The sequence below is a fragment of the Haliotis asinina genome, chromosome 14, assembly GCF_037392515.1.
Source record: "Haliotis asinina isolate JCU_RB_2024 chromosome 14, JCU_Hal_asi_v2, whole genome shotgun sequence".
NCBI classification, from domain to species: domain Eukaryota; kingdom Metazoa; phylum Mollusca; class Gastropoda; order Lepetellida; family Haliotidae; genus Haliotis; species Haliotis asinina.
The window spans coordinates 30,319,002-30,371,463 of NC_090293.1; the positions used below are offsets into that span (position 1 = coordinate 30,319,002).

General features: G+C 40.5%; 4 protein-coding genes across 5 annotated transcripts; all 4 read right to left on the reverse strand.

Moving 5' to 3' along the window:
- Window positions 1–2,103: 2,103 nt before the first annotated feature.
- Window positions 2,104–32,276, reverse strand: LOC137260920 (RNA polymerase-associated protein CTR9 homolog). 2 transcript variants are annotated; one of them, XM_067798471.1, is made up of 24 exons: window positions 32,218–32,276; window positions 31,369–31,467; window positions 30,108–30,347; window positions 29,524–29,613; window positions 28,489–28,667; window positions 28,158–28,353; window positions 27,333–27,440; window positions 26,805–26,924; window positions 26,274–26,390; window positions 25,941–26,030; window positions 25,335–25,463; window positions 24,746–24,929; window positions 23,929–24,017; window positions 22,066–22,251; window positions 21,461–21,548; window positions 12,110–12,258; window positions 10,407–10,523; window positions 8,769–8,914; window positions 8,183–8,254; window positions 6,998–7,133; window positions 6,148–6,279; window positions 5,344–5,495; window positions 4,695–4,937; window positions 2,104–3,973 (listed from the first exon to the last, which is right to left on the reverse strand). In XM_067798471.1, exons 1-24 carry the CDS (start codon window positions 32,260–32,262, stop codon window positions 3,406–3,408), a joined length of 3,675 nt encoding a protein of 1,224 aa, XP_067654572.1. In that variant the 5' UTR covers window positions 32,263–32,276; the 3' UTR covers window positions 2,104–3,405. The 2 variants fall into 2 exon arrangements, with proteins under 2 accessions (XP_067654572.1, XP_067654573.1); XM_067798472.1 differs by having other exon boundaries at window positions 4,691–4,937.
- Window positions 32,277–40,978: 8,702 nt separating this feature from the next.
- On the reverse strand, window positions 40,979–42,280 carry LOC137260746 (uncharacterized). The gene is made up of 2 exons (XM_067798325.1): window positions 42,226–42,280; window positions 40,979–42,069 (listed from the first exon to the last, which is right to left on the reverse strand). The coding sequence occupies exons 1-2, from the start codon at window positions 42,278–42,280 to the stop codon at window positions 40,979–40,981; spliced, it is 1,146 nt and encodes a 381-aa protein (XP_067654426.1).
- A 2,818-nt stretch (window positions 42,281–45,098) lies between these two features.
- LOC137260747 (uncharacterized) lies at window positions 45,099–46,400 on the reverse strand. Its single transcript, XM_067798326.1, has 2 exons — window positions 46,346–46,400; window positions 45,099–46,189 (listed from the first exon to the last, which is right to left on the reverse strand). The coding sequence occupies exons 1-2, from the start codon at window positions 46,398–46,400 to the stop codon at window positions 45,099–45,101; spliced, it is 1,146 nt and encodes a 381-aa protein (XP_067654427.1).
- A 2,818-nt stretch (window positions 46,401–49,218) lies between these two features.
- Window positions 49,219–50,520, reverse strand: LOC137260749 (uncharacterized). Its single transcript, XM_067798327.1, has 2 exons — window positions 50,466–50,520; window positions 49,219–50,309 (listed from the first exon to the last, which is right to left on the reverse strand). The coding sequence occupies exons 1-2, from the start codon at window positions 50,518–50,520 to the stop codon at window positions 49,219–49,221; spliced, it is 1,146 nt and encodes a 381-aa protein (XP_067654428.1).
- Between the last annotated feature and the right edge of the window lie 1,942 nt (window positions 50,521–52,462).

Below are 52,462 nucleotides of genomic sequence, written 5' to 3' on the forward strand. Positions count from 1 at the left end.
GCAAAACGAGGACAAGTTGCTGGTGTGGATCGTTTACCTGAAGAATCATTAAAGACCAAAATTTGCATTCAATATTAGTTAAACCTTTCACATTTTGTAAATATTAATCAATGCCCGTAGATGTTCGGTTCTAGGTTTATGTTTAGACTCCGATTCACATGACACGTAAATACATAGATGCGGCCTTCTTGTTTCAGTTCTCGTATCCGTTCTCGTATCCGTAGAAGATACTTGATGTAAGACCTGTGAAGATCTGGGTTAGAATTGATCTTCAGCAACCCACGCCTGTACGCCCGTTCTCACTACTGAGGTGCATATGAATAAACGTCGTAAGTTAAAAAAGTCAACTACACAAAATCTCAGTGAAAACGTTTTACACAGAAAGTTCGAGCTATGGTCTATTACGTTTCACATGTTCAGCAGTTTACAAATAAAACCATACTGCTGTTATTTAAATGTGGCACTTTGAATTATAAAATATTATTACCCCGTGAAGGTCCCGGGGTAGAATAGGCCTTCAGCAACCCATGCTTGCCATAAAAGGCGACAGTGCTTGTCGTAAGACGCGACTAACAGGATCGGGTGGTCAGGCTCGCTGACTTGGTTGACACGTCATCGGTTCCCAATTGCGCAGATCGATGTTCATGTTGTTGATCACTGGATTGTCTGGTTCAGACTCGATTATTTCCAGACCGCCGCCATATAGCTGTAATACTGCGGAGTGCGGCGTAAAACTAAACCCACTCACTATAAAATATTATTACCTGATACATACGTGACTTGTTTTTCTGACTAAAGAAGTAAATGAGAATGTGATGAATTGTCTGAGTAACCTTTCAAATATTCTGCCAGGCTTTGGCGATTTAGTAACATACTTGTCTGCTCAAAACTTTAACAATGTGTATGTCAACTGACTTCAAATCATTACTACTCAGATTTGTTTTTAAAACTACCAACAAATTGCAAAAACAGTCGCAAACCCCATAACAAGATTTGCTGACAATCTGTTGGCGTAGAAGACCAAAATATGAGTAGCAAAATCACTGATCGACAGCCAGTTGCGACAACATAAAACTCATGAAAATGATCAGTCATTTTCTGCAGTACAAAGAGTAAAGTATGTAACCCAGCTTTCAGTTGTTTCAAGTAACATTTTTATCATGAAGAATAATACTTTTCTATCTGAAACATCAATTAAAACACACCTGCACCCTTTTCTTGAGGATCACAAGATTCTATCTTTTCTTCCCTTACTGTTTTTAGCCCCACATAAAGAAAATATCCGGGTAATCAATAATTATCATCACAAATTTCAATATTAATATCATCCAGATGAGATAGGACGCAATCTCTTTACCAACACATAGCTCTATATGTGAAAATAAAACATTACATAACACTGATAGCCAGTTTAGGAAATAATGTTTAAAAAAATAGCAAAGTTTCTGACTTCAAAAGATATGACATTTAGGTTTGAAACCTTCAACAAATGTTGTTACTTACGTTACCATCTATAACATATGTATCAGTTACTTCAGCATGCGCTTGTGGTAAGAGGCTACTAACGGGATCGGGTGGTCAGGTTCGCTGACTTGGTTGACACATGTCATCGATTCCCAGTTGCGCAGATCGATGCTCATGCTGTTGATCACTGGATTGTCTGGTCCAGACTCCATTATTTCCAGACCACCGCCAGGATTTCTTGTTATGTTCTTACAGGTTTCCACACAATATTTTCAAATTGTTCCCAACAACTTCCCAACATTTAGAGTGAGCGAGTTTAGTTTTACGCCACTCTCAGCAATATTCCAGCTATATGGCGGCATACACAATGTTTAGAAAGCTCAGCCCCAATGGAAAAACATCTAAACAGTACTATATGAGAGTGCAGAGAATAGAACGATGCTCATAATGATGATCAATGGATTATCTGGTCTAGACTTGATTATTTACCAGACCACCTCCATAACGCTGGAATACTGTGGTGTGGTGTTAAACAACAACCAAACCAATCATCAAAACATCCACTGAATAGCTCACTAAGCAATTCACAGATGAACCAGCACTAACTTGAATTCACCAATAACAAACAGGACAAACAGCTGTAGACCAATATTTATTGAATTGGAAACGTTTTGCAAATTTATCAATAGGTACAAATGAAATTGAAGTCAGATATCAAAATCGAGTATGACAGTACCCAGCTGACAGGTTAGATGCACATGAAGTGAGTAAGGTCTTCGCAGAAATAGTATGGAAGTGACATAAAGATCGGCTTCCATCATATACCAATGGGGTAACAAACCTATACTCAGAGTTTCATCCATAACTACACCAGTACCTAGAATACCAAACCCTTGTTGCTATCTCAGTTTGTAGTTGTCATAAAAACATACATCACCGCCCTTCAGCATACAAATACATCAACGATCAGGTCAACATTTTACCAGGCTTGTTCAGAATTACCTTAATGCTTTGGATTACTTTGCCGATTACTTTTAAATGAAATTTCATGTACACATGTGACACAAAGATTAAAGTACGGGTTATTCATAACAGAACTGCACAAGAAATGGCCTTGAGTGCAGCATTGTATTTTGTCAACATCAAATCATTAACCTGTAACCAATCATGTCAGGTCAACATGGAACCTGTTGATAGAAAGATGTTCAACAAATCAGGATACCATCACTCATAATGAACCAGGGCCCCGTTTCACAAAGCGATCATAAGGCTAAGGTGATCATGGCTCCTTTAATTTAACATAGACTTGCAACTGTTGTCACTTTGATGAACTGGGCCCATGTGAGTCTGGGACAAACTGACTAAGCCATCATCTTACACCATGCAAGTTTCTGGGGTCAATGTCCTACCCCTGAAGCCTGCTGTGTAGGGAAGCCTACAAAGCTTCATGCCTATTCTCCATTGTTATCCTCCATGGCACAAACTAGTGGACGTCCTTATTAACATATGACAACATAATTGAGATACTTGATATTTTTGGTAATTATTTACATGAAAAGAGATGATGATGATGATGTTACATGCATCTTATCACTGCTCCTATACATATTAGCAAAATGTATTTGTAGCTGTCAGCCCGTAGAGAACATAAATGTTTACTTTCATCAGCTCACTATCGTTACTGTCAATGTTGACTATCACATACACTTAATGTCATTATAATTTTCACTTTCACAAAAATAGGGAAAATAGGAACCCTTTTTGCAGTTATATGTGAAAAATATCATGTTATTGTCCCTGGAGTCTAATGTTATCAAAACAAAAATGCAAAAATGATGTGGTGAAATGTCCAGTAGAAATTATTGTTTGTCTCTGTACAAGGTGATTTGTGATTTTTTTTTCTTCTCTACTGCTCTTCCTGCCAATGCTAGTCTTGTTGCCTCAGGACTCATTCCCAGACTCTCCCCCAGACTTGGCACTCCCTTCATCGCCACTCCCTCTTCTTGAACCCTTCTCTGATCCAGAACGAGACCTTGAGCCAGATCTTGATCTTGAACGTGACCTTGATCTTGATCTTGAACGTGACCTAGAGCCTGATCTTGATCTTGATCCAGAACGTGACCTAGATCCTGATTTTGATCGTGAACGTGACCTTGAACCAGACCTAGATCTTGAGCGAGATCGTGATCTAGATCCTGATCGTGACCTGGATCCAGATCGAGATCGAGATCCAGACCGTGACCTTGACCCAGACCTAGAGCGAGAACGTGATCTTGAACCAGAACCTGATCTTGAACCAGAACGTGACCGTGATCGTGATCGTGATCGTGATTTTGATCTCGATCTGGATCTTGATCCAGAGCCTGACCTTGACCTTGAACCAGACCTTGACCTGGACCTGGACCTGGACCTGGACCTGTCTGAGCCAGACCCTGACTTGCCACCTCCACCACTGTCACTGTCAGACAGAATGCGTCTTCTCTTTCCACCACCGCCATCGCCACTGCCACTGTCAGAAGGAAAAGAATAATGATAAAGTTGTTACAAAAAAAGATATCTCATTTTTCTTTCACAGCACGATTATCTTGTCACAGTGCTTATCATTCCAGTCAGTAAGCATTACATAAGTCAGATTTGACCTGTTTACCTTAGACTTTTGGACAGGAAAATGAAAGACAGCTTCCTGTATGCATTGTATTTCATCTTTTCATCGGGTATACTTATGCTTTAACACCACTTATACTGATACAGGTTTCCCATAATGAGTATGTGATTCAATATAAATTTCCTGTTCTATGATCTGACCTAAAAGGTCTTAATGGTCATTGACCAAATTCACATGCTTTCCTTGAAAACAACAGAAAACATTACAACACTATTCTGATTTAAGACATCATGCAATTTCCAGTGACGCTCAATGACACAATTTACGTAATACTTCATTGAGTATGAAAGCTTACATTTCCTCAACATTATCAAAGATCTTCTGGATATAGGTCACATTAAGAGAGGCAGTGAAAAACTGTATAATTTTAACACATGAAGTGTTTTTGCCTTTATAATTATCATCATTATGAAAATGAGTCGGCATGCGTTCCAAGGTCTTTTCCAACTCTGAGCATACTCACTTCCTATTACATTCAGGTATCAAATTTTGATCACAGTATAACAAGACATATAGCACAGAGTTGTTTTAGAATTGTTTTAGCCCTAACATGAAGACAACTGACCTGTCGTCAATCTGGAGTTTCTTGCCACCTTCCGAGTCGGAACCTTCGCTGGATGAGATTATGGCCTTGGAGACGATCTTCTTCCTCTGCTTGGCTGTCAGACCATCTTCATCTTCATCCACCTTCTTCTTCTTGTCCTTCTTCTTGGATTCCTTGGGTTCCTTCTGCTTCCTCTTCCGTGGTTTGCGTTCCTTCTTCCCACCTTCATCTCCAGAATCATCAGAGTCTCTGTTGTGTTTGGATCTGAAACAGACAGAATGTTGACATTTTACAAATGGTTCTCAGAACAAAAAAATATCAGCCACGTGTCTCTTAAAAATAACGTGGGATAAATATACCATAGTAGTTATGACAGCTGGTGTGATGCATCAGCTATACCACTGAGTCTGTCTCTTACAGCAAGCATGCGATATCAGCTACATCTCTTAGCTTGGCTCTAAAAAGAAGCATGATGTGTCAGTGTTGCACTCAATTCCGATAAGCATAAGCTACCCATTTCACAGAAGTTTTTTGTTTTTCAATTACAGAACACTGTCTAATCATAAAAAATATATCACCATCGTTAAGATGCTTAGGCTTAGGATCCAACTCTGTACTTCTAAGCCTAACATATGACTATACTTGATAATGAACATAAGCTCTTCTTCACCGTCTCTTGTTCTTCTTCTTCTTCCTCCTATTCTCCTGATCCTCTTCTCCCTCTGAGCCACTGCTAGCATGTCGCTTCTTCTTTTTCTTGCGTGGCATTTCATCCTCACTTCCATCCGAGATGATGTCGCCATCATAATTCCTCTTGGACTTCTACATGGCAGAGATGACAGTTCCAGCAATGGAACATAAAGGTTGGGTCATTTATTATAGCAATTGTGACAAAATGTTACATAAAATGGAGAGGTCAAAAGGCCAATCGAGATGACTCACCCACAAGCTATCTATAATGACCAGCCAGAACAAGGATCCCTTGAATTTCATGCATAACATTAACACAGTTTATGGACACTGACTGCAGGCATTTACCAGCTTTATACAAGGAGTATGGCTGAGACAAATGAAGAATGTGACCCTTAAAGATCCAGGCTAGAACTGATCTTCAGTAACCCATGCTTAGTAGCGGGAGTAACGGGTCAGGCACGTAACTTGGTTGACACATGTCATCATATCACTGGATTGACTAGTCTTGACTCGATTATTTACAGACTGCTGCCATATAGTTGAAATATTGCTGAGTGTGGCGTAAATCTTTAACAACAAACTAGCACAAAAAAAGGCAGAATCATGAAACGTTCTCAATAAGGATTCAACATGGTTCCTAACAGTGTCCTTGTCACCTGATTTGCCTGATTTCATTTCGCGACATCACATCATTAATTCTACAAGCAGAAAAGGAGCTAATTAACCCAACACTCGAGGGTTTATACTGTGTCAAATGGGGAAGACATCAAGAGGTACCTACCCTGCCTCCACCTTTCTTTGGTTTTTCTTCCATCTCTGGCTCTGCAGCAATCTTCTTGGCCTTCTCCACAAACACAGCTCTCTGTTCAAACAGACGACGCTCCACCTCCTCACGCATACGCTGCTTTTCATCCTGAAACATAGAACAGGTTTAGTCACATTGTAGTAGCATAAGAGATCTGAGAAATCAGAAGTAGTTCTCTCAAAGTATTTACAAGAAACATTGAAACAGAACTGTACTGCAGATGATGACCCTCTTGGAGTCTGACCTTTACACAACAAATCCAGGTGAAGTCATCAAGCTTAATAAACTTCTTGATTTGGAAAGGGTCCAGTTTAATGTCCTATTTATCAATATTTGGAAGACAGAGATGAAGAAGAAGGTAGACTCAAGTCACGTGGTACCAATTTGGCACGAAAAGGGTGACTATTCTGGGTGAGTGATTTTACGATTGTTTCGTGAAATTGAAAAGGACTGAAGTTTCCACTTAACCGTTAAAAGGAGAAGGGAGATAAGCAATAAGCATGAGTCAGGTTTAGGAAATATTCCAACTTTTGGACTTAGGTTTCCCAAACTAACAGGGTGACACTGGGCCCAAACTGAAAAAGAAGCACAATAAAATCTGCAAGTGTCAAACCAGTTTTCAAAACATGTTCAGGCTGATGTCTCAGATTTCTTCAGTTCCCTTATGGCCTGCTGTAAATTTACATGTCAAAGATCCTGAAGAGTTAAGTCAAGGTCTGCAGCTACAAAAGTCTGTTTTTTTAAGGCAGCTTCGCAATTTCTTTCATTTTGGAGTTCATAACCCTACAAGAGTGTGACTAGTCTTCCTGAACAGTTGTTGACATACCTCCTCCTGCCTCTGTCGGAGTCTGAGGGCCTCTCGCTCTTCCTCTTGCTTCTTCCTCAGGTCTCTTTCTTCTTCGTCTATCTTCCTAGCTCGAGCCACATGGTACTGGGCCTGACTCAGCAGATCAGAGCATTGTCTGGAAGCATCAAATACAAACATATAACATATTGCTGGATCAATGAGACCTTGTGAGTGAGTGAGTGAGTGAGTGAGTGAGTGAGTGAGCGAGCATGCATTCCATTGATCACCATCATGAGCATCAATCTATGACTGATGTACAAAGACATGTGTTAACCAAGTCAGCAAACCTGACCAACCAATCCCATTGCAGTCTACGCAATTGGGAAACCTCCCAGGAAAAGATCATATCAAAGACAATATTTCGGTCCTGACAAGTAATTAAAATCATGTCTTGCAGAATTCAATGTAAAAGTAGCTAAGAAATGGTTGTGCAAATATATTGTCTGAAGCCAACTGAAAATTCCAGCAATAAGACAGTTAGACAGTAAGTTGTAAATAATCTGGATGCACAAACTGGTGACTGACATTAGACACAGAAGGGTGTGGTGACACAAAAATACACCAAGTCACATTGCTTTCCAATCCATTGCACCTAAAATGAAGTGGGCAGTGAGCTTTTGTATGAAACGTTCTTAGTGCTAAGGTTACGACAACTCCCATACGTCAACAATATAGCATTGACTTAGGTAGCCTTAGCGCTAAGGTTGTTTGTTAACAGCACCAAGAAATCCCAAATACCCAAGGGAAGATTAGGGTGTGGGTGATGTGTTAGAGGGCTATCTTAGCTCTAAGGTGACTGTAAATCCCACACTTAACATAGACCTTACAGTCATACTCTAAGATGGCTTCTTAGAACTGCACGCCGATAATATTTCCTGAATTGGTAAACATAGGCTGCTACCTCAAGGGTGGATAATCTTTGTCTGATCTATAAGACCACCGTGAGTGAGTGTTAATGCCACTTTTAGCACTATTTCAGCAATATCTTTGTCCGATCTATGTGACCATCACGAGTGAGTGAGTGGGTGAGTTCTAATGTCACTTTTAGCACTATTTCATCAATATCATTGAGTGGACACCAGAAATGGACTTCAAACCTTAGGCGTGATGAACCAATGCTTTAACCACTAGGCTACCCCACCGTCCCAACTCATCATGACTCACCTGGCCTCAGCTGCTGCCTGGTTCAGATCAAACTTCATCCTGTCTCCAAACTGACCCAAGTAGCTGAAATACCTGCACGTAAGAGGAGTTGATGGATCAGCTATAGTCACTTTTGTACATGACCTCAAACAAGTCACGAAACCTGCCTGTCTTATATACTTTTTCTCCACGGACATTGAGCACACTTTTATAGAATAATTCCACACAATGTCAATCAAAAGCAGGGTCTAAATGAATGTGAAAGAGAATCTGTAATCAATTCAGTAACATTAATGGAAACAAAATATTGCCTAAATCAATTCAATAACATGCAGATACTGGTAAAGCCAACAGAGACAGTGTACCAAACACAAAATACTGACAATTTGGGTTGAGAACAGTTCTCTGGTTTGTTTGTTGTCAGCAATATCCCAGCTATCTGATTTTGCCAGCCAGTGTCAGGACAGTAAATAACAGATTCTGGCTGAGACAAGCAACTGACTGATGTTTACACCAATCGACCATGTCTGGCCAGTTAACACTTCTCATAGCATCTTATCAGAAGGTAATGGGTTACCTGGGACAGGTTTGGGGTTAACAGACTCACCTGTGAGCCAGCTCAAGGTCACGGACAGCACTCAGGACAGTCTTCAGGTTGCTTTTCTCATCCTTAAGGATCTGTGTTGCCAGCTTCTGCTGGACCAGCGAGATGTTGAACAGTAGGACTGTGTCGTGGGGAGCCACATGGCGGGCCTGGGCATACGAACACACAGCATGAGAGTGTTATATACAGTCTAGCACTTTACATGCAGATGAACACCTGCAGCTGAACACATACAAACAATGTGAAGGTTTACAGACAAGATCAGTCTTTGAATTAAGTAAGATGTTATTCTTAAAACCTAAAATGCTGCCATCTGGGCGCACATGACATGATTTTATATACTCTTGACAATATTCCTGCTTTATCAGGTTTGCACTACTCAAATCTGGGACAGTCAATCATGAGATGATATAATAACAACATATGGTATGGATTAATAACTTCTGTGGAGTTGTAAATCCATATGATTCGTTGTCATGTTACCTTTCAACCCTTAAATACCCATCAAGCATAAGAGTTACTACATCGAGCAATAATTGAAGACATGTTATACTAGTACAGTGGAAGCTGTCTAAACTGGCACTAATTGGCATGAAGAAATAATCTGCTTTAAACAATGTGCCAGTTTGTAGAGCTGGTGATAAATGTACAACCCACGGAAGGGACTTAGATTTTATGCCAATGTTGACAACTTGCTGGATTGGACAGATGCTGATTTTGACAGCTTTCACTGTACCTTTATTCAATAACAATTTGTGTAAAATGTCAAGCTGTCTAGCTGCATCCTCTAACTGTCTCTCTGTCACAAAACTCTATCTTTAATATACAGATCAGTCAGCCAGTGTGTCAGATAATGGATACAATTCATTTTTCAAAAAAAATAGCCACTTGGCACAGGGCAAGTGACTTTAAGAAAGGAACTTGTCCTGACTAATTTTTCACTTGACTTGATTTTTATGATATAATCATTATGATGTAATTATGAAAGAATAAATGAACATGGTATTTGTTGTTAGTGTTTACTGGACTGTTTCTTGAGAATGAGTGATAAATGAGTGATAAATAGCAAAGAAAGACTACTCTCTACTATCACTGTGAAACTTAATAGCTACAGTTTGAACAGACCTGAAATGAAATCCAAATTTATTTGCAGATTGAAACCATAAGCAGAAATTCTCTAGTAGCCCATAGCCAATTAAGATATCATTATTTGATTGCCGGAAGTGAAAACTGACTTGTCCTGAGCGTCAGGCAATGGGATCTTTCAACCACTTGGATATGGACAGATTATGAAACAACAGCTGAAAAAAGTATCTTGGACTAGCAGTGAGCTTCTTTAAGAAATATTTCAATTAAGTGTTGGCATGAGATGGGAGGGCCGTAAATGATGTAGGTCTCAGACCAATGGGCACAGGTGTGATGATTTCAAAACCAAGAAGCATAATTGGGACCAAGCTAATCATTCAAACTCATGATCATAGGCTTCCTGTATGTTCAAGGGACATAACTCTTCACAACTAACTGCACGATAATGAAGGAAATTGCAACAATGTACTGTTTACATTCTTATCCATCGTTTTTTGCCTACTGAAAGGATCTGAAGAAGAGAAGGAAGAGTTGATCTCTCTGATGTAACCTCACCTTCAAAAGCACCTGTTTACATTCTGCCAGCTTTCCACACTTGAAGTAAGCTCGCGCTAGGTACACCATTACTTCCACATTGTGGTGTTTGAAGAACTTCTTCAGTGCATTCTCGTACTGAAACGAACAGTTACATTTCAACACATAACTGGTACACTCTATCACTTCCTCTGGGCACAGGACTCATAGTTCATTTAAATCATCTGGTTTAATCCATATCTTTTAACTGTTTCATGGCCTGAGTTGACAAACAACATGTAAAAGTGAGCTACCCCATCTCTAGACTGATATTTTGTTGTTTCGTGCTGCAATATTCCAGCAATGTGGCAGCAATCTGTACATAATTAAGTGAGGACAAAAGACAAACTCGTCATCAACTGCATGACCATCGTACTGTGTAACTGGGATACAATGACATGTTTCACCAAGTCAGCGAGTCTGACCCTCTGACAAGCATTGGTTACGGAAGACCAATTCTAACCCACAGCTTCACACACAGGTCGCCTATCTTTGGAACCATCCATACCTGCTGTACAGTAATTCAGTCATGGCTTTTGGTACAGGGAGAGCTGATATAGCCAATCCTGAATCCTGAATAGTTTCTCTTCGAGAATATCAATATGCATTTCACAACACAACTTGTTTTACTGTACTTTTCCTATAGTGCACTGAATGCAATGTTACTATACTGTGTTAAATACCTCTGAAAAATATACATATATATGTGCATGTTTATAAAATTACAGCTTTGAAAAGCTGAGATTATTGATACCAAATTTGTGTAACAATGGCACAATATTTAGATCACAGATAAATCACAAATTGACATGCTGTGGTGCATAATATCTACTTGACTGAAATTGTAACATGTCAAGATGCTATGAGAGCACTTTCTCAACAAAAGAAAGGGATACTGTATTTTTCACATTAATTTTTTTATTTCTGCTTATTCTCACCATCTGCACAGCTGTAACATGTCAAGATGCTATGAGAGCACTTTCTCAACAAAAGAAAGGGATACTGTATTTTTCACATTAATTTTTTTATTTCTGCTTATTCTCACCATCTGCACAGCTGTAACATGTCAAGATGCTATGAGAGCACTTTCTCAACAAAAGAAAGGGATACTGTATTTTTCACATTAATTTTTTTATTTCTGCTTATTCTCACCATCTGCACAGCTGTAACATGTCAAGATGCTATGAGAGCACTTTCTCAACAAAAGAAAGGGATACTGTATTTTTCACATTAATTTTTTTATTTCTGCTTATTCTCACCATCTGCACAGCTGTAACATGTCAAGATGCTATGAGAGCACTTTCTCAACAAAAGAAAGGGATACTGTATTTTTCACATTAATTTTTTTATTTCTGCTTATTCTCACCATCTGCACAGCTGTAACATGTCAAAATGCTATGAGAGCACTTTCTCAACATAAGAAAGGGATACTGTATTTTTCACATTAATTTTTTTATTTCTGCTTATTCTCACCATCTGCACAGCTGTAACATGTCAAGATGCTATGAGAGCACTTTCTCAACATAAGAAAGGGATACTGTATTTTTCACATTAATTTTTTTATTTCTGCTTATTCTCACCATCTGCACAGCTGTAACATGTCAAGATGCTATGAGAGCACTTTCTCAACAAAAGAAAGGGATACTGTATTTTTCACATAACTCTTTATTTCTGCTTATCCTCACCATCTGCACAGCTGCAACATACTGCTTCTGTTCCACGTAGATGTGAGCGATGTTGAGCCACACATCACAGAAGTCGGCTGTGGCTTCGCGAACCTGGGCGAACACGTCCCGAGACTCATTGATGCAACCTTTGTGTGCCAACACACAGCCTGAAACATAAACCACTCCCTGTTACAATGTTGCTAACCCACTAACATACACATATCAGGGCTGTGAGGTAGCCTGGTGGTGAAAGCGTTTGCTCATCATGCAAGCACCCAGGTTCCATCCCCCACATGGGCGCAATGTGTGAATCCCGTTTCTGGTGTCCCCTACCATGATCGTGCTTGAATGTTGCTAAAAGCAGAACCAGTATAGTATGTAAAATATACAAGTGTTTTGGTTGACTTGGCACTAAAACTACCTAGCTTGATTCATCAACAATTTCATATGGATCATTTAGGAGTTGGCTCACCTCTAACACATCTAACAGAAAATTTCCTGTTCCAATCTCTGAAGATCAAGCTTGCTTGGACAATACACCACTTCTGTTGGTCTCACAGTCCCTGAACCCCACTGTTTCCCCCACAGCCTAACCCTCACTCCAATATAGTCTGTCTCACAGTCCCTGAACCCCATTGTTTCACCTATTGCCTAGCTCTCACTCCAGTATAGTCTGCCTCACAGTCCCTGAACCCCATTGTTTCACCTACTGCCTACCTCTCACTCCAATATAGTCTTGTCTCACAGTCCCTGAACCACATTGTTTCACCTACTGCCTAGCCCTCACTCCAATATAGTCTGTCTCACAGTCCCTGAACCCCATTGTTTCCCCCACAGCATAACCCTCACTCCAATATAGTCTGTCTCACAGTCCCTGAACCCCATTACTTCCCCTACAACCTAACCCTCACTCCAATATAGTCTGTCTCACAGTCCCTGAACCCCATTGTTTCCCCCACAGCCTAACCCTCACTCCAATATAGTATATCTCACAGTCCCTGAACCCCATTGTTTCACCTACTGCCTAACCCTCACTCCAGTAAAGTCTGTCTCACAGTCCCTGAACTCCATTGTTTCACCTACTGCCTAATCCTCACTCCAATATAGCCTTGTCTCAATGTCCCTGAACCCCATTGTTTCACCTACTGCTTAGCTCTCACTCCAATCTAGTCTGTCTCATAGTCCCTGAACCCCATTATTTCTCCCACAGGCTTGCCCTAACTCAAAAATAGTCTGTCTCACAGTCCCTGAACCCCATTGTTTCCCCCCACAGCCTAACCCTCACTCCAATATAGTCTGTCTCACAGTCCCTGAACCCCATTGTTTTACCTACTGTCTAGCCCTAACTCCAATATAGTCTGTCTCACAGTCTCTGAACCCCATTGTTTCACCTACTGCCTAGCCATCACTCCAATATAGCCTTGTCTCACAGTCCCTGAACCCCCTTGTTTCACCTAATGCCTAGCCCTAACTCCAATAGAGTCTGTCTCACAGTCCCTGAACCCCATTGTTTCACCTACTGCCTAGCCCTCACTCCAACATAGTCTGTCTCACAGTCCCTGAACCACATTGTTTCACCTACTGCCTAGCCCTCACTCCAACATAGTCTGTCTCACAGTCCCTGAACCACATTATTTCTCCCAAAGCCTCATCCAACCTGCAATGCTGATGCCCTAAATGAAGATTATCAAGATTTCCCCAGGTTCTCTCAACTCAATGGGGGTCCTTTTCAACTTAAGTTCAGTCTGTTTCCCTTTGTTCTAAGAAACTGAGTAACAAAAAGCCAATATATTTCCAGTTAATGCCAAAAGACAAACACGAGTGTGCATGAAAGAATAAAACCAAGGAAGCTTCAGAGCCTTGTTATGGAATCAAATGAGGACAAAATAACAACAAACCTATCATCATTTGTTCATTGATTATCAGCTGTTTGCCACCATTAATCAATAAGGAGGATAGCTTTTGATACCTAACACAAAATTACCACATCTTGGCAACAGAGCATTCAAGTATGACTTCTTAAACATATTCCATGCACTTTAAAAAAATATTTGGGCAAGAAATCATAAACTGAGACCAAACATAATCAACTGTGGTTCAACAGTTTGGTCTAAAAACCGAAATCATCAGATATGTGCTATTTATTGATGTAAAATTATTTTGTAAATAACTACATGGCCTTAAAGGGAATAATTTGACTGATCGCAAAATGACTTCTTCTTATTCAAAGGAATTCAAGACATCAAACATTACATTCTAGAAATACATGTCAGTGATCCAAATGCCATAGATCTTATGCAAAATATCCTTGATCAAACTCACTGTATCAAGCTATCACACAAATACACTTAATCCATTAAACCAACACATTTCTTGAGAGTCTGATTGGACAGAAGCCATTCTGACCAGTGTTTTCATAAAGTCTTCTCAATCAACACCAACCCAGTGGACAAATTAATTAATCCCTTAAAACAACATCATCTGCACAAATCAAATAGAAATGGCTTCAATGGTCTTCTGGATAACAATTAACATCAAGCTAATCAAAGATGGATCACGATCTCTTCTGGACACATCATCTACAAGATCAAAGGATATACAGAGAGGGAAGGAAAAACACTAACTCTTGGTCAGGTGTATAAAAGCCACCTCAAACCAGGTGCCATCAGTTCTTGCAACTACAAGCTGAAGACACTTCTCAAGTATTCCAACAGAAGCAACATATTCAATACAAGATGGCTTTTGTACCAAGTGATGTGCTTTCTCCCGCTGATCTCACTGTCAGCAATCTACTGGAGCTTCCAGCATCATCTGCAGGTAAGACTTGGTCATTATGTCAATTATCAACTAAAGTTCAGTTAATTTTTGTCCACTAAATTGAACCAAATTTCATCCAGATTCACATATAGCTGTCACATGTTTTTACAAGATTTGCTGCCAAGTATTTCAAACTAGGCACTCTCTAAACCCTGGGAATAGGATAAAGAACTTAAAAATGGGCCATTTTCAGGATAATTAGCCTTTTCTGAATTTAGAATGAGTCACTGCCTTTTAATGGGTCATATTTGAAAAATGCCTTTCCCAATCCCTGTAGATCATACACTTTTTTGATCATGCTCAATTTAATGCTGTACATTAACCAACCAATTCATTTCAATAGTTTATCCATAACCTGTTTCTGGTTATTTTAGCTCCAACCTTCTGCCAGCAATCTGCATCACCAACCTATCCCAGTCATGACCTGATGACAGACTACAGAACCAACCAGTCCCTGTTGTTCCTGAGTGATCCAGTCTCACCTCCATACCAGCAGATTTCCAAGCCTTCTACCCAGTTAATGCTACCTTCAGTGACTCCAGCACCTAGTCAAGACCACCAGATCTCACCCTGCTCCACCCAGATACCCCTTCAACCATTCTTCTCGGACCTGCGCCAGATGATAGCTGCAGAATGCAATTCCACCTCAGTATTTCCCAGCAGCCTCTTCCAGACCATGATGCCTAGTCAGCACCAAGATGTCTCATCACGAGAAATATCGATTCTTGCAAGGTATGTAATGCCAATGCCATATCATTTTAAATAACATATTTTGCAATGCTGGGTTTTCAATATTAATGAACCCACTCAGTGTCATCAACCCACGATCTAAACAACAACACAAGTTTTTGAAATGTCCTCACATTTCACTATTTGCAGACTTCGCCGCATGGAACCATGTGCTGAACATCAGGTGAAGGAGTTGTCCAGTTTGTTTCGCCATCACTCTGCCAGCATCGAAATGGAACGTGTCCAGATGTTATCCTCTGGGTGTACTCAAGACTACCGGGACTGGCTCAACAACCAGTTTGACCAACAAAGACATCAGGTATGAAGACATCTCATGCTCTTCACGAATACATGTGTAGTATACCCTATCCACAGCCCCAAAATATTTTAGATGATATAATTGATGTCGTTTTTAACCTAGTCATGGTTTGCTTCCAGGTGATGGACAGAGTAGAGAAGAGTCTGCAGCTTTTAGAGGACAAGTCCGACTTGGAGAAAAGAGACAGAGACATCACACTGGGTTTTCGTCGTCGGACTCCACTGTCCCGACGTGCCATCAAACTGATGGAAAGCTGGTACCACTCCCATCAAGATCACCCCTACCCATCTGCTACTGTCATTGAAGCCTTGTCTCGATCTGGAGATGTCACCACTGAGCAGGTCAGGAAGTGGTTTGCGAACAAGCGTATCCGGAACTGCAACACCAGATCGCTTACAGAGATCGCCAAAAGGAAACACCAGGCCAAGTTCTCAAACAAATCCTCAAGCATAGTTTCTTCTCTACAGTTTGGGCAACTCTGAGTATCTGCTAGCATGAGATCCAAATGCCGTAACCATTTGAACATTATGACACTGCCTCCTTAGACAACATTGATCGCATCAATATTCAACTGTGATACATTCAAGTGCTATACATTTCGACCCACCACAAGTGCTACAGGTCATGAGAAGAAGCTGGTCATACTGATGTAATTTGTGTCATTTGATAATATTGTATGAGTGTGAATGGTACAGTATGATTTCTTTCTATCTAGTGCTTTTGTTGTGATGTATGACTGCAATGTTTGCTGAAAATAAATAACTCAACCTTCCATGATATCTTCTTATCTCTGAGACACAGTGATCATTGATGTTGTGGAGATATTTACATCACATGTTGCACCTCAAATCATTAAGCATGCTGACATTTAACATAAATACTATGATGATGAGACGACCACAATGATAACCTTGTTGACACATTCTTATGTCAATTGTGACTGGCTGGCAAATGCGCCACACATGTGCTATGGGTTGTGAGAACTAACTGGTCTCTACCATCACACAATCACATAGAAATAAGTGTGTTGATAAAATGCAGACAACTAAGATGAACTAAGCTATCGTTAGAAGTTATCATTTCTTCCAATTTAGGGTTGTTGTGATGTATGACTGTGATGTGTTATGTTGGCAGCAAATAAATCGTTGAACCTGATGATATCTTCTTATCTCTCGCACACATTGCTGTTGCACAGGCAAGTTACAAGCACATCAAACATGCAGGATTTAGCATCAATACATTTGATTGCATAAATAAGTTTTAAGGGATATGGGAATAATTACATATATTCTCTGTATCTTTCACTTCACTACAAACAATATCCCCTACATGAAAATCTGGGGACCCTTCAACAGGTCATGTCAGCCTTTCACTAGTGCCATGTATTAGTATAGTTACCTATACTGAGCAGTCCTAATCAATACAAGACAAGAGGCAAAAAATGACCAAATATTTCATAAATGGCCTCCAGATAAATGCAAATATTTAGTGGTCAAATATCTAATAAAAAGTCCATACTGTATGTATGGACATCATGACAATCATATTTGGATATGTCTGCAACATATACTACTCATGAAATGTTTTGACTCCTGTGTAAATGTAGCCACTTAGGTCAGTCAACTCTTCTAAACTAGATAAATATTACACACTGTTTCATGTACTGTTTACAAATGATCTGATGTACTGTAAAACAAATTCGTAACAGACACAGACACACACGAAAAAAATCTGTAAAACAAACAAAATTTTCACGCCAAATTAAAATTAAATATATCACACTATTGTGTTTAGATGTTTGAATAATTTTGTAATGATACTCGCGATGATGTATGCCGGTGTTCATGTATATATCTGTCTACATATCAACATATTCACTAGACACAGGAAGAGTATTCTATACTACTGAGTGAGTGACTGAGTTGGGGTTTAAGCCATGTTTAGCAATATTCCAGCAATATGGTTTAAACATATTTATTGGTAAATTGGATTGGTAAACAAGCAATATATTGCCTATGTTAATACCACTCCGGGATACAAGTAACTTATATAAAGCAGTCGTGAGGAGAAAAGCATGCAAATATCAAACAATAAACAATAGCTTTCTGAGAATGTAACAATCAAAACTTGATAACATAGCCACTTATAACATTTAGATCATTAGTGTCGGAAGTGCAGTTTCATTTTACTATTACAACATAAATCTGCATGAGAGTACAATGAAAGAATGGATAGATTCTAATAGTTCATGGTTATCGTTAGCAGATCCATTAGAGTGGCCGTATAGTATTGATTTGATATCATATCCTTTGGTAGTAAAGTGCATTTTATGTCTTATGTCAGAGTAATTTATGCACGAAAAGAAATAGTGAATTGGATCTTCGTAAGAGTAGAAACAAGAACAAGACTCATATTTGAGTGCATTTAAATTACTGCAACCGAGCCTGAGGCGCGAATGAATAATCGGACAGAATCTTGATCCTGAGTTTAAATTAAAGTAGGTTTTCCAGCAATATCATGGCAGGAGACAATCGGCTTCACACGTTGTACCCAAGAAGACAATCAAACCTCAGTCTTCAGCATGATAAGCAAACTCTTTAAACACTATGCTGTACCGCTGCTCCAATATTGTGCTGGAAGTGACAGGTACCATTTTCACTATTTTAAGACAAAACAATTTTGTACCCACAAGGTGTGAGAGAAAGAAACTTTAAAAGTTCTAACATTACTCAGCAATATTGCAGCTATATGGCAGTGGTCTGTAAATAATCCTGTCAGAAACAGACAATAAAGTGATCAACATCATGAGCACTGAGGATTGATTTCTCATCGGCATAACAGACACCCCTATCAAAATCCCAGTTGCAAGTTATGCAAAAATACTTTTGACGTCTATACAGCAGTCCAAACGTGGTTCTCATCAACAGTTTCAGCCAATTTGGTGATCAGTACTTCAGCACTCACAACACAATAAAACTGAAAAGAATTGGACAAGACAAAATCGCAGATTATTTAATTGCTACATACTGGTGCAGACTGCAATCAATTATTTTTTACTAGGCAGTAAATATAGTAAAAGCTGAAAGATAGTAAAAGCTGAAAGTGAGCACTATAACGAATGAATCTAGCCTTCTAATCCTTTCTTTAATCTAACCAACATAGCAGCTAAGCTACAAAACAACTTTACTTGTTTCTGATCTATCACACCTGTATTAATCCCCTTGATCCTATGTCTCTGTGATTGGCTTTAAAAACTATCAAATCACCTCTCACCTCTAACAACACTGGTCAGTATCAACTAAAACAACACTTGAATGTGGCCTCTGGTCTGTTACACATGACCAACAGCCAATTAACAATCACTGATTGAGTTTATTCAGTGTTCTCAATACACTGGTAGTAATAACAAAGATCAAAGCATGGTCACAGCTTATCCAATGTGTGGTTTCAAGAGAAGCCATGGATCAAAGAGACCTTGCAGACAGTGAGGCTGATGAAGCCAGAGAAGTGAGCAGAGTATATAAGTCTACAGATGGAAGGTGAACACATCTCACTCACTGAGCTCCTGGCTTACCAGTTACTTCAGAACCAGAAGACTGAGCTGTTTTCAGTCCAAGATGGCTGACCACATTATTCCTGTTGATGAAGCCTCAATCACTTCTAGCATCGGTAAGTTGAATTCTCTTCAGTTATTGCAATTACTGAAATAGCACCACATCACGTTTCCTGAATACTGAATTGTGCTAAAAAAATGACAGCTTGAATTGATGAAATAGTCCTTGTTTGTCTATGCTATATCTGTAGCTGTGGTTACACTTATTTATTTCAGGAGCACCTCAGCACACATCAACTCCTCTCCCCAAGAGACGTGTAGTGCCATCCCTGACAATTCCAGTGCCTGACACAAACCATCATGTGCCAAATCTAGCCAGCCTCCACTCGTCCTACCTCCATCCAACCTATATCACCAGCCCTGAGTACTTCTTACCTTCCTCTTCTGCCACTAACTACACTCCCAGCTTTGGAACAGGTGCCAGCACAGGTTCCAGCTACACCATACCACCATATCCATACTTCCCACCACGAAGCCCATGCTTCCTACCACTAAGTCCGCCCTTTGTAACCTTAAGTCAGTCTGTTGGAGTGTCAAGCATACCAGCCTTTCTACCTCAGACACAAATAAGGAAAAGTTCATATTCAGTTGCATTCCAGCAAACATTACTTCCTACCATCCAGAGTCCATCAGGACAAGGAGTTACACCGCTACTGAGGCCAGTGGACAACAGTGCAATCACAGAGACTCATCCACTTGATTTGAAACTGCAGTGCCCCAAGCCTGACATTGGTAAAGCTGTTGATGACATCATCTCCAAGACCCTTGGTACAGATCCAGAGACAAAAACTAAAAAAAGCCTTTCCCTTGATCTTCAATCAGCACTTGAGGACAGACTACAGTCACTCCAGCCAAAGTTCCCAACAGAGGTAAAGGAACTATCCAGTTTTCTTGCCTTCCATTCCTCATCTATTCAGAAGGAACATCAACAGTGTCTACAAGATGGATTCTTCCCAACGGACTACCACAATTGGCTGACCAAACGATACAATGATCAACTGCACCTTGTGTTCACAAGCATCGAGAAAAGTGTGAACACCCTGGAGAACCAAGGCAAGACGATGGCCAGTAGAAACCTCAGTCCTGAATCAATCGTCTTGATGGAGAAGTGGTACCATGAGCATCTCAACAACCCCTACCCCACTCAAACAGAAGCTGAAGACATGGCCAACAAGGGGGTCATTGGCCTTTCTCAAGTCCGAAAGTGGTTTTCCAACAAAAGACACAGGACCAGGAAACCCAGATCTGTCAAAGCTGTAGTTGCTGCCAAGCAGTGTGAAGAATTCCTGTCTAGGATACTTCAGATGTGAAATACCAACCTGGATCATACTACATATCGCATGGCCGGGGATCAAAAGGACATCCCCAAGTATGACATCCTTCCATGTAAATAGTGCTATATTTATGTAAAGTCTGTGGTGAAGACTCTGGTTGTACTAGTTCTGTGTTTTAGAGGACATGCCAAGAATGGAATTATCCTTATTTTAATACATAGTGCTATGTTTATGATTTATTTTGTTGGTACAAATATTGTTTGACAAATGCATCATGTTATGTCAATAAATAGTTCATATTTTTATCTTTCATTTGTCTTGCTTTACAATATACACATCCTGTTTGCCACAAATACCACTAACTAACATACTGACTACTTTTTATTTTTCGGTCACATACAAGATGGCAGTATATTTTTCACATATTCTCCAGTGCTCAGATCCTTCCATAAACATCTAAATTTTGGACACTTATTTAGGTTCCCGCTTAACTAAATCTATAAATTTGTGATAAAATTTGTTTTGTTCAACAAATAAGGTCCACAAGATTTACTTTCATCGGTTTTTTAATGAATTGTCACTGTCAGGAATATTTATGCTAATTTATTGCTACTCACCAATGCCATTAGCAGCCCAGATGTTGCGAGCATCATTCCTCATGACCTGCTTGTACATGGCCAGGGCTCGGTCCTGGTGACGCTTTTCCTGCAGTCAATATAGATTGGGTCTTAGTTCCGTAGTGACATGTTGTACATAAGATATCTACATAAGATAAGTGGAGCATTGTCCCTCTATTTACATCATAATGAATAGTTGAGTCAAGACTTAATTGATGATCCAGATCACAAATCCTCTTGTATGTTTGTATAACACTACACTCAGTGTTATTCCAGCTCTCTCTTAGTGGTCAAATAACTGCGTCCAGAAAAGATAAGTGAGTGAGTATAGATCTATGTCGCATTCAGCAGTATTAGAGGTATATGGTGACACTCTGTAAATAATCGAATCTGGATCTGACGATCCTGTGATCAACAACATGAACATCAGTCTATGCAAATGGGATACAATGACATGTGTCAACCCAGTCAGTGAGCCTGACCACCCAATCCCCTTAGTCGCCGCTTATGACAAGCATGAAGACCAATTCTAACCCGGATCTTCACAGGTCTTCAGTGACAAGTTACAGGTGATCAAAACATAATGTTAAGGTTATGGGTCCCACCTTCTCCTTATCTCTCATTGGCTGATGAAGAGTCTGCAGCCACACGTTGCCAAGGGCGATTAGAGAGTAGGCATCATCCTTTGTTCCAGGACGTTGCAGGATACGTTCAAACTTCTTCTGTCCAGGACCCCACTCTTGTTTCGCCAAATGGAGGTTGCCAATTAAGGACCATGCATCAGGATGATCCTGTGTGAGATTAACAGTTCTTGCTATCCACATATGGGAATCAACCAAGTCAACAATTACATCCATCTATCCTACAAAGCATCTCTTTCAAAAATCAATTTCTAAAATTCTTCATCAAAATTATATTTGTTCCTCTGATACTTGTTAAGCTGTATACTTTGGTTTGTTGCTTAATGCTGCACTCAGCAATATTCCAGCTATATGGCAGTGGTCATCCTCTTCCCACAGAGGTTACTTTCATATCTTCCTTCCAACATCAGTTCTAATAAGGTATTTCCCAGTTCTTATGAAACACCCTAGCAGCAAAAACTCCATCCTCAATATCTCCAGGGTCTACGTTCCGAAAAGTCTCCACTATACCCTGGATGCATCTACGGCTCAGCCTCCACTCGTCCTTTTATTACCTCCCTTGGCTGGCTTTTTATCCAATCAGGTGTCTATGCTGGGAAGTTGAGCGAACCAATCACAACTCACTTTCGCTTTTTAAATTCTCTAACCAATTAAACTTGGCAAACAAACCATGCGTAGGTTCTCTGAAAGCATTTGATGGATTTCTTGCATATGTTTTAAAAAAGGTTTCGGACCTATAAAGTTGCATGTATGATTTCCCCAAATTGTGAGTCGTACGGCGAGCAAACCTTCGCAGTTGCAACTGCTACCTTTGTTGACACTGGCAAGTTCGGTTATAACGGCGACCACTCTGATTGGCTACTGTGAGAAAGCGGAGTCGGCAAAGGGAGGTAATAAAATTATCGGGCCGACCCGGAGATGCGTCCAGGGTATAGTGGAGACTTTTCGGAACGTATACCCTGGAGATATCGAGGATGCAAAAACTCACAATATGAATTATCTTCCTTCTTTCTATCCAATCAGAACATGTGTGGCATCACATCATGACTAATACAAGCAAATATGGCGCAACAAACATCCTTCCTCTGTCGGGGACTTCTGCTGACAAAAGACATTTAATGGCTAGCTTGTCTGTTGTCAACAAGGACGGTGGAAACGCCACTGATCTGCCATTACATAAATGAGTTCTGCCTAGAAGACACATTTGCGCATCGCACTGGGGGAAGTGGTTCTAGTTTTCCTGAAGCATACAGAATTTACCAAGGCATTACAAATGATCACTTTTGAAACAATGTCACTGATTGCACAACTAAATCTAATTGCAACCAATCACAAATCCTGAACACTTGCATCATGAAAAGGCCTTATTAGAGCAGAAGTTCGTTGGAAGATATGATAAGAAACCTGTGGGAAGAGAATGGGCATTGGTATGTAAATAACAGTCTGGACCAGAGATCAACAGCATGAACATCAATCCATGCAATTGTGAATGTGATACAATGAGATGTGTTTACTGAAGATCATGGATCATGGATCAAACATGGATCTTAATGAGTCTGTTAAGCTGCATACATTGCTGGTATCTTTCAGAGTCAAGCAGAAGTTAAACATGACCAACTGTTACAAAGAGAGTAATATGTAGGCTTTATTCCAATATGTTTAAAACTTCACGACTGTTTCAGAATCAGTACCGAAACTGGAACTAATGCCATGAAAATAAAATAATTTTTGTGCCATTTACTGTCACCTGACTAATCTGTAGAATCAACATCAAAACCTGATGGAAGTGAGAAGAAAACAAGATTAAATTGGGTCATTCATTGTCACCTGATTAATCTGTAAGGCTTCCTTAAACCAATCTGATGCCTCATAGATCTGACCTCTGTCTCGAGCCATGCAGCCAAGTCGTAGATAACCTGTCAACAGAAATGCACAACACAGTGAATAAATGCACAGTAGAAATGAAACATGTTTTCTACATATTCAGAAATTAGTGATAACAGGCTTTTAAAAGTATCATACACATCTTGATTCAAGTTTGTCAGTTTCTTTACACTTGCAACCCACGAAGATCTGGGTTAGAATTTATCTTCAGTAACTCATGCTTGTCATAGGACGTGACTTATGGGATCAGGTGGCCAGACTTGGTCAACACACGTCATCATATCCATATTGCTTAAATTAACGTTCATGCTGTTCATGACTGGATTGTCTGGTCCAGATTTGATTATTTACATGTTGCCACCAACTGACAACCAACAGGACCGGGTAGCCAGGCTCACGGTCTTGCCTGAAATGTCATCATGGCACAGATCAATTATTCAGACCAACTTCTAAATAATAAAATCTGGGGCAGATACATCAATGGATATTATGGATACTATAGTGGTGGGGTACAAAAAGATACAGTCACCAACCCTAACCAGTCAACACAGTCACCACTTATAGTAAGTGAGTGAGTTAAGTTTAACTGCGCACTCAGCAATCTAATGTCAAATAACAATGTCAAATAAGTCAGCGAGCCTGACCACCTGATTCCATTAGTCGCATCTTACGACAAGCATGGGTCAGTAAAGGCCAATATTCTAACCCGGACCTTAACGGGTCCCAAGCTATAGACATGATACAGTCATCATTCACTTACAGTCTACATAATTTGGATGTTCTCTGAGGATGTTCCTGTACAGTTTGTCTGCCTTGTCGTACTCATTCAGGGCCTCATACAATCGCGCTAAGTTGTATGTGGTAGTCACAGAGATGGCGCTGTAGTACGTTTCATCATGCTGAGCCTCATTCCGAGATCTCTCTAATGAAGCTTCATAATATTTCTGCATGAAAGGATGTAACAATTAATGACATAAATACGTATACATAAGAACTGTTGAAAGGAATATGTTCTCTGAATACCATAGCAAAGAAATGCAAGCTTACACTTCATCTGCTCAGCCAGGCAAGTGTGGTTTTATAGCCCTTTTTGAAATGATTATGAAATATCTTGGTGTGGGACATCAGAAATGGCCTTCACACAATCTACATATGAAGGAAATTGAATGATCTTAAGCATCCTTGTGACACGTTTTGTTTTTTCATAAATCCTGAAACTTCTAATGATGAAATTAGGCACTCAATATCATTGCCAATATCCTTTCCAGACAGTTTCATTCATTTAAATCGGAGGATAGTAGTGTATGAAATAGACTGAAACAAAGTTCTACATCGGTTTCCATGGTTACCTTGGCCTCCTGATAGTTGCCAAGCCTGAAATGCAATGCAGCAACATTGTTGAGGATCTCAGGAGGCACATCAGCCTGGACTTTCTCCTTCAGGATTCGTGTTGCTGTTCCATACGCTGACAATGCACCCTGGGAGGTAGACAGCATATTTACTGGTTTTCATGGTTCGAAAAACAAGAAATGTCTTTCAATTAATATCCTGTTATGGTGTTACCTCTCAGTTACGCACATACATTTGAAATGATTCATACACTAACTCCATTATTGAAATTCTGACTGAACCAACCAGCAGCAGGAAAGTTCACAATAGGTATCTTCTTTCAACACACAGAGGATGGACAGGATAGAAGATTAACCTCTAACCCTCTGCTTTCCCTTAAGATACCATCCACTCGCCTTCTGCTTTCCCTTAAGATACCATCCACTCGCCTTCTGCTTTCCCTTAAGATACCATCCACTCGCCTTCTGCTTTCTTATCAGACACTATCCACTATCCTTTGACTTTCAAACTAGACACTATCCATTATCCTTTGTCTTTTTCATAAGACACTACCCATTAGACTACAGGGGTGGTGGAGACAAATTAGGATGATGGTTATAACTTACCTGTACGTCTGACTGTTCAAGAATCTGTGCCAGCTCAATCCAAGCTTCAACATCATCTGGGAACTGTTCTGTAACCTTCTTCAAGTGTTGCTGAGAAGAAGAGAGCAAAGTTTACATTACTTTGACAGAAAACAGAATCAATGATTACACATGGATATTAGCTATCTTGACTATGAGTCTAGCTTAATATTATTGTTGATGGTATCTATTCAATTTCAAGCAACATTATTTGTGAAAATGAGAATAGTAACAATACAAAGATTTCTATGGTATTTGAAAGCGAATCTTTCTTTAAAAATTGCCACTTCTTACATCAATATTATTTGTACGTACTTTTGCCGTATCTCTGCGATCAGACTCTGGTGAGTTGGCATACAGTGACCCAAGGATCTTCATAGTCTCATAGTTGCCTGGCTGGGCCTTCAGCACCTTCTCAAAACACTGTGAGGCCTGGAAACATTTCAAGGTCTTAAAACCTCTCCATCCATGCAGCAAACTCCACATCAAAACATCACATCATTATCAGAATTTTGCTTCTAACAATTCAAATTTGTTCTCAAATGTACACCTGAAATGGTGGCATTTGGTCCATTTAGCCCACGGGTAACAATCGTAAGAGGCAAGGAGATCTGGTGGTCAGGCTCTCTGACTTGGTTAACACGCCATCATGTTGCATTTGCTTTGAAAGCTGGATTGTCTGGTCCAGACTCGATAATTCAGAAACCACTACCACTGGAATATCGCTGGGAGCAGCATAAAACTAAATTCACTCACTTGCAGATCACAAATAAGGTGAAGAGAGAACACAGGAATGTACTAACATCCAAAGACAGGAACAAGAAACGGAGTAGAGACAAAGCTCACATTGTCGTTATCTCCTCTGTAGATGTACATCTGACCAAGACCAAAGAATGGCAGCACGAAGTTGCCAGGGGAGAACTGTGTTGACTGGTAGTAATACTGGAATGCCTGGTCATAGTCACCCTGAAACATCCACAAGATGCATCACAAGACACAATACCCACACAAACAGGGTAGAAAGGCTTTCTACTGTAAAATCATTGGCTACAATAATATTCACCATGATATAAATGTCCTGAAAACACACATCACATTTGGTTTCTATAACAGTTACTGCGAACACTTGTCCCAATTGGGGATAACATGGATTAGTCAAGAAATGCATGATTGCCATTACTCTGTAACAAATTGTGACACATTTTCCATTTTCAAACTCCATCACTGCATTCATGTCCTGAAAACACATATCAAATTTGGTTTCTCCATCTATTACAGTTTCTGATAAAAACTGTCCGCATCGTCTGGAGGGGAAGAGATTTCCCAAACTAATTTGTACTTCTTCGTTTGGCACTAATCACACCATATACTGACCTGCACGTGGAAGGCTCTGGCCAGCTGGTAACAACTCTCAGCTCTCATGGCCTCATTCTCTGTGTTGTGGAAGGCGTGCAGTGCCAGGTGCTGAACTTTTTGGTAATCCTGTCACAGTGAGTGAGCTAATATTTATTGTCACTAATCCTGTCACAGACAATGAGCAACAGTAACACGTTAAATAATCATAACATTTACAGCAAAACCTCTCTACTGCATTGTCATCCTAATCTGTAAAACATAACAAGTTACTAACAACATATACAGTCAATGACATAAAGAGGGGAATTCATATAACAGACACTGTCACAAATGTCACTCATTACATGCATGACTTCTAAATTTCTTTCAAAGAGTCACCATCTACCTATTTCTGATATGATGTCACTTGCTCACAATATTGGGAGTCTGATTAATAAAAAGTAGCCTGCAAGTCCCATGACAAAGGTTTGGGATTACATCGTTATTTCCTTCCTACCATGGTACAAATATATCCTGAGCCTAGTGTCTTTTCAACGGTTTTTATTCACTTTTAGAAATACTGAGTCAGCTGGGGTCAAAACCTATGTTTACAGTTTTCAGTCATATAGCATCTCTACAGGAAGATAACTCAAGCCATGCACGGTGCAGTAACAGAATTTATAGTAAGAGTTCAGTGACATTTTGATTATCTGATGAAACAGAACTCTCAATCAGTGGATCCTGATTTGATAAAGGGGGACCACCCTGGAAAAGAAACTGTGCCTTGTAAAAGAGCCTATCAATGACCCCAAGACTGACACCATATTGAAACTACTTCAAATAAAACTGTAACAATGTCTGTACCTTCTTGTAAAAAAAATGGTTGGCAAGATGGTTGAGGACCATGGGGTTGGTGGAATCAATGGTGTAGGCCTTGGAGAGCAGCTGTACACCATTCTTGATTGAATCCTGGGTCTTGGCATTAAGTTCAAGAATGGCCAGGCCAACCAACGCACCTACACAGTTGGCGTCTAGCATCAGGGCTCGCTCAAAAGCCATCCTACAGTGGAGGGACAATATGTTCATCACATGAATCAAACTAATGGCATTAATATTGACAAAAAGTCTCTGCACAGAACTATTATGAATGAGTGTAGCAAAACACTTATTTCGCTAAAATTATTTCAATACTGACCTTGCTTTTTCCAGTCTGGTGAGTTTGACAAAGCAGTGTCCCATGCCCAGTCTTACTGAGGCCGGGCAGTTGGGATTCGTTCTCAGGGCTTTCTTGTAATATGCCAAGGCCCCTCGATAGTCTTTCTTGTTAAAGGCAATGCAGGCTTTGCCCAGAAGAGAGGGGATGTTGTTACTTGACTGGAAATTACAAATAATTTAGTGAACTTTCAATGCCGCGTTTCTATATCTATCATAGGGATTGGGAAAGAGAACATTGACAATGGGCCATTTTCAGGATTATTAGCCATTTTCTGAATTTTGAATGGGCCACTGCCCTTGTATCAATAGTAAACTTCCAAATTTCAATGGGCCATTATTCATTCTAATGTGAAAAATGGCCCATGGCCCCTGCCTTTCCCAATTCCAATCCCTGCTATGACTAACTTGGTTGGTTGGTCTGTTTTGTTTTAGAAGTTAAGGTGTCCAAATAGGACAAATTGTTATGGATAACAAGGTGACACTGAGTTAATTTTGAGGCATGTCAGTTTGTGGATCACTATAACTGATTAATCCGGATGATCAAGCAAACCTTGACAGCTGTGAGCAAAAAGACAATGGCTAACTGCTTTCGACATGTGGATATTATCCAATCAAATGAGGACCCACAAGAAGACATGGACTTGTTGGAACTTCACGATGCACTACGATCCTATGCACAAGTTGCAACTGTGACTGTTACTGCTGATGATCTTGTGAATGTCGACAGTGACGAACTAACCGGCGAAAGTCCTCTCGCTTTTCTTTACAGCCAGTGCAAAAGGCTATGATTGATTTCTTCAAAGAACAGGTATGAGACATTGTATGCACTGATATTTGTTTATGTGTAATCAACAAAGATTATGTCTGATGCCTACTATGTTCGTTCTTTCGTACATATTGCCCGTGGTTCAGATATCCCAAAATTCGCTTATCTGGACAATTTCAATAAAAACACAAGTGTTCGGATAAACGGGGTGAGACTGTATGTCAGTGGAACTCTGTGCCAAATGTGTACCTGGTTCAGCACAAAGTTGAATTGTGCATCTGCCTGATCCATCTTGTCCCCCTCCAGCAGACAAAAGTAGGCTCGGCCCAGCAAGTGGTTCTGGAAGAAAAAATCATCACATATACAATGTACTATTAAATCACAGATTGTTGGTTAATGCCACCCTTAACAATATTTCAAGATATAATGTCTGATAAAACTAGGGTTCATAATCCAGTGATTGATAATATGAACAGAAACCATGCCGTCAGGAAACAATGACAAGGAACCAAATCAGCAAGTCTGAAACCATTCTAATAAGACCAGCTATGGGTGGGGGACAATTTTACACCAGACTCCTATCAAGAATATAAGACAATTTAAAAAGTCTAAAGATACAATAGATTTAAACAAATTGACTTCGTCCATTCCAGAGGCTGAGCATTATACAAAATCATGCATCAGACTTGCAATATAACTCTGAAATAAAAGTCATGTACATAATTCTGAAGGCTTCTTTGATTGTGATTAAATCATCTCAAAACTAATTTCAACAATAAATAGATAATGTCAACGGAGTAGATATGCAAAGAAGTATTTTGTTTACAACATACCTGATCGTACATAATGATTTTATCAGCTGTTGTGTACAGGAGAGTGGCTTTGGTGAACAATTCTCTCTTGTCATCTTTGTTTTTCTCTCTATGGGCCATCTGTACGTAATACGCAGCTAGAGTGTCGAGTGCTCGCATCTGGTCACGCTCAAAGTTGTGGTAGTCAAGACTGGCATCTGTACGTGAAGCCTCCAAAATCTTGACAAAATCCTCAACATATGTCTGCTTATAGTACTCCAGCTGAAAAAGAATAATTCCTAGTTTAAATCATTTTATAGGTTTTGCAGGTAAAGTCAAGTCTTGCTAATCTCATCTCTGTTTATCCAACTACCAGCTCTACTGGACGCTTTTGTTGGTAACAAATTGAATAAACATAACTTAGTCTCATTTACTTAGTCTAACATCCTCATTAATCCGACCTCTATTTGTCCAATGATCAGTTTTATCCCATGCTTTTGTTGGTAACAATTTGAATAAACGTAACTTTGTCTCATTTATTTAGTCTGACATCCTCGTTAATCCGACAATTTGCTGTGCAACGGACAGAGTTGGATTAATGAGACTTGACCATATAACATGAGTGGGTTTAAGTTTACGTTCCATGTACCAACATTCCACCTATATGGCTGTTCTTCTGGTGTTTGTTTTGTGTCGTTGTTGTTAATATTCCAAATATATGTAAATGGTTGAGTCTGCACTAGACAATCTAGTGATCAACAGCATGAGCATCATTCTACGCAATTGGGATATGATGACATATGTTAACCATGTCCGCAAACCTGTCCATCATACTCCATGTGATCTCGTTAGTCACCTCTTAGGACAAGCATTGCAGGTAGAAGGACAGTTTGCAGGTAGAAGGACAGGTACCACAACCATTGAAATATTTATTCAGCTATCACAGTAGTAATATGACAAGTACTCAATTAGAAAAGTAAACAATCCTACCACTGTTTAGTAGTTATTACTGTGATTATTTAAAGGAACAAGACAAATATAGGATCTAGGTTACTCAACAAAATTCAAAACCATCGCCATAATCTGTACTTGCTTTTAGATTGCATTCACAATATAACCTCTTGTTTACTTTCACAAAATGCTGGCTAGTTGACTGACAATGAAAATCACAGTGAGCCTAATCATCATGATCAAACAAATCTGTTAATGGCTTTTCTCATGGTGTTGGCACCCTGATCATGGGGCTGTTCACAGTATTCCAAAGAAATGACTCATCACACAAGGATGAAAATGATTTACTTACAGCCAACGTGACCCAAAGGTGAAGTGGTGCCATTTCCTGGCGGAGAATACTGAGAACCTCATCTCCTTCAGGAAGCTGGTCCAAGTCCAATTCAATTACCTGAAATTATGGAAGTATTACCATAATTAGAAACATTAGTGAAACGATACCACAAAACTTTGATGCACTATTGATACGATACAAACCTCAGTACATGACCATGATAAAACTGCACATATTATACCATGTTTATAAATTTTCCAAATAAGAACAATAATCCTATTCAAACATGCTAAATAGTAATAACTATGAGCACAGGAAAGTATTCACATCCAATAAATTAAAGCTGTTTGGGTACATATTCATGATTTTAATTTCCACATGACCATTAGTGTTGGTTATTTTAATAGTACTCAGACTGAACTCAGTAATCAATAATCAGTTGTAATCATAAATGAGGAGAAAGTCTCTCCGTCTTTTGAGGGGTTTACTACAACTGGAAGTCTCGAAGTCACAATATGGAAGATACGTAATGACAAAACACTGAACTACGAAGTGAAAGTGTTCAGTAAGGCTGGATCAACGCAAAGATAAGTTTTTCATTTGAAACAAAGATACTACTTTATGCACAAGGGACACTCTATACACAGGCAGTCGTGTAATATGAGCTATGAAAAAGTTTCAAAACAAAAACAACTCCACACATGTTGACTAACGATATTTCACGCACATGCCCGTAATCGTGTAACCTGGAAATATAAGCGATATTACGTTACGTCTTAGAAAATGAAATACATAAAACTCGAATCATTCATAAAGTTTAAAATAAACTTATCTATCCGAAATAATCCATGTTAAAGTCACACAAACCTCGTCCGTATCCCGCAAGGGGATCTCGATCGAGCCGGACGCCATTTTCCATTCATTGACCAGTCAGATAACGGAAATATCAATAAGTGTTTGATATGTTCATATTCTCTTAAATAAATCAAAATATGAATTTTAATCTTGCTATGAAGTACATTATATCTCTGAGACAGTATCTGGATGACTAGTACATCCAAAAGAGGACATGACATTATGGACATTATGACAACAACACGACATAATGAGACCTCCCTATAAGCGGGAGACGTTCAAGGGAGACAATGGAAGTGATATGGCATTGTAGATTTATGTCCCTTGGTTTGACCAAATGGCTCCACAAAACTTAGCACAGGTTATGAATTTAAAGTCTTGATAAGACTTCATTCGCAAACCCAAATTGCCGAAAAACACAACTCTGTATATTTTGATACCTTTTGGTATGGACTTAAAGTAACTAATTATCAAAAATGCAAATTCAGCTTAATAAAGGGGCACTGATGCGGAGCGAATAATGTTTCTCGCCAACGGTCTAACTACGAAACCAAACTGCAATTTGGTCAGCGCCCGCTCCTTAGACCGTGACGGACAAAGGAACTGGGTTCCTGTCCATATCAGCAGATTTTTTTCACCTAAACAGTCTGGAGGCCGGATGCCCATCTTATGCCATTTCTTTAAAAATATCCATGGTATTCCTTGTCCGATCGTAACCAAATATCCCAGCAGTGTAGTACTTTTAGGATGCTTGGATGGTATAGTTACTGATCCAATTTGATCCTATTTCTGCGTTTTTAACCTCGATATTTAATCATGTTACATCAAAATATGATGTCTACAGGCACGTAGCAAGCCATTTGTTTCAGTACGGAAGATTGCAAAGCTTTATATTTAGGTAGTTTTGAGTGTTGGTTGAGCTGTGATAGCAAATATCATACGTAAATTTTGGTAGCTATGGTAGCTACAATAGTTTCTTATTTATGATAATAAAAACACAAAGTTGATTTATTTGAATTCGTAAACAAAATACGATGACTTTGCCTTTGGTAGAGAAATCTGAAAATTTTCTTACGTAAAAAACCCCTTATTTCACCTATTTACCAAAGTACACAGCAAATGCCAGTGTGTATTCCTTATGTAACGAAATTCCGTTGGTATCCTCAAAACAGTTTCGGCCCATAAGGGTTTTCAGGCTGCATGCGACACAGAGATTACATCTTCCTTGCTGTAACTCGCGCTTGATGGTGTAAATACACGTGTTATTTGTCATCATTCCCTTAATGATATTTATACAGGTATAATTAGTAGTAACACCACTTCGGTTACTCAACAAAGGTTCCCATTTGGCATTTCTCCTGTCTGCAGTAAATGCTCAACATTATAAATTAAGGTCTGTAATGGCAAATGTATTGTACGTTATGTAATATGTGCATGTAAGTGATGCAAGAGGTTTTATCAGCTGAGTTACAAAAGCAAACATCGATCAAAGAATTAACCGATAACACACTGATTGATTAATTACTTTTATCTTCTAGCGGATTTGTCAAAAGGCAGAGTGTGTAGATGACAACACCCTGTCGTAAAGTGTGAGTGCAAAAACAACATGCTCCCTTCAAAGAATTAACCACCCTTGCGTTGATTGATTGATTGCTCATTATTGGTTAACTAAATTACTTAGAATAGTGGACATCATACAATTAGTTGCCAGGTGTGCTATCTTGGGAGACCAATGAGAGGTTTATCTGGTTTTCACCAACGAAAGACGTGAAACGATGTGTTACTTTTTCGCAAATGAGACAGTTGTAAGACACGCGACACAGAGCAGGATTATTTACCAGCTGCAGATGAATGGAATACGATTTCTTTTACGTGGATATTGATGGATACACTCCTGAACAAGGTAGTAGCCTGACATTGTTGCTATAAAATTAGTCTGTTTTACATTCAGTATTTGCATTTTGTTTTAATATATTTATTGTAGCATTCAGCAGAATCTGTATGACAGAAAACAGACACTAGATCGCGTATGTGTGTGAAATAGGATCCACATTGGCAATCTATACAATGTATAAATGTTGCTGTTATGTTAGAAATTTACTATGAGTATAAGCAGATCGTGTGTTCTTTTGTTAATTTTCAGAATCATACAAATATGACAATAAACTAATTAGGGTTATGAGGTAAAATATAGAGACGTTCATTGGCTTCGTTATTTTTCCGTCCTAATAGTGTTTTACCATTTCTACCACTGGCAGATGATTAACCTTCAAAGTGTTTCATTTGTTTTCATAATACATTTGTAGCGAAGTAAAAAATGACTTCACCTCAGTTGATCTGTCTATAATTAAACTATCAGTTGCGCCTACGGACTGCGCAGCAGAGGTCACGAACCAGTCACGAATTCTGGGATATCATCCGGGTACTCACGGGAGAAAAACAATAACAAAAGTTTACACCAGTCCACGGAAATTGCTCCGCATTAGTGCCCCTTTAAAAAGTTGAAAAATAACGCGATGAAAAAGCCCTTCGAATTCAAACGGGACTTGAACCGCTAACTTGAACCGCTGATGCGACTCATAAAAGCACAGCCAGTGGTGAGTGCAAGGATTATAGCAGCGATCGAAGTTTGAGAACAAAAGATTTTCTTATGGTTACAAGTACCTTGGGTCTGCAGTAATAAAGATATACTGGTCCCATACTTGCAGATTTAGCGAAAGTGTAGCATTAGAAATATTAATTTCGTTCCTATAAATTGCTCAGTTTGCTGAAATGTTTTGATACATGTCTTCGGAAACACAGAAAAAATATGTTCATTATGACAAACAGTCAGTGTCACAGACAAAACTCAAAAGTCTGTTTATTGACAATGTGTCTGGCTGCCTATCTGCTAATGACGTGACAATATGCAACATACAACTTCAATCAATGACCACATTCGATTTGAACTTAACACCTTTCAGACTGTATATACACCATAAGAAAGCTATATTGATTTATGGCTCGTGCACTCAAGGCCTGTCTTTGTCACATTAGGTAATTACACAGACAGGCATGAGCAGTGTGATACTTGTACACGACATGTTATTTTGTCTGTGGGTTGCAAACAAACTGCATTCATTTTTCTCGGATGACTGGATAGGACGTAAACCAGTGCAAACTCAGGTTGTCGTAGTCCTGCTTTGTATTTAGACGAACGACAGTTTCCAACCAGGCGCAGTAATTCACCATCTCAGTATTTGCTGACTGGATCGAACGCAAATGCAGAGAACATGTATTTATAAAACTAACTTCTCTATATACATTCTTTGTGCATAGCAACTTCTGTACATGCTGCGATGTTTCGGTATGGATTCTAATACCGTTGTCACTCTTGCTTGACAACGGTATATGAATTCACACAGAAACTTCGTATCATACACAATAAAAGAATTGAAGTTGTTATCCACAAAATCTTACTCAACATACTTCTAAAATGACAGTGAAACAGATCATCTCTATATACACACGATAAGCCCTCGATGTATCCACAAATGACCCAGTCTGTGAAACGTCATCGTTACACTTGAATGCACACTCACCCGCTCTGACTGGGTTCGGTCTCCTGGGTCCTTCGGTGCGGCAGAGACATTGCAAGACTACCTCTCTGTTGAAAACATCGAAACTGATTTATGGAAACGAAATGATAACCCCACTTGAAAATAATTTATTGCGAATATTTAGCTTTAAAAGCTTTGTACACTTGCTGGCGTCTAAGTTGCTTAGACTAAAATTGAATAACTGAGCATACACCCTGTTGTAACTATATTACAGCAATATTCAAGGCTGGGGACAGGAGAAATGGGCTTCACTCATTACACCCATCTGGGGAATCGAACTCGGATCTTCAGCTTGACGACCAAACGCTTTTACTATTTGACTACCCAACTTAATCTTAAACACTACAATTAAACCAGATAAGTGTGTATGGTGGCTGTAATTAAGCATCACTTCGATAAAGTTCTTACGCTGAAAGTGAAGTGTAATTATATTTTACACAAACACAGCTCAATGAAGAAATTCAAGATCTTTGGAGGCATTAGACCGCTAGGACAGCTATGTGCCTGAGTGAGTATATTTTCAAGGTGCATTCGGCAATATTCCAGCTATAAGACGGCGGTCTGTAAATAATGGGGTGTGTACAAGAAAATCCAGTGGCCAGCAGCATGAGTGTCGATCTGGGATACCATGGGATACCGGCATGAGTCAACCCGATCCCGATGGTACCTTCATACGACAAGCATAGGTTACTGAAGATCATTTCTAACGTGGATCTTCACGGATCAGGACAACTTTGTCCATAAGCCGAACATATTTTCATAAATATGTTTCCATTGTTACAAAGACCATTTGTTAAAACCGACTTAATTCCTTTGACTGACAGACTGCTAAAACATTCGAGTCTGAACCAGGCAATCCCGTCATTGCCAAACTGAACATCGATCAACACAAATGGCACACAATGAAATTCATCATCCATGCAAGTCAGTGAATCTAACCACCCGATCCCGTTAGCTGCCTTTTACGACACGCATGGGTTTCTGAAGGCCTGTTATAGCCGGATCTTTACGGCACAAGGCGGCTTGTAACCATCATATCTGGGCCACGTAGTCGCGTACTGTTATATTACTAATTTTCCAGGACATTCACCGGGCACTCGTGGGCGTTTGTATTTACTTAGGATCGGTGCAATCTAAAGGACGGCGACTCACGCCATCGGTGACATGCAGTTTGTCAAGTCTATATACACGTATTCCAGTCCTCACTTTGGTCCTTTCTTGCTTCACAAATAAAGTGCGTTGGTCTTAGTGACCCGGGAGCACCAGCACCTGAGAATATAATTCGACACAATCATGAAATCCGTCCATATTTGTAACTTGGGAAGATCGGGATTATAACTGGTCTTCGGTAGTACTTGCAGTAAAAGGTGACTATGCTTGTAGTAAAAGGTGACTATGCTTATAGTAAAAAGGTGAGTATGCATGTAGTAAAAAGGTGACTATGCATGTAGTGAAAGGTGACTATGCTTGTAGTAAAAGGTGACTATGCTTGTAGTAAAAGGTGACTATGCATGTAGTAAAAAGGTGACTATGCTTGTAGTAAAAGGTGACTATGCATGTAGTGAAAGGTGACTATGCTTGAAGTAAAAGGTGACTATGCTTGCAGTAAAAGGTGACTATTGCTTGTAGTAAAAGGCGACTAATGCGATCGGGTGGCCAGGCTCGCTGAATAGGTTGACACATGTCATAGTATCTCAGTTGCGTAGATGTTTCGGTTGTTGATCACTGGACTGTCTGGTGTAGACTCGGTTATCTACTATCGCCGTCATTTAGCTGGAATATTGCCGAGTGCGGCGTAAAACTCACTCACTCCTATGTTTGTCTGTCCTGACGTACGTCTACTTGAATGTGCACTTTCTATGAATATTTTCCAAGATATTCGGAACTGTTATATGTAATTATTTCGATCACTTGACCATGAAGTCAAAATCCTACATTCTCAAAAGTATTGCTATGTTTGGTTTAGCCTTAAACTCGCCTGGGCGTCGACTTTCCTGAAACATTGTTTGCAAACAACATCCGCTAGACCCAAGTCGATTCCGTGCGAGAGGTGTCTACTCCAGGAATGAGTCAGTTCAGTTTTACACCGCTTCACTCACTGGTACAGTCCATTTGGGGAATCGAACCCGGGTTCTGGAGTGACGAGCGAACGCTTCAACTACTAGACTACCACCCCCTCCGCTCAGATGAACACAGCGTGGCAAGAGGCTCATTTACCGATCAGGAAGCACTTCTTTCCATGGAATATGACCACTGTTTTTACTGCTGGCTTTATGTGGTACAGGCTTCGTGTGATTGTATTCTAGCCTTTGACAAGGCTAGTTTAAACCTAATCAACGAGACAAGTCTCTTCTCTCCCATTTGCCTCGCGTCACATAATGTCAGAGTACCTCATGCTCTGCGCCCCGCCGAGGTTGTCGACCTTTGTGCCTGAACTGAAGGTGTGACGTCACACTCGGAATCAAAATAGCACAGAACTGAGTGTGGGTTTCATATCTATGACCGGCGTCGAGTTTCACTTCCGGAAAACCATTCATTGCTGATAGAAAATCCAAATGCGGCGTAAAAAACAAGACGGTCGTTATGAAAGCAGTACATACCGACAATGCGACAAATGGCATGTGTTAATTATGCCACTTTTTCATAGTTTTTGAGAGGGCGTCAAAGCGACAATATTGTCCTTTCTATAACTCCACAGAAAAACTGCTGACATCACAGCTTTTGAACATTTCTGAAAATTCACTCAGTGACATATTCGCGTGGCGTGACTACACTGGTTCGTGTGGACGAAACCCTCATGTGAATAGACCGATGTGTACAAAGTGAAATGAAATACCCTTTAATTCTTTTCAGCATCAACGGTGTAAGTAAAACACGGACATAACACGTGTTTGGTAGAAACCTCCTACCTCTCACCCCCTTTCATAATATCACGGAGCTACTTGTTCCGGACACTGGGCCGTACTTGATAAGATGGTATATCAGACACGTATTTATCGCTTGTAACAGCTGTGTTTACTGGGCCGGGTTGTACGGTAATCGTGATTGTCACGTGCTGCGGCGAGTGTCGCTGACCGGGCACGAGCTGGTGGTGGCTCCTTGAGGAAACGGGGACACGCAGATGACGGTGACCTCGGCATAATCTCAGTACACTCTAGTAACTCTACAACTTGATCCCACTACACCCTCTCCCTTTCACAAATTAATCCCAGTACACCCCCATACCTGTACCACCTGATCTAAGTACACCCTCATAACTCTCCGACCTAATCTCAGTACACCCTCATACCTCTACACAATGATCTAAGTACACTCTAGTAACTCAACGATCTCAGTACACCCTCACAACTCTACGACCTGATCTCACGTACTCCCTCGTAACTCTGCATCCTGATCTCAGTACTCCCTCGTAACTCTGCATCCTGACCTCAGTACTCCCTCGTAACTCTGCACCCTCATCTCAGTACTCCCTCGTAACTCTGCATCCTGATCTCAGTACTCCCTCGTAACTCTGCATCCTGAATTCAGTACTCCCTCGTAACTCTGCACCCTCATCTCAGTACTCCCTCGTAACTCTGCATCCTGATCTCAGTACTCCCTCGTAACTCTGCATCCTGAATTCAGTACTCCCTCGTAACTCTGCACCCTCATCTCAGTACTCCCTCGTAACTCTGCACCCTCATCTCAGTACTCCCTCGTAACTCTGCATCCTGATCTCAGTACTCCCTCGTAACTCTGCATCCTGATTTCAGTACTCCCACGTAAGTCTACATCCTGATCTCAGTGCTCCCTCGTAACTCTGCATCCTGATCTCAGTACTCCCTCGTAACTGTACTAGGTAAACTCAGTACGACATCATAGCGCTACATCTTTATCTCAGTACACACTCATAGACCTTCAGCCCCTTCTCAGTAAACCTTCATATTCGTAATTTGTTCTATTCAACAGTCGACGTGCTATACAGACGCCTACCATTCTATTTTGGTATTTTCAGAGCATATAAATGTTGAAATCAAAAGGAACTGACGCCTTTAAGACTGCCTATATTGCAATGTTGTTCACTCCAAACTTGAAAGTAGGTTCCCAGGCAACTACGCGGTAAAAGAACCAGGTGTAAAAACAAAAAGCAACAACAAAGAAATGGAATATAATTAATAATTATACTCTACAAGAAACTGGTTTCACAAATCTACACAAAATATAAATGTGTCAATACAAAAGCAAGTTACGGATTAAAACACAATAACGGTAATAGTGATCCAACTAGGCCTTCACAGGGTATAATGATCATCATATACAATGCGGATCTTCTTGTCTTTGTTTGGTTTCGTTCTTGTTAACATTCCAGACATATGTAAATAATCGACCCTGGACCAGAAACTTCATTGATCCATGTCATCAGCATGGATCAACGCCACTCGTATAGGATGACATGTGGCAAACAGGTCAACCTGGCCACCCAATCCCTTTAGCCGCCTCTTACGACACGCACAAACAGATAACGACCAGGGTGGGTGTGGTGGTGATGGGCTGCATGTAGGTGCGGAGCTTTGTGTGTTCAGCTTTCTGTACCGGGAAAAAGAACAAGTGCAGCCTTCAGGCCTGACTGTGCATACACTTTGGTTTCACGTGGCATTCTTGTCATGAACATTTGAATTTCCTCACATAGAGGCGAAAAGAATAGCCAATGTGAAGTGGACTCCATCACATACTGACAATACTTTTTATTTTGTTCTACTTAATACCTTATCGATATGTTGAATACTTTGTACATGATTGCGTGGAAGTAACACTGATTGATCCCTATTATGTTGGTTGTGTAAAGTGTGTTCGATGTTTGATAATACCAAATTTTGAGTTTGAGTCGAATGTGTGATAGTTGTATTGAGTGTATGGTGGTGATGATGTTTGGGATAAATTAATACACAGTCTCTGCACGCTAAAAAGACGGGCATTTGAAAGAAATGTTATTGCAAGATTTTATTTCAGATGAAAGCAACAATTCACATCCACACAACCATGGACAGCACAGGTTATAAATCACACTTATATATCCAAAACAACTCATATCACAGATCCAAAGATGAATATAGCACTATGCATGAAGGAATTTGATCTACTGACAGACCTCAACAAGTTAGCATCACTCAGGTGGTGATAGAAGTGTTCCTAGGTTACATCTGAAGTATCCCAGACAGGAATTCTTCACACTGCTTGGCAGCAACTGCAGCTTTGACAGATCTGGGTTTCCTGGTCCTGTGTCTTTTGTTGGAAAACCACTTTCGGACTTGAGAAAGGCTAATGCCCCCCTTGTTGGCCATGTCTTCAGCTTCTGTTTGAGTTGGGTAGGGGTTGTTGAGATGCTCATGGTACCACTTCTCCATCAAGACGATTGATTCAGGATTGAGGTTTCTGCTGACAGGACGGGCTGACATCTTGCCTTGGTTCTCCAGGGTGGTCACACGTTTCTCGATGCTTGTGAACACTAGGTGCAGTTGATCATTGTATCTGTTGGTCAGCCAATTGTGGTAGTCCGTTGGGAAGAATCCATCTTGTAGACACTGTTGATGTTCCTTCTGAATAGATGAGGAATGGAAGGCAAGAAAACTGGATAGTTCCTTTACCTCTGTTGGGAACCTTGGCTGGAGTGCTTGGAGTCTGTTTTCAAGAGCTGACTGGCGGTCGTTGTTGATACTCTTTGTCGTCAGATCTGTACCAAGTGTTTTTGCTATGATGTCATCAAGAGCTTTACCAATATCGGGCCTGGGACAAGACGGCGACTTGAAGTCAAGTGGTCGAGTCTCTGTGACTGGGCTGACGTCCACAGACTTTGAATGCTGATGCGTTGGTGTAGTTGGAAGAGTGGTGGCTGAATTCGATTCTGGTAGGATGGGCAGACTTGAACTTGATGGACTTGGAATCGTCCTCGGTGGGAAGGATGGACTCACTGGTACAGGTGAACACACGAATCGGTGGGATGGAAGGTAGGATGGGCTTGGTGGCAGGAATGATGGACTCGGTAATAACTGATAGCTGGGAGCAGTGAAGGCACCTGATCCGAAGCTGGGAGTGTAGTACATGGCAGAACAGGGAGGGAAGAAGCTGTAGGGACTGGGAATGCAGGATGAGGGGAGGTAGGACGGAGATGACATCGGGTGGAGGCTGGAGAGAGTTGGCGCATGATGGTTTGTGTCAGGCACTGGAATTGTCAGGGATGGCACTACACGTCTCTTGGGGAGAGGAGTTGATGTGTGCTGAGGGGCTCCTGCAATAAAGAACGTAATTTGTAAGTGAATATTCAAGGTATTCAGTGGTATGATTACAGTTATGGGTTTCCTCAGGAATCTCAGAACTTGACTCATTTGCGATGAAGGGACTATTTTTACAAATGGATGTTGTATTACTATCTGGAAGGACTTACCGATACCGGAACTGGCGTTAAAGGCATCAAAAGCAGGAGTTACAAAGTCAGCCATCCTGTATTTGAACACAGTTTACTTGTTAATAGGTTCTCGTGTAAGCATGTATCAACAGAGTCAACGAGTGAGATGTGCTCACCTTCCATTTGGAGATTTATATAGTCTAGTCAATTCTCTGGCCTCATCAGCTTCAATCTCATTGGATGAAAGTACTCTTTGATCCATGGCTTCTATTTGAAAGTACAACATTCTTTGATCTTGGCTTTCACAAGCTAATTAAGCATGTTTTTCTTACGACATCGCGTCCGTCAGCACGACGCAGTTAGGTTTGGCCTTTGGATTGGACCTTGCTTTGGCAATGTTCAGTGATGACAAGATGATCAGGTTTTAATAGTGTGGCCTTGATTGATTGACTGGCTTTTACGATTGACCTATTTGTCGTTGATTGTCTCTGACAGAAACCGATCTGTTGAATGGGTTTTCTCGATTGTGTTTCGCAGAGTTTAGAATGATCCACTTGATTTGATTTTGTCGCAATATAATCTTGTGTAATTACCAGTTAGATTTCCATTTCCATCAGATTGGAAAGTTCTTACACACTTTACTCAGCCATGGACTGCTTATGGACTTGAATAGCAGCTAACATATGGCATGATACACCTTCCTAAATGCTGTTAGCAGCGTCAGGTGAAGATCAGGCACTTTAACCCTTTGCGTCATTTAATCAACACCATAATCCGCCTTCATTCGAAGGTTCAATTTACACCAACATCCCGGTCACCCTTCAATGTTATCAAAGCATCCCCTATCAAGAGGTCAGATCCAATTCCAACCTCCCGACTGGCTTCGTGGTGTGAAGAAGGAAATCAATGGGTACTGTTTTTAAAAGAACTAGACAGTGAAACCACAGATCAAAGAATGAAAATAGAAGCCAGTGATCAAGGAAAATCTCAAACCAACTGATCAAAGGGATGATGCCAAACTGATGAGTAGTATATAAAGCTGTACTGATAGAACTGAGAACATCTCACTCGTTGAGCCTCCTGCTTCCCAGAACCATCAACAAGAGTTTTACATCCATCTGCGACTCAGCAAATAAAGATGGCTTGCTACACTCCTCCAAGCCGTGAGGCTGCTACTGCTCCCTCCCAGTGTTCGCCATCAAACATCTTGTTGGGTCCGGAAAGTCTTCTGTCGGTAAGCTAAGTAGAAACAGAACACATTTGCAGGTTCATTTAGTAAAATAAACGTTGAGCTAAGCCTAAATTCTTTCAAAATTCTTTCAAGAATAAACTACAACGCTCTGAATGTTCTGGCACCACCTTCTTGTTACAGGAAGTCCCCTGCACACCTCCACTCCATTGGTCCAGAGATACCCTCCACTCTCCAGCCAACAAGACCCGCACCATCACTTGACAGTTTCTGCCTATATTGACTCATCGCCGCGAACGTTGCTGAAATGTGTCAAGTCTCTTCCAAAGCGATGTGTATTATTTGCAGTTTGTGATGTCAGTCTTTGACAGTTTCTTGGCACATACCTAAATGCATCGAACTGTGCCAAGCCTGTTATTATTTGTTGTTTATTTAACATGTTTTGAAATTGTATCATTTGTGCTTTGTGTCGTTAAATAAACTGATGGAATCCTATCGTTGATTTGTCCAATTTCCATTGCCTAACATTCAAACGAAACCGGAGGCACGACACAGAAACATTTTTCAACCTTCATATTAAAACTGGCCGATTTGCAGTGAATGGACGATTTACAGTCAATGGACTGTGTAATTTACACTCATATATACCTAGCTTGACACGTAGAAATTTATTGTATTCAGCAGTCGACGTGCTATAACTATGCCTACCAATCTATTTTGGTAGTTTGGAGAGAATATAAACTGTCCCGATGCCTTGAAGACTGGCTGTATTGCAATATTGTTCAATTGAAACTAGGTTCAGGTGTGAAACCAAAACGTCCAAAAAAAGAAAAAAGAAATGGAATATAATTAATAATTATACTCTACAATTAAGTGGTTTCACAAATCAATATTACATTGTTACATTAACAGTAATAGTGATCTAAAAAGGCCTTAACAGGGTCATCACATACAATGCGGATCTCCTTGTCAATGCCGATTTCCTTGTTGTTAACATTCCAGATCTTAAATGTAAATAATAGATAACGACCAGGGTGGGTGTGGTGGTGATGGGCTGCATGCAGAGATATTTTCAAGTAGGTGCGGAGCTGGGACAGAGGTGTGTTCAGCTTTCTGTACCGGGAAAGAACAAGTGCAGCCTTCAGGCCTGACTGTGTATACACTTTGGTTTCACGTGGCATTCTTGTCATGAACATTTGAATTTCCTCACATAGAGGCGAAAAGGATAGCCAATGTGAAGTGGACTCCATCACACACTGACAATACTTTTTATTTTGTTCTACTTAATACCTTATCGATATGTTGAATACTTTGTACATGATTGAGTGGAAGTAACACTGATTGATCCCTATTATGTTGGTTGTGTAAAGTGTGTTCGATGTTTGATAATACCAAATTTGAGTTTGAGTCGAATGTGTGATAGTTGTATTGAGTGTATGGTGGTGATGAATTCTCTTTTGTGTTAATGTTTGGGATAAATTAATACACAGTCTGTGCACGCTAACAAAGACGGGCATTTGAAAGAAATGTTATTGCAAGATTTTATTTCAGATGAAAGCAACAATTCACATCCACACAACCATGGATAATCACACTTATATATCCAGAACAATCCATATCACAGATCCAAAGATGAATATAGCACTATGCATGAAGGAATTTGATCTACTGACAGACCTCAACAAGTTAGCATCACTCAGGTGGTGATAGAAGTGTTCCTAGGTTACATCTGAAGTATCCCAGACAGGAATTCTTCACACTGCTTGGCAGCAACTACAGCTTTGACAGATCTGGGTTTCCTGGTCCTGTGTCTTTTGTTGGAAAACCACTTTCGGACTTGAGAAAGGCTAATGCCCCCCTTGTTGGCCATGTCTTCAGCTTCTGTTTGAGTTGGGTAGGGGTTGTTGAGATGCTCATGGTACCACTTCTCCATCAAGACGATTGATTCAGGATTGAGGTTTCTGCTGACAGGACGGGCTGACATCTTGCCTTGGTTCTCCAGGGTGGTCACACGTTTCTCGATGCTTGTGAACACTAGGTGCAGTTGATCATTGTATCTGTTGGTCAGCCAATTGTGGTAGTCCGTTGGGAAGAATCCATCTTGTAGACACTGTTGATGTTCCTTCTGAATAGATGAGGAATGGAAGGCAAGAAAACTGGATAGTTCCTTTACCTCTGTTGGGAACCTTGGCTGGAGTGCTTGGAGTCTGTTTTCAAGAGCTGACTGGCGGTCGTTGTTGATACTCTTTGTCGTCAGATCTGTACCAAGTGTTTTTGCTATGATGTCATCAAGAGCTTTACCAATATCGGGCCTGGGACAAGACGGCGACTTGAAGTCAAGTGGTCGAGTCTCTGTGACTGGGCTGACGTCCACAGACTTTGAATGCTGATGCGTTGGTGTAGTTGGAAGAGTGGTGGCTGAATTCGATTCTGGTAGGATGGGCAGACTTGAACTTGATGGACTTGGAATCGTCCTCGGTGGGAAGGATGGACTCACTGGTACAGGTGAACACCCGAATCGGTGGGATGGAAGGTAGGATGGGCTTGGTGGCAGGAATGATGGACTCGGTAATAACTGATAGCTGGGAGCAGTGAAGGCACCTGATCCGAAGCTGGGAGTGTAGTACATGGCAGAACAGGGAGGGAAGAAGCTGTAGGGACTGGGAATGCAGGATGAGGGGAGGTAGGACGGAGATGACATCGGGTGGAGGCTGGAGAGAGTTGGCGCATGATGGTTTGTGTCAGGCACTGGAATTGTCAGGGATGGCACTACACGTCTCTTGGGGAGAGGAGTTGATGTGTGCTGAGGGGCTCCTGCAATAAAGAACGTAATTTGTAAGTGAATATTCAAGGTATTCAGTGGTATGATTACAGTTATGGGTTTCCTCAGGAATCTCAGAACTTGACTCATTTGCGATGAAGGGACTATTTTTACAAATGGATGTTGTATTACTATCTGGAAGGACTTACCGATACCGGAACTGGCGTTAAAGGCATCAAAAGCAGGAGTTACAAAGTCAGCCATCCTGTATTTGAACACAGTTTACTTGTTAATAGGTTCTCGTGTAAGCATGTATCAACAGAGTCAACGAGTGAGATGTGCTCACCTTCCATTTGGAGATTTATATAGTCTAGTCAATTCTCTGGCCTCATCAGCTTCAATCTCATTGGATGAAAGTACTCTTTGATCCATGGCTTCTATTTGAAAGTACAACATTCTTTGATCTTGGCTTTCACAAGCTAATTAAGCATGTTTTTCTTACGACATCGCGTCCGTCAGCACGACGCAGTTAGGTTTGGCCTTTGGATTGGACCTTGCTTTGGCAATGTTCAGTGATGACAAGATGATCAGGTTTTAATAGTGTGGCCTTGATTGATTGACTGGCTTTTACGATTGACCTATTTGTCGTTGATTGTCTCTGACAGAAACCGATCTGTTGAATGGGTTTTCTCGATTGTGTTTCGCAGAGTTTAGAATGATCCACTTGATTTGATTTTGTCGCAATATAATCTTGTGTAATTACCAGTTAGATTTCCATTTCCATCAGATTGGAAAGTTCTTACACACTTTACTCAGCCATGGACTGCTTATGGACTTGAATAGCAGCTAACATATGGCATGATACACCTTCCTAAATGCTGTTAGCAGCGTCAGGTGAAGATCAGGCACTTTAACCCTTTGCGTCATTTAATCAACACCATAATCCGCCTTCATTCGAAGGTTCAATTTACACCAACATCCCGGTCACCCTTCAATGTTATCAAAGCATCCCCTATCAAGAGGTCAGATCCAATTCCAACCTCCCGACTGGCTTCGTGGTGTGAAGAAGGAAATCAATGGGTACTGTTTTTAAAAGAACTAGACAGTGAAACCACAGATCAAAGAATGAAAATAGAAGCCAGTGATCAAGGAAAATCTCAAACCAACTGATCAAAGGGATGATGCCAAACTGATGAGTAGTATATAAAGCTGTACTGATAGAACTGAGAACATCTCACTCGTTGAGCCTCCTGCTTCCCAGAACCATCAACAAGAGTTTTACATCCATCTGCGACTCAGCAAATAAAGATGGCTTGCTACACTCCTCCAAGCCGTGAGGCTGCTACTGCTTCCTCCCAGTGTTCGCCATCAAACATCTTGTTGGGTCCGGAAAGTCTTCTGTCGGTAAGCTAAGTAGAAACAGAACACATTTGCAGGTTCATTTAGTAAAATAAACGTTGAGCTAAGCCTAAATTCTTTCAAAATTCTTTCAAGAATAAACTACAACGCTCTGAATGTTCTGGCACCACCTTCTTGTTACAGGAAGTCCCCTGCACACCTCCACTCCATTGGTCCAGAGATACCCTCCACTCTCCAGCCAACAAGACCCGCACCATCACTTGACAGTTTCTGCCTATATTGACTCATCGCCGCGAACGTTGCTGAAATGTGTCAAGTCTCTTCCAAAGCGATGTGTATTATTTGCAGTTTGTGATGTCAGTCTATGACAGTTTCTTGGCACATACCTAAATGCATCGAACTGTGCCAAGCCTGTTATTATTTGTTGTTTATTTAACATGTTTTGAAATTGTATCATTTGTGCTTTGTGTCGTTAAATAAACTGATGGAATCCTATCGTTGATTTGTCCAATTTGCATTGCCTAACATTCAACCGAAACCGGAGGCACGACACAGAAACATTTTTCAAACTTCATATTAAAACTGGCCGATTTGCAGTGAATGGACGATTTACAGTCAATGGACTGTGTAATTTACACTCATATATACCTAGCTTGACACGTAGAAATTTATTGTATTCAGCAGTCGACGTGCTATAACTATGCCTACCAATCTATTTTGGTAGTTTGGAGAGAATATAAACTGTCCCGATGCCTTGAAGACTGGCTGTATTGCAATATTGTTCAATTGAAACTAGGTTCAGGTGTGAAACCAAAACGTCCAAAAAAAGAAAAAAGAAATGGAATATAATTAATAATTATACTCTACAATTAAGTGGTTTCACAAATCAATATTACATTGTTACATTAACAGTAATAGTGATCGAAAAAGGCCTTAACAGGGTCATCACATACAATGCGGATCTCCTTGTCAATGCCGATTTCCTTGTTGTTAACATTCCAGATCTTAAATGTAAATAATAGATAACGACCAGGGTGGGTGTGGTGGTGATGGGCTGCATGCAGAGATATTTTCAAGTAGGTGCGGAGCTGGGACAGAGGTGTGTTCAGCTTTCTGTACCGGGAAAGAACAAGTGCAGCCTTCAGGCCTGACTGTGTATACACTTTGGTTTCACGTGGCATTCTTGTCATGAACATTTGAATTTCCTCACATAGAGGCGAAAAGGATAGCCAATGTGAAGTGGACTCCATCACACACTGACAATACTTTTTATTTTGTTCTACTTAATACCTTATCGATATGTTGAATACTTTGTACATGATTGAGTGGAAGTAACACTGATTGATCCCTATTATGTTGGTTGTGTAAAGTGTGTTCGATGTTTGATAATACCAAATTTGAGTTTGAGTCGAATGTGTGATAGTTGTATTGAGTGTATGGTGGTGATGAATTCTCTTTTGTGTTAATGTTTGGGATAAATTAATACACAGTCTGTGCACGCTAACAAAGACGGGCATTTGAAAGAAATGTTATTGCAAGATTTTATTTCAGATGAAAGCAACAATTCACATCCACACAACCATGGATAATCACACTTATATATCCAGAACAATCCATATCACAGATCCAAAGATGAATATAGCACTATGCATGAAGGAATTTGATCTACTGACAGACCTCAACAAGTTAGCATCACTCAGGTGGTGATAGAAGTGTTCCTAGGTTACATCTGAAGTATCCCAGACAGGAATTCTTCACACTGCTTGGCAGCAACTACAGCTTTGACAGATCTGGGTTTCCTGGTCCTGTGTCTTTTGTTGGAAAACCACTTTCGGACTTGAGAAAGGCTAATGCCCCCCTTGTTGGCCATGTCTTCAGCTTCTGTTTGAGTTGGGTAGGGGTTGTTGAGATGCTCATGGTACCACTTCTCCATCAAGACGATTGATTCAGGATTGAGGTTTCTGCTGACAGGACGGGCTGACATCTTGCCTTGGTTCTCCAGGGTGGTCACACGTTTCTCGATGCTTGTGAACACTAGGTGCAGTTGATCATTGTATCTGTTGGTCAGCCAATTGTGGTAGTCCGTTGGGAAGAATCCATCTTGTAGACACTGTTGATGTTCCTTCTGAATAGATGAGGAATGGAAGGCAAGAAAACTGGATAGTTCCTTTACCTCTGTTGGGAACCTTGGCTGGAGTGCTTGGAGTCTGTTTTCAAGAGCTGACTGGCGGTCGTTGTTGATACTCTTTGTCGTCAGATCTGTACCAAGTGTTTTTGCTATGATGTCATCAAGAGCTTTACCAATATCGGGCCTGGGACAAGACGGCGACTTGAAGTCAAGTGGTCGAGTCTCTGTGACTGGGCTGACGTCCACAGACTTTGAATGCTGATGCGTTGGTGTAGTTGGAAGAGTGGTGGCTGAATTCGATTCTGGTAGGATGGGCAGACTTGAACTTGATGGACTTGGAATCGTCCTCGGTGGGAAGGATGGACTCACTGGTACAGGTGAACACACGAATCGGTGGGATGGAAGGTAGGATGGACTTGGTGGCAGGAATGATGGACTCGGTAATAACTGATAGCTGGGAGCAGTGAAGGCACCTGATCCGAAGCTGGGAGTGTAGTACATGGCAGAACAGGGAGGGAAGAAGCTGTAGGGACTGGGAATGCAGGATGAGGGGAGGTAGGACGGAGATGACATCGGGTGGAGGCTGGAGAGAGTTGGCGCATGATGGTTTGTGTCAGGCACTGGAATTGTCAGGGATGGCACTACACGTCTCTTGGGGAGAGGAGTTGATGTGTGCTGAGGGGCTCCTGCAATAAAGAACGTAATTTGTAAGTGAATATTCAAGGTATTCAGTGGTATGATTACAGTTATGGGTTTCCTCAGGAATCTCAGAACTTGACTCATTTGCGATGAAGGGATTATTTTTACAAATGGATGTTGTATTACTATCTGGAAGGACTTACCGATACCGGAACTGGCGTTAAAGGCACCAACAGCAGGAGTTACAAAGTCAGCCATCCTGTATTTGAACACAGTTTACTTGTTAATAGGTTCTCGTGTAAGCATGTATCAACAGAGTCAACGAGTGAGATGTGCTCACCTTCCATTTGGAGATTTATATAGTCTAGTCAATTCTCTGGCCTCATCAGCTTCAATCTCATTGGATGAAAGTACTCTTTGATCCATGGCTTCTATTTGAAAGTACAACATTCTTTGATCTTGGCTTTCACAAGCTAATTAAGCATGTTTTTCTTACGACATCGCGTCCGTCAGCACGACGCAGTTAGGTTTGGCCTTTGGATTGGACCTTGCTTTGGCAATGTTCAGTGATGACAAGATGATCAGGTTTTAATAGTGTGGCCTTGATTGATTGACTGGCTTTTACGACTGACCTAATTGTCGTTGATTGTCTCTGACAGAAACCGATCTGTTGAATGGGTTTTCTCGATTGCGTTTCGCAGAGTTTAGAATGATCCACTTGATTTGATTTTGTCGCAATATAATCTTGTGTAATTACCAGTTAGATTTCCATTTCCATCAGATTGGAAAGTTCTTACACACTTTACTCAGCCATGGACTGCTTATGGACTTGAATAGCAGCTAACATATGGCATGATACACCTTCCTAAATGCTGTTAGCAGCGTCAGGTGAAGATCAGGCACTTTAACCCTTTGCGTCATTTAATCAACACCATAATCCGCCTTCATTCGAAGGTTCAATTTACACCAACATCCCGGTCACCCTTCAATGTTATCAAAGCATCCCCTATCAAGAGGTCAGATCCAATTCCAACCTCCCGACTGGCTTCGTGGTGTGAAGAAGGAAATCAATGGGTACTGTTTTTAAAAGAACTAGACAGTGAAACCACAGATCAAAGAATGAAAATAGAAGCCAGTGATCAAGGAAAATCTCAAACCAACTGATCAAAGGGATGATGCCAAACTGATGAGTAGTATATAAAGCTGTACTGATAGAACTGAGAACATCTCACTCGTTGAGCCTCCTGCTTCCCAGAACCATCAACAAGAGTTTTACATCCATCTGCGACTCAGCAAATAAAGATGGCTTGCTACACTCCTCCAAGCCGTGAGGCTGCTACTGCTTCCTCCCAGTGTTCGCCATCAAACATCTTGTTGGGTCCGGAAAGTCTTCTGTCGGTAAGCTAAGTAGAAACAGAACACATTTGCAGGTTCATTTAGTAAAATAAACGTTGAGCTAAGCCTAAATTCTTTCAAAATTCTTTCAAGAATAAACTACAACGCTCTGAATGTTCTGGCACCACCTTCTTGTTACAGGAAGTCCCCTGCACACCTCCACTCCATTGGTCCAGAGATACCCTCCACTCTCCAGCCAACAAGACCCGCACCATCACTTGACAGTTTCTGCCTATATTGACTCATCGCCGCGAACGTTGCTGAAATGTGTCAAGTCTCTTCCAAAGCGATGTGTATTATTTGCAGTTTGTGATGTCAGTCTATGACAGTTTCTTGGCACATACCTAAATGCATCGAACTGTGCCAAGCCTGTTATTATTTGTTGTTTATTTAACATGTTTTGAAATTGCATCATTTGTGCTTTGTGTCGTTAAATAAACTGATGGAATCCTATCGTTGATTTGTCCAATTTCCATTGCCTAACATTCAACCGAAACCGGAGGCACGACACAGAAACATTTTTCAAACTTCATATTAAAACTGGCCGATTTGCAGTGAATGGACGATTTACAGTCAATGGACTGTGTAATTTACACTCATATATACCTATATATGCAGCTAGCTTGACACGTAGAAATTTATTGTATTCAGCAGTCGACGTGCTATAACTATGCCTACCAATCTATTTTGGTAGTTTGGAGAGAATATAAACTGTCCCGATGCCTTGAAGACTGGCTGTATTGCAATATTGTTCAATTGAAACTAGGTTCAGGTGTGAAACCAAAACGTCCAAAAAAAGAAAAAA

Bases quoted from the DNA above. Each gene is read 5' to 3' on its own strand.
- LOC137260920 (XM_067798471.1), bottom strand. From the start codon at position 32,262: ATGGCGTCCGGCTCGATCGAGATCCCCTTGCGGGATACGGACGAG. The intron at 30,348-31,368 runs GTAAGTAAATCA...ATTCTTTTTCAG, and splicing joins ACCTTTGGGTCACGTTGGCT to CTGGAGTACTATAAGCAGAC. The intron at 6,280-6,997 runs GTATGTCAACAA...TCTATGTTTCAG, and splicing joins TCCGACAGAGGCAGGAGGAG to GATGAAAAGCAGCGTATGCG.
- LOC137260746 (XM_067798325.1), bottom strand. From the start codon at position 42,280: ATGGCTGACTTTGTAACTCCTGCTTTTGATGCCTTTAACGCCAGTTCC. The intron at 42,070-42,225 runs GTAAGTCCTTCC...TCTTTATTGCAG, and splicing joins TAACGCCAGTTCCGGTATCG to GAGCCCCTCAGCACACATCA.
- LOC137260747 (XM_067798326.1), bottom strand. From the start codon at position 46,400: ATGGCTGACTTTGTAACTCCTGCTTTTGATGCCTTTAACGCCAGTTCC. The intron at 46,190-46,345 runs GTAAGTCCTTCC...TCTTTATTGCAG, and splicing joins TAACGCCAGTTCCGGTATCG to GAGCCCCTCAGCACACATCA.
- LOC137260749 (XM_067798327.1), bottom strand. From the start codon at position 50,520: ATGGCTGACTTTGTAACTCCTGCTGTTGGTGCCTTTAACGCCAGTTCC. The intron at 50,310-50,465 runs GTAAGTCCTTCC...TCTTTATTGCAG, and splicing joins TAACGCCAGTTCCGGTATCG to GAGCCCCTCAGCACACATCA.